Source organism: Giraffa tippelskirchi, chromosome 7 (assembly GCF_054371585.1).
Source record: "Giraffa tippelskirchi isolate mGirTip1 chromosome 7, T2T-mGirTip1v1.2.pri, whole genome shotgun sequence".
NCBI lineage: Eukaryota > Metazoa > Chordata > Mammalia > Artiodactyla > Giraffidae > Giraffa > Giraffa tippelskirchi.
The window spans coordinates 124,845,645-124,917,733 of NC_137281.1; the positions used below are offsets into that span (position 1 = coordinate 124,845,645).

The following is a 72,089-nucleotide window of genomic DNA, read 5'->3' on the forward strand; positions in this document are numbered from 1 at the left end:
AACTAGTGCCTAACTCTTCAAACTTCATCAGTGTAATAGGGATGATAATAAAATTACCTCATAGGATTATGGGAGGTTGAACTGATCTAATCACTTGTCATACAATACAGGACCTGCTTCTTGGTGAATACACTTAAATATCAGATACTGTTGTTACTGTTATTATGTTATCATTATTATTCTAGATCCATAATCCCTAATTTACATTTATGATACCTGAAATCTCTTAAAATCAAAATATTTTTCATAAAGTTGTTACAAATTCATTGATAGCAAAGCCTGATCTAAGATGGTATGAGTTTATTGGTAGATTTTTTAATTCCCTTTTGATGCGTATGTCCATTTGTTTAGCTGTAGAAATATTAAAGTTTTTGATTATGGGATGTTGACCAAGACCTCACTGGAAGTGTTCATTAACATGTATCATATCAAGAGTTTTCAGCAAGGAAAGATTGATCTGTGTCTTCGTTGTTATTATCATCACCGAAGGTCATAAAGTAATTATCTCTTCTCTGTACACAGCAGGGAAAAATTGGAGTGGACATAGTTCTATAGGAAAACGGTGCCACCTGTAAGTGAGAAGTGAACAGCCAACACTGCATTCAGTCACAGTCCTTGCCTAACATTGGTACATTCTGACTCAAATGTCTAGAAAGGGATAAAAAATGAAGCAGATTTAAAATATAAAAAGAGAACTTAAAATGGCTGCTCACTATGTATTGCATCCTTTGAAAAGTGGGTATTACTTGCAAATATCTAGTCAAATCAATATTTTTTTCCTATTCAGCTAATAATAAAACATATTGAGAAGCAGAGTTGAAAAGAAAGTCAATAGTGTGGGCTTGCAATACAAAAAGTAATCCAAAAAGTGTTCCTGACTGGGAATAACTGCCTATTTAAGTAAAATAATCCTGTCAAAAAAACTCAAAGGTATAAACACAGTGCTACACTGAAAGAAGACCCAGGGATCTCTTTTGCCTATTTTGAAATTTTAGATAAATTTTGAAAGTCTTGAACTTTATAGAAACAATTCTACATTCCCCTCAGGAGGCAGATGACAACATTAGAGGCATTTTTTATTGTAATAACTGGGAGGAGGTGAGCTACTGGCTAGGAATGCTCTACAATGTTCAGGGCAGCCCCCTACAACAATATGCCAATAGTGCCAGTCAATCAAAGAAACCCTTATCTAGGGGTAGAGGTTGATGTAAACATTTTCATCCAACAGAGGTGAAAATAATTTACCAGTGGAAAAACTATTACCAGTTTAACAATTTAGTGCCCTGTTGGACAGTAACTTTGTGTTCAACAGTGCAGTCTTATCTTTACAATTCTTACTTTGCCTTGAATGTATTTGGAACTAATCTCTTGCTACTTTTTCCCATTACTTAAAATCTTTGATATGTGTTCATTTTTTACTTATAATGCTTGTTATTTTTTAACCTTTTGAAAATTATATTTTAATAATTAATTGGGGTACTAGCTAGAAGTGTGGAAAACTTCATAAGTGAATTTAATACCTTGCTTGGCTTTCATCAGTTCAGTTCTGTTCAGTCGCTCATTCATGTCTGACTCTTTGCAACCCCATGGACTGCAGCACACCAGGCTTCCCTGTCCTTCACCAACTGCCAGAGCTTGCTTAAACTCATGTCCATCGAGTCAGTGATGCCATTCAACCATCTCATCCTCTGTTGTCCCCTTCTGCTCCTGCCTTCAATCTTTCCCAGCATCAGGGTCTTTTCCAATGAGTCACTTCTTTGCATCAGGTGGCCAAAGTATTGGAGTTTCAGCTTCAGCATCAGTCCTTCCAAAGAATATTCAGGACTGATTTCCTTTAGGATGGACTGGTTGGATCTCCTTGCTGTCCAAGGGACTCTCAAGAGTCTTCTCCAACACCACAGTTCAAAAACATCAATTCTTTGGCACTCAGCTTTCTTTGTGGTCCAGCTCTCACATCCATACATGACTACTGGAAAAACCATAGCTTTGACTAGTTGGGCCTTTGTGGAAAGGAATGTCTCTGCTTTGTAATATGCTGTTTACGTTTGTCATTGCTTTTCTTCCAAGGAGCAAGCATCTTTTAATTTTATGGCTGCAATCACCATCTGCAGTGATTTTGGAGCCCAAGAAAATAAAGTTTCTCACTGTTTTCATTATTTCCCCGTCTATTTGCAATGAAGTGATGGGACCAGATGCCATGATCTTAGTTTTCTGAATGTTGAGTTTTAAGCTAGCTTTTTCACTCTCCTCTTTCACTTTCACCAAGAAGCTCTTTAGTTCCTCTTCACTTTCTGCCTTAAGGGTGGTGTCATCTGCATATCTGAGGTTATTGATATTTCTCCCGGCAATCTTGATTCCACCTTGTGTTTCCTCCAGCCTGACATTTAGCATGATGTACTCTGTATATAAATTAAATAAGCAGGATGACAGTATACAGCCTTGACGTACTCCTTTGGCTTTCATGGAAATGGTGAAATGTCAGATGTTGCCATAGTTGGTGTTACTTAAAATAGGTTGATTTTCACCAGTCATTTCTGGTGTTGCAGATATCATTGCTAATTAGATTATGCAATTCTTTGACCCTGAACTTATCTTCCTACTCAGGTAACTGCCCTAAATTTTATGCTAAAAAGATACCTTCCCCCCCCAACAATGCTTTTATTCTTAACTGTAAACTGAAGTTCAAATAGCATTGGATCTATTTCCTATATCCCACTCTCCCTTCATCTTGATGTCCTGAGTAAAAGCCTTTTGGCAAAAATGTGAGATTTTTGTCCTGTAGAATAAGATAGACAAGGACCCTGTACTCAATGAGTTTATCTCCTAAACAAATTGTTTTAACATATCATAGTCATTTTATGTTAACTAGAGCTAACATAGTGATGTAGCTCAGTTATATTTCAATTTTAAAAATTGTATACCCTGGGTGGAAATACATCAGTGCTAATGATGGTTACCTTTGGGGGATGGGGATTATGAGTGATTGTTAATTTTTACTTTCTTCTTTTTTGTATTTCTAGTTGTCTGCCATGAACATATATTGTTTGTAAAATTAGAAAGAAAATAATAAATGTCATTAAAAAAAATAGGTTCCAGTTGTTCCGTGTACGTGCCTGATAAGTTACTTCAGTCGAGTCCAACTCTTTGTGACCCCATAGACTGTAGCCTGCCAGGCCAGGGGATCTTCCCAACTCAAGGATCAAACCCATGTCTCTTGTCTGTTATGTCTCCTGTATTGGCAGGTGGTAAAGGACCGGCTGCTAGTTCTTTACCACTAGCACCACTTGGGAAACCCTGTCCCATATGGGTAGGTTTTGCCTGAGACCTTTATCTGGGTCTCCAGAGGAAGACTGTTTAACATACAATAGGCTTTAATTAGGGCCTGATCTGCTGAGCTGAGCTTCCACCACCTGGAAACAGCTATTTTATATGACAAGTTAACAAAAGGAAACCACAAAAATACACTTGGAGATTTGAAGTCATGGAAATAACTTGACTGTTATACCAAAATGTTTCAAGTCCTGGATCCACCCTTTATTAGGTGTTTGACATTTGGTAAAGTACAGGTGGTCTCTGAATCTCTGTTTCTTGCCTGTAAAGCTTCTCCAGCAGAGTTGCTGTGATAATAAACGATAAGGTGAAATGTGAATTTTAACTCGTAAAACTTGGTATTTCTGGTACTTGTTAGACATCGATAATTATATTTTTGTTAACTACATCTTTGATATTCACAAATAATAATAGATTTTCTGGAATGCTGCAAGCATGGTTACATTACAGAATATAATTTTTGTCATGTAACATTACAATAACTGTTCCAGAGTCATATTAAATGTAAAATGTAAACATTGAATGTAGAGTAGACTAGTTCACCCTTTCATTAAGAATCTTATTTCTAAATCTTGTGACTAAAATTTGTGCCTCAGCAAAATTATTGTGCAAAATGTAATGGACTCTATAGATTTTTAGAAAATAGTTAAAAGTATTAAAGTCATATATGTGAATTACAAGTGAGTGATGCATAATCTCCTTTGTGGTGTAGTAACACTCTTGAGAAAATCTTATGAGATAGAAAGGGAAAAGGAGAAGAAGTAAGTCTTTGGAGTGTTCAGTCAGGTATGGATACTGTGGTAGATGGGGAGAAAGTGCAGGTGTGGTACACAGAACAAAGCCACTTCATCCCTCACCCCTTGAAACTAATGAATGTTACCTTACATGGAATGTAACTAAAGAAATAGAAGTCAGAATGAGGTGATGAGAAGGATTCAACCTGCTTTTGCTAGCTTTGAAGATAGAGGAAGAGGGCCTTGAACCCAGGAAACAGGCAGCTTCTGGAAATGAGGAAAGAGAAAGGAAACAATTCTTCCAGAGAGCTTCCAGAATGAAAGCACCTCTGCTGACATTTTGATTGTAGCCCATTGAGATCCATTTTGGATTTGCTGAGCACCAGAACTATACAATAATAAGTCTGTGTTAAGCCATCAAGTCTGTGTTAAGTTCAGCAAGTACTGGAAACTGAAACTCCAATACTTTGGCCACCTGATGTGAGGAACTGACTCATTTGAAAAGACCCTGATGCTGGAAAAGATTGAAGGAAGGAGGAGAAGGAGGCGATGGAGGATAAGATGGTTGGATGGCATCACCAACTCCACGGACATGAGTTTGACCAAGCTCTGGGAGTTGGTGACAGACAGGGATGCCTGGCGTGCTGCAGTCCATGGGGTCGCAAAGAGTTGGACATGACTGAGCAACTGAACTGAAGCCAGCAAGTTCATGATAACTTGTTACAGCAGCAATGAGAAGCTAATACAACGGGGAATCTTGTTTGTTCATGAAATACATAAGGAGAATATGGAAGAGGTGTATCTCCTTTTTTTTTTAATCCCAACTTGCTATGCATAAATTACAGGGAGGTCATCAAAGGAAGTGAGATCACAGACCATCCATATGAGCAGAGATAAAAGACACGTAGGTGCACATCTCATTCACTGATGGAAGGTGAGTGTATTTTGATGAAGATGTTGGAATGGAGAAAGGAATTGCAGTGATTCATTGACCTATTCATTCATTCACTTGACATTTATTTAAGATGACTTACTATGTTTCAAGTGCCAGTATTGAACATAGTGGATACTATCTCCTTCCTTCTGGAGCAGTCTTCTGAAGAAAAAGCCATTTAATAATTTCTGAGTGGCTCAGATGGTGAACAGTCTGCCTGAAATGCAGGAGACCTGGGTTTGATCCTTGGGTCAGGAAGATCCCCTGGAAAAGGGAATTGCTACCCACTCCAGTATTCTTGCCTGAAGAATTCCACGGACAGATGAGCCTGGTGGGCTACTGTCCGTGCGGTTGCAAAGAGTTGAACACCACTGAGCAGCTAACATTTTCACTTTCAGATATACATGACACACTTCAGTAATGGTATAAAGAAAAGGAATTGTTATAGAAAGTCATGCTCACTGAGAATCTAATTTAGGTTGGGAGAGTCAGGAAAAGCCTCCCTGAGAAAGTGACATTTTGCTAGACTATAGAGGACAGCCAAGCTAAGGACTCTGCAGGATCTTACAGAGAAGGAAATAGAATATGCAAAGACTTTATGCTGGGAAAATAATTGGGAGTATGGATAATATATTGAGCAAGAAGAGAATGTCTAGAAATGTGCTGACTAGGTAAGCAGAGACAAGATTTCACAGGAATTTGAGGCTTTTATTCTAACACTTATATATTGTGATTCTTGATTACTCTGATTTCCCACATTTAAACGTTAACTTTAAATGTCAGGATAATGGCATAGATGGAAAGCTTGAGCTCTCATCTAGCTTAATTGCTTTAATTTCAACTTGAAGAAAGTGAGGTGCAGGATGGTTACCTAGGGAGCTTAAAGTTGTACAAGGCAGCTCTGGGTCAAGAACCAAGTTCTCCAGACTCGAACACTGCCCTTCTTCACACATGGCACTGCCAGTCACTAAGACTCCAGTGGCTTCAGAAGGGACTGCTGCCTGAAGGGGTAGTCTAACAAAGGGCCCATGGGTTATTCTGTTAAACCTCTCCACCCCCCACCCCAGACCAGCCTTCTTGGGATGCCCAAATGACCAGTCCTCTGGGGACACAGAGGAATTCCAGTCTCTAGGAAAAAAGATCCCGTCTTACAGAGATAAACATCAGATTTATGTTTAAGGGAGCCCTCATAGCACATCTCACCACAAAGAAAAGATCTGAATTATAAAGTCTCACTTCTACTTTTTTCTCCATTCTAAACTTACCAACCTCCTCAAGGTCTTCTCAAAGTGGAAATTTTACTACCAAGAGAAATACTAAGAATGACCAAGAAGCTATTGAATTCTCTCTAGTTGATGAATAAAAATACTTTCATTTCAAAATAAGCTAATTTCTTATTTTTGTAGTAATGTATACTTTTTAAGAATTGGTAGTTCACTCATAATTTGTTGCCATTTTGTAAACTGAGAAGTTTTTCTGTGACTTGAGTGACTTCCCCCATCCCCCTCAGCTGAACATAGATATAAGTGATCCTACAAATACATGTTAAGGGAGTTGTTACTATGTCATTTAGTTGCATTATGTTGTTACCTTGTATTATAGAATTCTCTGATGTTATTTGTCTAAATGATAAAATGCAGGCTCTCAAAGCTGAAAGAGACTGAGGAGGAGAGAATATTTTTCTGCCAAATATCTGTTCTGAGTGGCATGATGTTTTGTTACCTCAAAAGTAGAGTCTAAGCTAACAAATACCAAAAAAAAAAAAAAAGATTCCAACTTTATCCCAACTCCCTTTCCCACATCACTATAATCTATGCCTGAATAGTCTTTACATAGATGCAGCAACCTAGTTTGCTACTGTCTTTTAGACAGCATTTTTTTTTAGTTAATTTATTTAATTGGCAGCTAATTACTTTACAATATTGTAGTGATTTTTGCCATACATTGACATGAATTAACCATGGGTATACATGTGTCCCCCATCCTGAACACCCCCCCACCTCCCTTCCCATCCTATCTCTCAGGGTTGTCCCAGTGCACCAGCTTTGAGTGCCATCCTTCATGCATTGAACTTGGACTGGTGATCTATTTCACATATGGTAATATACATGTTTCAATGCTATTCTCTCAAATCATCCCACCCTTGCCTTCTCCACAGAGTCCAAAAGTCTGCTCTTTATATCTGTGTCTCTTTTGCTATCTCAAATATATGATCATCATTACCATCTTTATAAATTCCATATATATGCATTAATATACTGTATTGGTGTTTTTCTTTCTGATTTACTTCACTCTGTATAATAGGCTCCAGTTTCATCCATCTCATTAGAACTGATTCAATGCATTCTTTTTAATAGGTGAGTAATACTCCATTGTGTATAAGTACCACCGCTTTCTTATCCATTCATCTGCCGATGATCATCTAGGTTGCTTCCATGTCCTGACTATTGTAAACAGTGCTGTGATTGGGGTACATGTGTTCAATTCTGGTTCCCTCAGTGTGTATGTCCAGCAGTGGGATTGCTGGGTCGTTTGGCAGTTCTATTTCTAGTTTTTTAAGGAATCTCCACACTCTTCTCCATAGTGGCTGTACTAGTTTTGCATTCCTACCAACAGTGTAAGAGGGTTCCCTTTTCTCTGCACCCTCTCCAGGATTTATTGTTTGTAGACTTTTTGATAGCAGCTATTCTGACTGGTGTGAGATGTTACCTCATTGTGGTTTTGATTTGCATTTCTCTGATAATGAGTAATGATGAGAATCTTTTCATGTGTTTGTTAGCCATCTTTATGTCTTCTTTGGAGAAATGTCTGTTTAGTTCTTTGGCCCATTTTTTGATTGGGTCATTTATTTTTCTAGTATTGAGCTGAATGAGCTGCTTGTATATTTTTGAGATTAATTCTTTGTCAGTTTCTTTGTTTGCTATTATTGTCTCCCATTCTGAAGGCTGTCTTTTCACCTTGCTAATAGTTTCCTTTGTTGTGCACTTTAAAATTTTAATTAGGTCCCATTTGTGTATTTTTGCTTTTGTTTCTATTACTCTGGAAGGTGAGTCATAGAGGATCCTGCTGTGATTTATGTCAGAGAGTGTTTTGCCTATGTTTTCCTCTAGGAGTTTTATAGCTTCTGGTCTTACATTTAGATCTTTAATCCATTTTGAGTTTATTTTTGTTTATGGTGTTAAGAAAGTGTTCTAGTTTCTTTTACAGGTGGTTGACCAGTTTACCAGCACCACTTGTTAAAGAGATTGTCTCTTCTCCATTATATATTCTTGCCTCCTTTGTCAAAGATAAGGTGTCCGTAGGTGTGTGAATTTATCTCTGGGCTTTCTATTTTGTTCCATTGATCTATATGTCTGTCTTTGTGCCAGTACCATACTGTCTTGATGACTGTAGCTTTGTGGTATAGCCTGAAGTCAGGCAGGTTGATTCCTCCAGTTCTATTCTTCTTTCTCAAGTTTGCTTTCGCTATTCGAGGTTTTTTGTATTTCCATACTAATTGTGAAATTATTTGTTCTAGTTCTCTGAAAAATGCTGTTGGTAGCTTAAATGGGATTGCACTGAATCTATAGATTGCTTTGGGCAGTATACTCATTTTCACTATGTTGATTCTTCTGATCCATGAACATGATATATTTCTCCCATCTATTTGTGTCATCTTTGATTTCTTTCATCAGTGTTTTATAATTTTATATATATATTTGTTTCTTTAGGTAGATTTATTCCTAAGTATTTTATTCTTTTCATTGCAGTGGTGAATGGAATTGTTTTTTTAATTTCTCTTTATGTTTTCTCATTGTTAGTGTATTGGAATGCAAGGGATTTCTGTGTGTTAATCTTATATCCTGCAACTTTACTATATTCATTGATAAGCTCTAGTAATTTTCTGGTGGAGTCTTTAGAGTTTTCTATGTAGAGGATCACGTCATCTGCAAACAGTGAGAGTTTACTTCTTCTTTTCCAATCTGGATTCCTTTTATTTATTTTTCTTCTCTGATTGCTGTGGCTAAAACTTCCAAAACTGTGTTGAATAGTAGTGGTGAGAGTGGGCACCCTTGTCTAGTTCCTGACTTTAGGGGAAATGCTTTCAATTCTTCGCCATTGAGGATAATGTTTTCTGTGGGTTTATTATATATGGCTTTTATTATGTTGAGGTATTTTCCTTCTATGCCTGCTTTCTGGAGGGTTTTGTGTTTTTTTTTTTTTTATCATAAATGGATGTTGAATTTTGTCAAAGGCTTTCTCTGCATCTATTGAGATAATTATATGGATTTTATCTTTCAATTTGTTAATGTGGTGTATCACATTGATTGATTTGTGAATATTGAAGAATCCTTGCATCCCTGGGATAAAGCCCACTTGGTCTTGATATATGATCTTTTTAGTATGTTGTTGGATTCTGTTTGCTAGAATTTTCTTTTTTAATTTTTAAGTGTTTTAATGAGAATTACATTGTACATTTAATGTAGTGTGATCATTATTATTCTTTCTGTAGTGATGCAAATTTTGGTTCTTCTTTCATCCTTTCAAGAAGGGAAAATGCATCTGTGGTCCCCCCTTTTAAGAGGGAGGGAAGTCAGTGTTGTCATTCCAACACACTTGTGGTGTCATTTAAAAGATTTGCTGCACAGAGCTTCTCTCTTCATTTCAAGATGCAATACTTGTTTCTCACGAGGTCCCAGTAGCTACATATACAGATCCCACTCACGTATCTGCAAAGACATTATGGAGTCTTGTTGGCACAAAATCAAATGCAGAAACCCTAGGGCCTATAATTTCATAAACCTTAAAGGAATCTATCAAGACCATAGGGGTAATTATCATTCAGGAAAGATTATTCTTTACCACATTCAATCCCTGGAAATCTTGCATCCCATCAGTGTGCTTCAGGACCACCACCCTTCAAGGCTTGCCAGACCCATGCCTGACCTTCAGGGATGTCTGAAATCCTGAACTCTCTCCTTCAGTCCCTCACCTGACCCCCAGGCTGGAGCACTCACTCCTATGGACAGCCATGACTCTTTGGACAGTCCATGAGTTTGACAGAAATCAAACAGCAATTTGAAGAAGAAAGCCCACCCTATTTGAAAAGGCAAGGGCAGTAGAGTGATGGGCAAGCAGCCTGGGAAGGAAGGTCTTCAGAAACATGGATGAGCTCTTCACATCATGCTAAAGAGACAAGTATAGTCACCAGGTGGTGAATTTGCCCACAGGGCCAATGCCTATATTTTGAGTGGGTTGGGTGGAACGGATGGATAGGGAAATACCTCTTACAGTCATATGAACCCATTCAATATGGCTGGTGGCATTAATGAAATATAAGAATATGGCATGTTTCCATTGCTAGAATTTTGTTGGGGATTTTTGTATCTACCTTCATCAGTGATATTGGCCTGTAGTTTTCTCTTTTTTTGTGGCATCTTTGTCTGCTTTTGGTATTAGGGTAATGGTGGCCTCATAGAATGAGTTTGGCAGTTAACAAACTCTACAATTTTCTGGAAGAGTTTGAGTAGGATAGGTGTTAGCTTTTCTCTAAATTTTTGGTAGAATTCACCTGGGAAGCCATCTGGCCCTGGGCTTTTGTTTGTTGGAAGATTTTTGATTACAGTTTAGATTTTCATGCTTGTGATGGGTCTCTTAAGATTTTCTATTTCTTCCTGGTTAAGTTTTGGAAGGTTATACTTTTCTAAGAATTCGTCCATTTCTTCCAAGTTGTCCATTTTATTGTCATATAGTTGCTGATAGTAGTCTCTTATGATCCTTTGTATTTCTGTGTTGTCTGTAGTGATTTTTCCATTTTCATTTCTAATTTTGTTGATTTGATTCTTCTCTCTTTTTTTCTTGATGAGTCTGGCTAATGGTTTGTCTATTTTATTCATCTTCTCAAAGAACCAGCTTTTAGTTTTGTTGATTTTTGCTATAGTCTCCTTTGTTTCTTTTTCATTTATTTCTGCCCTATTTTTTATGATTTCGTTCCTTCCACTAACCCTAGGGTTCTTCATTTCTCCCTTTTCTAGTTGCTTTAGGTGTAGGGTTAGGTTATTTATTTTATTTTTCTCTTGTTTCTGGAGGTAAGCTTCTATTGCTATGAGCCTTCCCCTTAGCACTGCTTTTACTAAATTCCATAGGTTTTGGGTTGTCGTGTTTTCATTTTAATTTGTTTCTATGCATATATTGATTCCTTTTTTGATTTCTTCTGTGATTTGTTGTTTATTCAGAGGCCAGTTGTTTAGCCTTCATATGTGTGTATTTTTAATAGTTTTTTCTTTCTGTAGTTGACGTCTAATCTTACTGCATTGTGATCAGAAAAGATGCTTGAAATGATTTCAGTTTTTTTGAATTTACCAAGGCTAGATTTATGGCCCAGGATGTTATCTATCCTGGAGAATGTTCCATGTGCACTTGAGAAAAAGGTGAAATTCATCGTTTTGGGGTGAAATGTCCTATAGATATCAATTAATTCTAACTGGTCCATTGTATCATTTAAAGTCTGTGTTTCCTTGCTAATTTTCTGTTTGGTTGATCTATCCATAGGTATGAGTGGGGTATTAAAGTCTCTCACTATTATTGTGTTACTGTAGGACAGCATTTCTTAAAGTATGGTTTCAAGACCACTTACCTTAAAGTCAGTCCAGCCTCACCCGAGTCTCTGTGTATTAGAACCTGCATACCACAGATTGAAGATCAATGCTCTAGAACTACTCACTTTCACATGTTATCAAAAGAGCTGCTACACTGCAGCTTCCTTGGGTTTCTCCATTAGAATACAGAGGGAATACAAATAGAATACAATATAATACAATAAAATACAAATAGCTAATTTTTCATTGACATTCCTATGTAGACCCGTTTGACTGAGCATTTTAATTTAGTCTCTCAAAAAAGAAAGATTTTAGATGTAGTGGGTACATAAGGATGCAGTGACATCAGTTGTAGGTCTTCCAAATATATAACTCATGTCCCCAAAACAGGGCAAGTTCACAGTCCAGGTTTCCTTCTTTGAAATCTTGTGGTTCTTGTTAGATGTGAAGATCGTGACTCCTTGAGGATGATATCAGAGTCATTTATTGGATGACACCAAGAACTGATCCAGGATGAAGTATGTCTTCAAAAGTAGCAAGATACCTACTTACATTACACTAGCTTATAACTGTAGTTTAGCCACTCTTATCCAAGGACATTAGAAAAAAGGGATATACTCCTTATTATCCCATCCATCCAAAGTTATGTGTAAAAAGAATAAGTTGTCTTTTATTGGCTTAGTTATTCTAAAGATCTGCTCATTATAGGCAGCAGTCTAAGTTTTATAGACTCAGTCACTTAATTTAACAAATATGCAGATGACACCAACCTTATGGCTGAAAGTGAAGAAGAACTAAAGAGCCTCTTGATGAAAGGGAAAGTGGAAAGTGAAAAAGTTGGCTTAAAGCTCAACATTCAGCAAACTAATATCATGGCATCTAGTCCCATCACTTCATGGCAGATAGATGGGGAAACAGTGGCTGACTTTATTTTTCTGGGCTCCAAAATCACTGCAGATGGTGACTGCAGCCATGAAATTAAAAAATGCTTACTCTTTGGAAGGAAAGCAATGACCAACTTAGACAGCATATTAAAAAGCAGAGACATTACTTTGCCAACAAAGGTCCGTCTAGTCAAGGCTATGGTTTTTCCAGTAGTCATGTATAGATGTGAGAGTTGGATGATGAAGAAAGCTGAGCACCAAAGAATTGATGCTTTTGAACTGTGGTGTTGGAGAAGACTCTTGAGAGTCCCTTGGACTGCAAGGAGATCCAACCAGTCCATCCTAAAGAGATCAGTCCTGGGTGTTCATTGGAAGGATTGATGTTGAAGCTGAAACTCCAATACTTTGGCCACTTGATGAGAAGAGCTGACTCATTGGAAAAGACCCTGATGCTGGGAAAGATTGAGGGCAGGAGGCAGAGGGGACGACAGAGGATGAGATGGCTGGATGGCATCATCGACTTGATGAACATGGATTTGGGTGGACTCAAGGAGTTGGTGATGGACAGGGAGGCCTGTCGTGCTGCGGTTCATGGGGTCACAAAGAGTTGGACATGACTGAGCAACTGAACTGAACTGAACTGTGTGCTATACACTGAAATATTTTGTGGTCTTTAGTGCAAAATACACAATAGCATTCATCTCACATGCTAGCAAAGTAATGCTCAAAATTCCCTAAGCCAGGCTATAGCCGTGAACTTCCAGATGTTCAAGCTAGATTTAGAAAAGCCAGAGGAACCACAGATCAAACTGCCAACATCCATTGGATTGTCAATAAAGCAAGAGATTCCAGAAAAAAATTTACTTCTGCTTTATTGACTATGCCAAAGCCTTTGACTGTGTGGATCACAAAAAAAACCTGGAAAATTCTTCAAGAGATGGAAATACCAGACCACCTGACCTGCCTCCTGAAAAATTTGTATGCAGGTCACAAAGCAACAGTTAGAACTGTACATGGAACAACAGACTGGTTCCAAGTAGGAAAAGGAGTACCTCAAGGCTGTTTACTGTCACCCTGCTTATTTAACTTATATGCAGAGTACATCATGAGAAATGCTAGACTGGATGAAGGACAAGCTGGAATCAAGATTGCCAGGAGAAATATCAATAACCTCAGAAATGCAGATGACACCACCCTTATGGCAGAAAGTGAAGAGGAACTAAAGAGCCTCTTGATGAAAGTGAAAGAGGAGAGGGAAAAAGTTGGCTTGAGACTCAACATTCTGAAAACTAAGATCATGGCATCTGGTCCTGCCACTTCATGGCAAATAGATGGGGAAACAATGGAAATAGTGTCAGACTTTATTTTTTGAGGCTCCAAAATCACTGCAGATGGTGATTGCAGCCATGAAATTAAAAGACACTTGCTCCTTGGAAGAAAACCTATTACAAAGCTAGACAGCATATTAAAAAGCAGCGACATTACTTTGCAACAAAGGTCTGTCTAGTAAAGGCTATGGTTTTTCCAGTAGTCATGTATGAATGTGAGAGTTGGACCACAAAGAAAACTGAGTGCCAAAGAATTGATGCTTTTGAACTGTGGTGTTGGAGAAGACTCTTGAGAGTCCCTTTGACAGCAAGGAGATCCAACCTGTCCATCTTAAAGGCAATCGGTCCTGAATATTGATTGGAAGGACTGATGCTGAAGCTGAAACTCCAATACTTTGGCCACCTGATGGGAAGAACTGACTCATTTGAAAAGACCCTGATGCTGGGAAAGATTGAAGGTAGGAGGAGAAGGGGACGACAGAGGATGAGATGGTTGGATGGCATCACCAACTCAGTGGACATGAGTTTGAGTAAACTCTGGGAGTTGGTGATGGACAGGGGGGCCTGGTGTGCTGCAGTCCATAAAATTGCAAAGAGTTGGACATGACTGAGTGCCTGAACTGAACTGATTGATCAACACTAAGCTTTGTGATCACAGGCCACATCTGTGTTGTTTTCCATTGAATCTCTAGCATACCGCAAACACTGTGTCTAAGTGGCATTATACAGAGAAAAAACATGTAGTGACTGAACTAGTATTTTTTTTCAAGCAATGGATATATTGAGCAGCTAAATCATGGTCATCTCATTTTTTTTTATGAGTCCCTCTGTCTTCACAGTGTAAGATAGAGCTGTTTCTACACTACTGCTTGTACAATGTTGCTGAAAGGCACAGGAATAGAAGCTGTCTGGGCAAAAGTAGATTAATTTATGTGCAATCTTGACTGGAGCTTCAAAACTAGCTGACTTAGCATTTGGGTTTTGTTTTCAGATATTTGTTTTCCTTTACCTCTTCTAAGCACAAATCAGATGAAATGAATGTGGTGCTCTGAAACTGTGAAAAATCAGAAAAAGTAAGCTAGCTGTTTTGCACTGAGCAGCACAGTTCTCATCATGTCTATGTCAGCAATCCAGGCCATACTGAGCCTCCTGGAAATCTCAGAGGTCAACAGAACACACTTCATATGGCAGGATTTACTTTTGATGCTCAGCCTTGGCTGGGGTTACAGTATCCTCCACAGTTTGCTACATAGTTAATGTACACAGTATTGCACCTCTACCCTCTCAGCCTGGTTCAATGTACAGTGTGCAACATACAGTTAATGTATAAATAGGAAAATATCACAATCGTACATTGATTGAACATAAAAGGGAACCAAAAATTCTGGGGCACTGACTATTTGCCAAATAGTGTGCTAGGTACTTCATAAACATTGCTTCCTGTGATGCTCTCATTAATCCCCTTGAAAAGGAATGTGTTACCCCCATCATACAGATATGCACGAGAGTCCTATATAGGACCAAACAACAAGCTCTACAAGCAGCAGGGATACGTCCTAGGATTGTTCAAATCCCAGGCCAATGCTTATTTCATGATTTCTAGTTTTTCAAAATACATCCAGGAGATAGTGTCTGTGTCTGAGTGTCTGGGTCTTGGTCAGACCCAGTGAAGTAGTTTATTTTCTGAAGTTCTCTGAACCCTTTCTAAGTGCTTGAGATCCACCAGATCCACCTTTCCCAAAGAAGTATTACTGCTTCTGAGTAATGAGAGATCAATATTTGCCTACCTAAAGTATACATATTCTTGAAGACTGAGCTTAAATGTCCCTTTTGTATAGGACATTTCCTTCCTTCTTGATGCTTCTAGAGAATATTAATTACATGACTTTTGTCATTTGTTTTTCTTTTTTTTTGGTTTACTGTTCTTCATTCAAATAGACCAATTATTTTATTGTATATTTTTCTAAACATGGAGAATATAGGGAAAAGTAGAAAAATCCCTCAATCTGTGGAACAGAAAGACATACCTAGAAATAATTGTTCATTATGCTAAAAGTGTTACATAGAAGCAGTTGTAGATTACACTGGAAAGAGTGTCATGCAGTTACTAATTGTCACTGAGGGTGAGATGAGGGATAGTGAGGATATTTTAAATGAGTTTTGGTGGTTAAATAGGCTCTTTACTAGGCTTATAAAGAGGTGGGAAAGCATCCTGGGAAGGCAGAGCATATGCAAATACTTAGAGATGTGTGAAAGAGTATGGTTTGGAGACTGCAAATAATACCACATAACTGGAGTACAATGCATGCCAAGACTTACAGGCAGAGTAAACATGAAAAAATATCCCAGAGACAGATCTTCAAGGCATCTGTAAACCAGTTGAAATTACTGGACATTTGCTTTTTCTGAAGATGAAACAAAGATCTGAGTTACCCTTAAATATGTTTGATGATGTTTATATTTTAGAAAGACTATGTTGCAAGCAGTAGGGAGAAAATTTTAAGTGAGAGGGTACATTAAGGGCCAGGAGACAGTTAGTTTGGATGTTTACTATTGATTTCCAAAAAGGTTTTTAATAACCTCAGTGCCAATAGTATCAAGAGTCAAGGAGAAATTTGAAAAATGTTTGGGTAACTGATACCAGAGATGATGCTTGATGAAATAAGGGAATAGGAAAGGGAGAAGAGGACTTTAAGCATTCTAATTTAGGAAGCTAAAATAGGAAACACTTAAAGAGAAGGGTATATTGTGGGGAAGATAATTTCATTTTTTAAAAAATATGTTAAAGTTCCATTTAAATAATGTACAAAAACAAGCACATATAATCTGTGGTCACAAAGGTCAGAATTTTATTAAACTTTGGTAAGAGCATGGTTAGTGACTTGGGCAGAGCACAGTGAAGGTCTCTGGGGTTCTAATGATATATTTCTTGATTTGGGTGGTGGTTACATAGCTTGGCTCACTCAATGAAAATTCATTGAGCTGTACACTTTCAATTTGTATACTTGTTCATATAATTTATTTACTTAAACATAATTTAAAAATAAACTCAATGAATAATTTTAAGAGCAGTGTTAATAAGGTTGAAAAGAGAATCAGTTAAGTGGAGGACATATTTGAAGAAATTATATTGAATGCAGGATATGTTTCCCCTTGCACTTCATAGTAATCTTTCTCAGTTCTTCTGCCTTCCCCCTTTCACTGGCTTCTTCTCATTTCCTTATTTTTGGTACTTTCTAGGATTCTATCTGTGGCTTTGTTCCTTTCTTAATTATATATATTCGTTAGTATCGACTCAAAAAAGCAACGTTTTTCAAAAAAGTACACTTATCTGGGGTGTACGAAGTTGGTAAAAGTACAAATTAAATGGTATCTGTTTAGTATCAGACATGTTTGAAATATTTAAAGAGCCTTTTAAGAACATTTCCTAAGTTTTTTGCTTTATGGTTTAAAGGACATGATTTATCCCAAATGAGTTGATTTTATGTAGAATTTCTGACAGGAAAGTAGAGTCATACAAATTTTGTCTTAACAAGGTAGAGAAAATTAAGTCTTTTAGAATATGATTCATGCAAAGTTTGATTAAAGATTTAGAAGGAAGGATGCTGTTACACTATGCAACTTAATTTTTAAGAGCAATTTTCTAATTCTAGGAACTAAAGTTTCTTTTTATTTTGCTCTTCTAATTTATTAAGTACTACCTGGAACAAATATGATTAAAATTTTCATTATATTTAAAATTTTGAAATTATTATAGATTCACACATAGTTATAAGAAATAATTCAGAGAGGTTCCACGCATCCTGTACATAGTTTGACCTAACAGTTACATCTTGTAAAACTGCAATATCACAACCATGATACTGATATTGATACAGTCAATGTTTCCAATCCCAAAAGATTCCTCATCTGGCCATTTTCTTAAGCCATACCCACCCACCTCTCCCCACCTCACCCAGCTGCCAACTTCTGGGAACCTCTAATATGTTCTCTCTTTCTAAAATTTTGTCATTTTAAGAATGTTATATAAGTGTAGTCATCCTTTTGGAACTGTCATTTTTCCACTCACTATAATTAACTTCCTAGAAATTTGCCCAAGATTTTGCATATGTCAATATTTCATACTTTTTTATTGCTAAGTATTATTCCTTGGTATGGATGTACCACAGTTTCTTTAACAGCTCACCTATTAAAGGTCATCTGAATCATTTTCAGTTTGTGGCTATTATGATTAAAGTTGCTATGAGCATTCATCTATAAATTTCTGTATGAATATAATTTTTCATTTTTCTGGGATAAATTCCCAAGAGGGCAATCCAGGTCATATTATATTTACAGGCTTTAAAAAAACTGTCAAACCATTTTCTAGAGTGGATATGCCATTTTACATTCCCACCTGCAATGTGCAAATGACCCAGTTTCTTCACATCCACACCAGCACTTATTTTTTCCTCAAGCAATTCTGATAGGTATATAGTGATAACTCATTGAGTTTTGATATGCACATGCCTAATTACTAATGATGTTAAACATATTTTTAATGTAGATTGCCATCAGTTACATTTTTAAACTTTGAAAACAACCTGCTGATGGATCTTTTGGTCTGGGATGTATACAAGGAAATTATAAATAGCATTCCTCATATAAGGAGAATAAAGTTGGCTGGAGATAGAAATTTGGATGCAGTGGACCAACAGGGAGTTTGTGGTTGGATAGGTCAAGATAATTTAAAGAGAAAATCAGAATATGTATAAAGTTTGGTAAGAAAAAGAGAGATCTCTGATAAAGCCAGTATTTAAGGGCATGGAGACTCATAAAACCCCAGAAATCATAGAAGAGTTGGGGTGAGCTGTCACGGAAACAGTAAAAAGGTTATGCTTTTTAAAGCTTCAAAATCCTAAAACTTCAAAATTTATGGAAATCTAGTTGGAATAGGAGTGGAAAGTAGTTTGTGAGTAAGAGTGTCTGATGCTGGTATCACAAACAAGTAAAACAAATTTCCAGTGAGACATACTTGAGAAATACAGAAATTACAACAGTCTAGATCCAAAGTTAACAAAAGGAATTGCTCAGATAAAGAGGAAGTGCTTTCCTCTTTAAATCAGGCTAGATACATTTCCTGAACAGATTTTTGTTTTTCATCTGAAGGTTCAGGTTTTCATACTTGGAAATGGTTCATTCATTTATAAGCATCTTACAAAACTGGTTTCTTGCATGGAGAGACTAAGGAAAGTCTAGAGGATGAGCCCATATACCTGCTATTCTTTACTCTGCTAAATAAGAGTGCCCAAAGGGATTCACTGGACTAGAATAATAATGGTCCATTTACTATTTATCTAAGAGGGTGCTGTAGACTCCATAAACCCATTCCCAACAATATACACTGACCAAGGAGCCCCAGCTGCAATGAGAAGCAGTCCATGTTCAGTCAGTTAATTATGATTCACCACTACTTCTCTTTCCTGTTTACTTTGTTCCTCCCTCATGGGGTCGGGGTGTAAATCTAGCATTATTGATTAGCTTCTTGCTGATACAGAAAAAGATAGACAAATATAAAAATGTAGGAAATGGTTAGGGCTAATATGTAAGCCTCCAGGATTGGTCTGTGATTAATAAAAAAAAAAAAGAGGTGATGTTAGAAAAAGAAAGATGACAATGAAAGATCTACCTATATATGGATTTGAACTGCTTAAATAATGCCTGAAACTGCCTCTGAACTCCTTGTTGTTAGAGAAACAAATCACTATTTGCTTAAAAACACTATTAGTCTGGCATTCTATTACTTGAAACTTTGAAAGGATTCCCATTTATTCTGACACTCTAGACCAATGACAGAGAGACTGCTAGCTTATTTTTCTCTATATACTACAATCCTGGTCTCCCAAATCTTGATTTAACTTTTAGACTACACCACAACAGAGAATCAATGCGGGTGTTACATCTGACCACATACATGGAGGAAACAAGAAAAATCCTCATGTATCCTAAGTGTGGAAGTCTGAGAAAGATCCTTTGCCTCCAAAATTCTCCCACACCCAGGTGCTACAAGTCTCAATTCATTTTTGTTTGTATTTTCTCCATTTGTTGCTTTTGAAAATTTCATTGATTCTCAGACAAAACATAGCAAATACATACACATGTGGATTATGGGATAAAATTTCCTTTTGGCATGAGAGAACTTCATAGTTTGAAAACTCTAGGAATTTGGGAATATTGGCAGACAGGGCAAAAAGAAAAAAATAGCCAGTAAGGCCAAGTGAGGATGTATACATTAAATTCACTTTGTTGTGCCCTTTCTTATGAGCAAATTCAGCCTTGGTTGGCTCTGTTTACTAGCCCTGACTGGATGGAACCTCTGAGCCTAAAAGTGGTGAAAGTGACCATCTGGTTAGGCTCTCATCATAAAGTGACAATTTAAAAAACACATTTCAATTACATTCTTTGTCCTCTTACCTACTAAGCAGTCCAGCTTTGCCTACCATGCTGCCAGAGCTTCTATGCATGAGCTACTGTCCACCCTACTCTTGACATAGGCTCTGATGTGCGTTTTAGCCTGTGCATCCCAGCAGGATGGGCCCAGGATTTAGGGAGTTAAAAATTGATAAATCAGCATACTTATCTCATTGGTACTCAGTTTGGGGCAGAACTCAAGATAATCATCGTAGCCCTCTTAATATCCCAACTAATATAATGGCTGTGAGCAACGCATGTAAGACCAAGACATACATAATGAGCTCTATACCCTGTATTTTGAAAGGAATTATACTTAGTTATGAAAGGTTCTTAAAGGTCAAAGATGAAAAGAATTTTTGATGTAGAGATTATTTCTTTGTCATAGTAGAACACTTGCCTCATGCAACTTCAGAGTTTATCCCAATATAGGAATGATTAAGATTACTATTAATCTGCTACTAACCTGTCTCAACATGAAATTCTTACTTTAACTAAAAATAAGGCTGTTTCTGCTCCTTATACTTCCAGTTGGATAATGAATATATTCCCTAGCAAATAACAAGCTTCTAAGAAATTACCCTAATCGACAAATACCTTTACTCCAAACTGCTCACAGCGAGTGGTAAAGTGAATCAAAATCAATTTCTCTGTCCTCAAGCCATAATAGAAGCAGAAAACAAACATGATGCACTGAGCTTTTCTGCAGTTAATTTGGAAGAAACTGTTATACCTGAAGAAAGCCTGATGGTGCTTAGTTGGTAGAAACAAACACATATGCTGTAAATGTGGGATATTTGAGGGAAGGATGTTTTGAATGTCTTTAAGTATTAATGCCTGGAGAATCCCATGGACCGAGGAGCCAGGCAGACTACAGTCCATGGGGTCACAAGAGTCAGGCTACTATCTAAACCACCACCACCATGAAACATCCTTTATCAGATCAGAGAAGTGAAAACCAGATTTGGGCAAAGCAAGGTTTCTTTAGCACCTTTTATTTCTCTATTTTATGTTTTACATTTATACACCTCAAGTTCTTAAAGAAAATGAAATTAGTTCACCAAAGGCTTAATTATATCCTCTTCAGTGGGCATCAATACTATTGGCAGCCCTCACAGGGATATTCTCTTGACAAATCAAGTTACTGTCTGAAGCATGAAGTGTTAGATTATGATCCAGCCAGCGTGACACTGTGATTCATGGCTACTCTATTACTGAAGGAAAGTGAGATTTCTATTTCATAATGACTTTGAATTTCTGGTGAGACAAGTGAATCCTTTTGTTCAACCTCAGTAGTTTAGCTTCGGTATCATAGAAAAAAATTGTTTTACAGACTCAAACATGTGAAGACAGAGGGGTATTAAATAATGATGCAGGGGCACTTGTTCTCCTGCGGCAATCCTTTGGAATTCTAAAAGGGACCTAAAGTGAACTGAGCAATCCAAATAACAAGCAATAAACGTTGAATCTATCCATTGTAGAATTTAATGTTTTAATGGATATGTTTTTAGCATTCTGTTTTTTATATCATTGTTACTAGCCCACAGTTGCTCAACTTTGCTGATATGAGTAGTTTTCATTTTTTAGAGAAAATTCTCAGCTTAGCAGGGTTTCATAGACTTCTGGTTACATAAATGCCTGTTTTTCCAGTATGATTTTTAAGGCTATTTAGTTACTTTACATAATGTAATTTTATAAAAGAAAATATTTGTTATAAAAATATGTTTAAATAACAGGAAAATACAAAGAACTAATTTTTGAAGATTACTTTCTTATGTCCAGGAGATATATTTTTATCATTTCTGTATATTTATTTTCAGTCCTTTAATATACACATAATTTAACAGAGCAGTCTTATAACTCTACATGTTGTTTTGCAAAACTAAATTTTTTATTTAATGATGTAATATGAACATTTTCCCATTAGCAGTCAATCTTGTTAATGAAAATGCTATTTTGGCTGAATGTTTATGCATGGAAACTGTAGCTGGATACCGGTGCAAAGTTAAATATTTTAAAATAAAGTCAGAAATAATTTATAGATTGCTAGGTTTATTTTCATAATTGTGGTAGGAAGTAGTTCATGCCCTCTCTTTGTTTCATATCACAGACACATATACTAATGCCCCTGGCCCTGATTACTGGCTTTTTTCCCCATGATTTTCTCATTGTGTAGGTTGGCAGGCTGAGAAGATAAAGGACAAGAGGTAAGAATGGGGAGCTGCTACACTTTCAGAAGTGTAGAAGTTAAAAAATGTATATTAATAATGAGTGCCAAGGAGCAATTCTATGCCCATTCTTTCCAATCCTGGTTCTCAGACTTCTCCAAATACTTCCACAGGGTCAGGGCAAGAGAATGTAGAAAATCTGTCTTTCAGTAAGAGTGTAAAAGAAGGAGAAAATATGACTTGAAAGAGTATACAGCTGTCAGCCTGTGTTCCTTTGTCCCCGCCTTCATAAGCTCCATTGTTGTGGTTTGGATTCAGCCTCTGTCACTACATATAGATTTTTGTTAATGTTCTTCATCATAACAATACTGCCGGTTCTAATTGGAAATGTGGACATTGAGACAGCACTCTGAAGAAGTCATCTCTTTTTTGGTTCATACCTCATATAGTATACCAAAACAAAACAAAAGAGACACTGTTAAAAATAATTATAGACAAAACCATAAAACTTCTAGAGGAAAACAAAGGAGGAAATATAGGTGACCTTTGGCAATGCAAGCAATTTCTTAGATTTGACACCAAAAGTATGGCCCCCAAAAGAAAATACTGATAAATAGAGTCATCAGCCCCGAAAAGAAAATATTGATAAATAGGGTGTCATCAAAACTAAAATTATTGCTTCCAAAAAATACTGTTAGGACAATGAAGAGACAGCTGCAGTATAGGACAAATGTTTTCAAGACACATATCTGATAAAGGATTTTATTCAAAATACTTAAATTCTCAAATCTTTATAGGAAAATGAGACACCCAGTAAATAAATAGAAAAAAGATTTGAACAAATACCTCACCAAATAAGATACATAATAAGAAATAAGCAAATGAAAAGATGCTCAATATCATTAATGAAGAAAATGAAAATGAAAATCATGATGTGATATTGCTATACAACTATTAAAATAACTAAAATTAGAAGATAGGATTGTTTTGAATGTTGGTGAGGATGTGGGAAAACTAAAACTCTCGTACAAAGCTTTCATAAAATCACTTTGAAGAAATAATTTGACAGCTTCTTATAACAGTAAATATACATCTACCATTTGATCCAGGCTAGGGATCCAGGCTAGGGCTTCCCAGGTGGCTCAGTGGGAGCAGCCATCCACCTGCTAAAGCAGATGTGGGTTTGATCCATGATCCAGGAAGATCTACTAGAGAAGGAAATGGCAGCCCACTCTAGTATTCTTGCTTGAGAAATCCCATGGACGGTGGACCCTGGCAGGCTACAGTCCATGGGGTTGCAAAAGAATTGGACATGACTTAGCAAGTAAAAACAACACGGGATTTACCCAAGAGAAAAGAAACAATATACTCACTTAAAGATGTACATTAATGTTCATAACAGCTTTATTTGTAATAGGCAAAAACTGAAAACCAAATTTATCAAGAGATGAATATTTAAACAAATGGTTGTATATTTATACCATGGGATACTACTCACTCATAAAAAGGAATAAGCCATTGATATACAGTAGATGAATATCAAAATAATTATGCTGAGTGAAAGAAGCCAGACAACAAAGAGAACATACTATATGATTTCATTTATGAAAAACTATAAATAAACTAATCCATAGTGACAGAAAGCTTATGAGTGAATGAAGTTATGGAAGTGGAGGTAGGCAGAATGAGTGAAGAGAATGGAAGAATTACAAAAATATACAAGAAAATTTCACATATTGATGGCTGTGTTCACTACCTTGATTGTGGTGATGGTTTCACGGGTGTATAGCAATGTAAAAATTTATCAAATTGTATACTTATAAATGTGCAGTTTATTGTGTCAGTTATACTCAATGAAACTTAAAATACCTTAGAAAAGTACATGTGACTAAATGAATAAACACAATAATTTTTTAAAATACTATATATTTTCAGACTTTGTACAGGATTAACTTTAGAGTGACTCATATTTTAACTTAATTACTCCTTTAACACAGACTATGAAATAAATTGAAATCTATAATACAAAGTCTACATGTGCAGATGACACCACCCTTATGGCAGAAAGTGGATAAGACTTAAAAAGCCTCTTGATGAAAGGGAAAGAGGAGAGTGAAAAAGTTGGCTTAAATCTCAACATTCAGAAAACTACGATCATGGCATCTGGTCCCATCACTTCATGGCAAATAGATGAGGAAACAGTGGAAACATTGGCAGACTTTATTTTGGGAGGCTCTAAAATCACTGCAGATGGTGACTGCAGCCATGAAATTAAAAGATACTCCCTGGAAGGAAAGTTATGACCAACCTAGACAGTGTATTAAAAAAGCAGAGACATTTCTTTGCCAACAAAGGTCCATTTAGTCAAGGCTATAGTTTTTCCAGTTGTCATGTATGGATGTGAGAGTTGGACTATAAAGAAAGCTGAGCACCAAAGAATTGATGCTTTTGAACTGTGGTTTTGGAGAAGACTCTTGAGCATCCCTTGGACTGCAAGGAGATCCAACCAGTTCATCCTAAAGGAAATCAGTCCTGAGTACTCATTGGAAGGACTGATGTTGAAGCTGAAACTCCAATACTTTGGCCACCTGATGCAAAGAGCTGACTCATTTGAAAAGACCCTGATGCTGGGAAAGATTGAAGGCTGGAGGAGAAGGGGACGACAAAGGATGAGATGGTTGGATGGCATCACCAACTCAATGGACATGAGCTTGAGTAAACTCGAGGAATTGGTGATGGACAGGGAGGCCTGGAGTGCTGCAGTCCATGGGGTTGCAAAGCGTTGGACACAACTGAGCGACTGAACTGAACTGAACTGAATACAAAGTCTAACTGCCAGTAAGAAATAAGTTGGTTGTTGTTGATTTGAAAAAAAAAAAAAAAAAAAGGAAAAATAGTTCCCTCTAAGGGATCTTTCTTTATTCATAATATCAGGAAAACCTCTTTGTTTGAAATAATAGGGAAGATAGCAACTCTTATGGATGAGGGTTACTGCTATGCCAAATTTCTATGGCTCACTAGAATATCAAGCCCAGACAGGGAGACAACCTGACAGCTCTTTTATCTGCTCCCGTTTGTTGTTGCTATTGTTCAGTTGCCAAGTTTTGTCCGACTCTTTCTGACTCCCATGGACATTCCTGATTCTAGCCAGTTGAGAGGTTGAGATTTCCCTGTCTACACAGGCACTCAGTACTACCATTTCCTGCCCATGTGTTGTTAATTGCTCAGTCATGTCTGATTCTTTGCAACCCCATTGACTGTAGCCCACCAGGTTCCTCTCTCCATGGAATTTTCCAGGCAAGAATACTGGAGTGAATAGCCATTCCCTTCTCCAGGGGATCTTCCGCATCCAGTTATCAAACCTGGGTCGCCTGCATTGCTGGTGGATTCTTTCATGTCTGAGCCATCAGGGAGTACCAAAAAATTTTGACCTACATCTAGTTATTTAGGTAAGATAAAAGAATCATCCAACTAGAAATTATTTGAAGATGCTTGCTGGAGCCTTAACAACAGCATTTTTTTTTTCAAACTTCAGGGTGAATATGAAGTAATATGAACCATCTATGAAATTGTATTAAACATTTAAGTTACTGAGACCTAATCCTAGATGTTCAACTTCAGTAAGGCTGAAATGGGGGCACTAAGGGAAATCTGATACAGATAATTCCCAAATTATACTTTGAGATATCTGAATTGAGTGGTTATTTTTCAATGCAATTTCTGTTTTAATAGGAATTTGATTTTAGGTCATGCCAAAAATTAAACTGATAATTCACTTTCATAATTATACCTTCATGATTTTTGTTACAGTTAAGAATTTTTCCTCTCTGGTTTCTTTCAGAAAGACTACTTTGGGCCAGACACTAGGCTTGGCATTGATAGAACAAAGATCCTTGGTCTTCAGAATAGTGGAGTTTGGGAGGTATGGTGGGGGTAGAGACCAAGCAGGAAATTCCAGGGTAGGGCCAGTTGTGTACTTCTCTAGGATTACAGCATCGGATTCCTCCATTGATGCGTTCTGTAAACTTTTAATGGATGGATTAGTTAGATCAACTCTCGAACTTCTAAAACTTACATTATTCTAGGTTAGATCTATTATAGATTAGTTCCATTGAGGAGCTGCAAATCAAAACTACAACGAGATGCCACTTCATAACAATTATGATGACCAAAATCAAAATGAGGTAGAAAATCAAAATTCAAGTTTTTGAATCAAAAATGATACATTTTATCAAGGATTTATGGAAAAATTTAAACTCTCATACAGGGTGGAATGAATATATAATGGAAAAGCCACTCTGGAATGAGGTCTAGGTTATCACCAAATAGTAAACCTAGAATTATCATATGACCCATCATTCCCACTCCTCAGTAAATGTCCAAGAAAATGAAAACACGTGTTTGACCAAAACTTATACATGAATTTTATAGTAATATGAATCATAGTAGCCAAAAAGCAGTAACATCTAAATGTATATTAACAGATGTGTGAGTAAACAATGATTTATCCAATCAGTGTTATTCTGATGTTAAACAAAGAAAATATTGCTTCACAGTTATCCTTTGAAAAAATTATGCTGAGCTTTTCAAAAAATCATATATTATCTAATTCTTTTCATATGAAAGAACAGGATAGGGAACTAGAAAGATCAGTGATTTTCCAAGGCAGGAGACTAGAGGAGGAGTATAGAAAGATTAGCAATGACATCTAAAGAGTAGAGGAGTTTTGTTTAGAAGTGACAACATCTTTTGACTGCAGTGATGAACATACGTATCTACAAATATTCTAAAGGTAGGAATACTTAATGGGTGCCTTTTACAGTATGTACATTTCAATAAAGTTGGTCAAATAAAAAATAAAAGTAAAATAGATTAGTTTCAGGCCTATTGTCCAAAAGAAATATCTAGCAAGTAAATGTATAAATAAATAAAAATAATAGAAAAATCATCTTATCTCCCTCAGTTTCCTGTCAATTGTGTATGCATTTTTTTTTTGTTCTGACCTATTCATAAATGATAGAACACCAAGATTCTCTGGTTCACTTCTCATTCACTACAATTTCTTTTCAATGATATAATGCTTCCACCTGGCTCTAAATTGTCTGAAACATATGGACACTTTGTATCACCAAAAAGCAGGTAAGTGAGGAATGCATTCAACAGACTGAAGTGACTTTATGTTATGGATTCTGTAGCCAGCACTGTGAAGAGACCCCGTATGAAACAGGTGAAGTGACTTCAGATGACAGATCAGTTTAGGGGAGCATCATGAAGAAGGAGTGCCCCTGCTTCCTTTGTACATTAGTCAGGAGACACCAGGCAGCCTTCTGAAAGCAGTCAGATTAGAGAATGTATGCATCTCTAATAGATTTTCCTTGGCTTAGAATGACAGCTGCCAACCCTCTTACCCACCTTTCTACTGCCCCCTACACTTAAAGGTTGGCCCGTGTTGTGTTGTGTGATTAGAGTTCAGTGACAGTTACCTTTTCTTCTGGAAATGGATAGTGATGAATCAATTATGTGACTTTCATGGTCATTATGGAAGATGCGCATATTTGCTCTCTCCACATTTCAAGGAGGCCAGTGGCAGATGCTAAGGCGAGTGCTCAGTCATGCAGTCATGTCCAACTCTTTGCCACCCCATGGACTGTAGCCCACCAGGCTTCTCTGTCCATGGAATTTTCCAGGCAACAGTCCTGGAGTGGGTTGCTGTTTCCTACTCCAGGGGATCTTCCTGACTCAGGGATCGAACCTGCGTCTCTTGCATTTCCAGCATTGGCAGGCAGATTCTTTACCACTGTGCCACCTAAATGCTAAGGTAGCGGTGTCCAAAAGATGCAGATTGCTCAGCTGGCAGATATACTTGAGGAATGACTTAGCCTGAAACAGGTTATCTTGAATGGAATACTAAAACACTTTAAACCACATGGAGCCCAGTGATTGAATTTCTTAACAGAGGTATGAATTGTATGATTTCAGCCCATAAACAAACAGAGTGATCAGAGACAAAGGGCATTCACATGACTGACAAATTACCTTCACTAACTATCCCGGTTTAATTGGGTGTACTATATTTTTTATGCCACAATTTAATTGTTTTTGGGCTTCTGGCTGGCAGCCTGTCCTTTAGAAGGCTCTGAGAGATTTTCTTGCTGATGGAAATGAGACTGAGTTTGGGCAAAGGAGATCACTACAGCATTTCCTGTTGCAGAATATAATCAACATGTCGTATGTAATTCCTGAAGCTGCATACACCAAAAGAGCCAGATATGAAAACTCATTGACACCAATAACCAAATGATCAGTTAAGTAGTCACTACAGGAGTCATGCTGGAAAATAATAGCTGACTTCATCAGTCTAGTGACAAGGCTTGCCAACATTTTTTTCCCTCAATTAACTTTTCTTCTTTCAAAACTCCAGTGAAGGATGATGATTTTGTGAAAAACCACAGGCTTTTAAATGCTTTTAAATACTTATCAATGTTGAAAAACAAATGAAAATATATGAAAATAAAAGCACATATCAAATTTTGTTTGCTTTGCTAAAGAAAGACTGTCTTCCATAATCAAAAGAACTGCAGTTGTTCCCAAATTAGTTGTAGCTCTTTATCCTCTCATGTTGGTCTGAACAGCTGGGATTAGCATTATGTTTCTCCATGTCACTATAGAACTTTGAGATACTTAATCCTTTCCGTGAACTGGATGGGGTTAGTCACAGGGCTCTATCTACACTTTGGGGCTGCATATACATATCTGATGCTAAACGGCTGAATGAAAGTGTTAGTCGCTAGTTGTGTCTGCCTCTTTTAGACCCCATGGACTGTAGCCCACCAGGCTCCTCTGAGCATGGGATTCTCCAAGCAAGAATACTGGAGTGGGTTGCCTTTCTCTTCTCCAGGGGGTCTTCCCAATCCAGTAATTGAACCCAGGTCTCCTAAAGTGCAAGCAGATTCTTTACCGTCTGAGCCAAATGGCGAGATGGACACTTTCAAGCATTTTCCTGACTTTCTAAAAGACATCAAACATCTGATAGATCTTCACAATCTTTTTAACTGTAGAAAGGTTGCAAAATGGTGGCCTATTGGTAGAAGCTGGCCTGAAGATAGATTCTGTTCAACTATGACATGGTTTAAAATGTTTTGATTTGGATATAAATGCTTTTAAATGGAGAAAGCTATCAAATCCTTGGTTCCTACAGTTCTTACCAACTTCTTGGTTCCACAGTCCTTGGGAACCTACGTCTTGACACATTGATGTTTTGGTCCTAGGCATTTTAGCTTGTGGTTTTGATTTAGATTTGTGATTCTTTTCTAAAGTGAAACTACCTAAAACACAGGTTTCTTGAGTTTTGAAAAAAAGCAGAAGCACCTGTTTCCAGGAAGTAAAAGGTTTTATATTCTATTTTTCTCATAAAATTTTATTTTAGCAGTTGTAATATAAGTGTTAAAACTTTGTGTGCTTTAAATTCTTCTCTATGAAGAGATGGAATCTCTTTATGAAAAAAGTTCAACATATCTTTATTATCCCAGGAAACTGTTGCCTTGGAAGATGAAAGCTACAAGTGATTTGCTGTTCTTCTAAGGAACTTTTTGAAAAAATCAATTATTTAATAGAAAGTTTTGAAAGACAGTTTATATCCTAACTCTTGAAACTCCTTGCTTCAAAACTATATTCTTTTCCTATCTATAAATCCTAAATTACTGTTTTATGGTTTCTACTCAATATAAACCAAGTGCCTGCATTAGAAGATACACCTTAAACCAGACTTCAAAAAGCCAAGCTTTTGCTCTTGACCTCTGGTACACTACTAAGACTGTCAAGGTCGTGCCTTCCCTGCATTGGTAAGCAATAAACCCAACTTTGTCTTATCAGTAGTTGTTTTGGTGATGTTGGTAGAAGCCATCATTTGACAATACCTCACAATACTGTCATCTTTCTTTTTTGTTTTCTGGTAGCTTAGGAAAATTAAGTAATACTAGAGAAAAATATAAATACAGCAAAAACATGAACCTAAGAAAGAAAAGTAGGTACCATGAGATGCCACAGTTGAAGTAATATCATCTTACAAAAGAGAAGTAATATCATCTCCCTTAATCAGCTCTTCTCTTGATAGTCTCATTTACTTTCATGTGTCTTCATTTTTGGACTTGTCACTCTTACATGCAAACAAATCAGAAAAAAAAATGTCATATGATGGCTCAGATGTGAATTGATAAAAATTAGAGATTTAGTCATAACTACAAAAACAGAAAAGTAATGGAGATAGCAATGATGCTCAAAATTTTTAAAAGTCAGTATACTTGTTAGTGAAGTATTTCATTCATAAAAGAAAGAAAACATTTAAAGATGACCAAGACTTTAGGTATTAAAAATCTGGATAATGGTGATGTCAAAATCAGAAGGGGGAAAGAGTGGAATGTTACAATTATTTTATGCACAGATTATAAACTTGCATTTGACTCATTTTAGACTTTGATTGGGGCTTCCCTGGTGGCTCAGTGGTAAAGTATCTGCTTGTAATACAGGAGACCCAGGTTCAATCCCTGAGTTGGGAAGATCCGCTGGAGAAGGGAATGGCAACCCACTCCAGTGTTCTTGCGTGGAGATTTCCATGGACAGAGGAGCCAGTGGGCTACAGGCCATGGGGTTGCAAAGAGTAGGACATGACTGAGTGACTAACAACTCACCTCACCAACTTTGATTGGATAAAAAAATGAAGATATCTTTTTAAAAATAAACTGAAGATGATAAGCCTAGAGACATGTGAGATGTGAAGTGTCAAAGTAGGAAATGAATATTTGGAAGTCCTGTGAATTAACTGAGCTCTTTATGGGTACAGAAAGGGAAGAATAGAAATTTCCCAGGGAACCTTAAAGAAAAAGGGAAAAGATAAGGAGAAAAATAGAAAAGGGAAGAAAAATAAGGTTGGACAAAAGGGGAAAGGAGGAAGGAAGAAAGAGAAGGAGAGGGAAGGATGGAGAGGGAAGCGAGATGGAAGGTAGGGGAAAAGAGAAGGAGGAAGAGAGGGAAAAAGGGAAGAGAGATAAGAAGAAAAAGGAAAGGGAAGAGCAAGGTATTCCAATGAAGAAAAGAAAGCTAAGTGAGTCAAAGATGAAAAAGACCATGGATTCATGTCAATGTATGGCAAAACAAATACAATATTGTAAAGTTAAAAAACAAAAAAAACCCCACTGTATTATAATGAACACTGATAAATAAACATTTTTTAAATCAGAAAAAAAAAAGAAACCTAGATTTAACATGTAAAAAAAAACAAATATTTACATTTATTAAAAAGATCTCTCTGAATAGTGGTGCTTTTTTTATATAACCAAGATCTTTTTGTATAAATTTGTAGGAAAATGTACTCTTTCCTTGCCCATCCACTTACTTTAAAAGCATAAATAAAGTAAAATGAAATAATCTAAAAAAAAAAAAGATGAAAAAGACCAAAATTAAAAATTAGTTTTTAGAAGGAATGAGGAAGTGAAATGTATGTTAAAAATGCATAAGGGTAGAACTTTACAAAAAAATCTAAATATTAATACTGTTTAGAAAAAGAATAGTAGAGAACATTAGGGGGATTTTAAAGACAGGTGAAAATAAAAGCCGGGTTGATAATTTAAGATTTTATATGGAAATATTGATAGTAAAGGAGTGGTATTTGAAAAGTCAACTTTCAGTGGTTCTGTTATATTTTATTTATTATTTTTAGTTTTATTGTTCTATAGTTGATTTACCATGTTGTGTTAGTTTTAGGTGTATAGCAAAGTGGATCAGTTATACATATACATATATCCACTCTTTTTCTTTAGATTTTTTCCCATATAGGTCATTACAGAGTATTGGGTAGAGTTCTCTGTGCTGTAGGGTAGGTTCATATTCATTATCTACCTCATATATAGTAATATGACATGTCAATCCCAGTCTCTCAATTTATCTCCCCCCCCACCTTATCCCCCAGTAACTGTAAGTTTGTTTTCTGCATCTGTAACTCTACTTATGTTTTGTAAATAAGTTCATTTGTACCCTTTTTTACATTCCACATATAAGCAATATCATATGATATTTGTCTTTCTGCGTCTGACTTACTTCACTCAGTATGACTATCTCTAGGTCCATTCTTGTGGCTGCAAGTGGTATTTTTTTTTTTTTTTTGGTTGAATAATATTCAATTACATATATGTACCACATCTTCTTTATCCATTCCTCTGTTGATGAACATTTGTATTGCTTCCATGTCCTGGCTATTGTAAGTAGTGCTGCAATGAACATTAGGGTGTATGTATCATTTTGAAGTATCGTTTTCTCTGGGTATGCTTAGGAGTGGAATTGCTGGGTCATATGGTAGTTCAGGGTTTCCCTGATAGCTCAGTTGTTAAAGTTACTGCAATGCAGGAGACCCCTGTTCGATTCCTGGGTTGGGAAGATCCCCTTGAAGAGGGCATGGCAACTCATTCCAATGTTCTTGCCTGGAGAATCCCCATGGACAGAGGAGTCTGGTGGGTTACAGTCTATGGGGTTGCAAAGAGTCAGACGTGACTGAGCGACTAAGCATAGTACAGCACAGCACAGCATGGTAGTTCAAGTTTTAGGTTTTTAAAGATTCTCCATACTGTTCTCCATAGTAGCTGTACCAATTTACATTTCCACCAACAGTGTAGGAGAGTTCCCTTTTCTCCATACCCTCTCCAGCATTTATTGTTTATAGATTTCTTGATGATGACCATTCTGATGGCCTGAGATGATACCTCATTGTAGTTTGGATTTGCATTTCTCTAATAATTAGTGATCTTGAGCATCTTTTCATGTACTTTTTAGCCATCTGTTTGTCTTCTTTGGATTTTAAAGCAAAAATAGAAAGAAATTAACTGATTTATTATGCACACACTGCTATATTTAAAATAAAATGCCTTATTCCATGAAAGAAAACACAAAATATAAAATGATACAATTAAAGAAGGATAGGAGTTTAAAGTCTCTAAAATTAGGTTGTACATCTGAATAATTAACTAATTATTTAAATGGAAACATGACCTGTTCTGGAGTATGTGGGCTGGCAGGGCAGGGGATAAAGAAGTTAAATAAAACTACCATTTAAATGTTTTGTCCTATCTTTTTCTCATTCTTCCTGATTATCTCATTCTCTCAATTTCAGGAGACATTACTGGTTGCTTGAGGTTGTCAACATAGTTTGCTTTTATTTTGTTTCTTCTTGACCATCAAGGATTCTTCAGCTCCTGCTTCTGTCCTTCCATGGGTCATATATCCCCATTTCATTACAGACAGAATCCTTTTTTAATGAACTTCCATAATATCAAAATCATTTTGCCACCTAGCTCTTTCTTCCTTGAAGCACCTACATGAAACACTATAATGAGGTTCTTCCTAGGGAAAACTTTCCCCATTTAGTTGACTTTGCCTATTGCCTGAAGTTTCAGAATGGTTAATGATATTTTCATCTGATGTCTTGAGAATCCATCTCTCAGAGTTTTCTCTGAAAATCTTGGCAAAAGCAAACCATTTCCTAAGGATAATAAGAGCAAAGCCACCAGTGGATTGTAATTCATTAAAAAAAAAAAGTATGCAACCCCAGATTTTATATCATTTCTCACAGAGAATTCACTTCTACTTGTAGCATTTCTTTAGTTAAGTAAAGCATTGCTTTATTTTACTTTATTTAAGTGAAATTTAAATGCTCAAGATACAGAGTGAAATTATTTAAGGTAGAGCAAAAGGTGTTTTATTTTTGCAAATGCATTAATTGGTTATATAGTATGTTCTGCTTATGGATTAGTGCATCTTCATGGGTTTTGTTTGCTTTCCTTAAGGTGTGACCTGCATCTCCATTTTGTAGGCAGCATTTCTCAAAGTATGGGACGTGAACTATCTCCATTAAATTCACTTGCGATTATGTTCAGACCAAATAACCTGGGAATCTGCCTTTTCAATACATAACTTCAGGAAGTGATTAAGCATTGAAGTTTAAGGAATTCCGTAGGAAAGCAATAGTACCTAAATAATACCGTATTTGACACAGAATCTACATTTTTGTGAATTTAAAATACTAATTTTGAGTTTGCAGATTCCTTTTATCAGACTTTGATAAAAAGCCAATTTCTGAGGAGTTGTGTTTGTGGCATGGATGATTGTGTGAGCAGGCAACAACTGACATCAGTGAGGAGGGTGAGGTCTTGACAGTTCTGATCTGAAGATACTCTCCTCAGCACTTCCTAGAGTCTCTTTGCTAGGCTTCTAGTTTCTCCTGTCCAAAAATGAAACACAAGTATTCCAAGGTACATGGCTGCGTTTTTTTTTTTTTCACTTTGAAAAGAATCTACTCCAATACTTGAGTCCTTCTTACATGTAAAGCCTGAAGATCAGACTTTGATGTAAGAGAAAGAAGAAGAACTAAAGAGCCTCTTGATGACAGTGAAAGAGGAGAGTGAAAAAGTTGGCTTAAAGCTCAACATTCAGAAAACTAAGATATGACATCTGGTCCCATCACTTCATGGCAAATAGATGGGGAAACAATGGAAACAGTGGCTGGCTTTATTTTCTTGGGCTCCGAAATCACTGCAGATGGAGACTGCAGCCATGAAATTGAAAGACACTTGCTCCTTGGAAGAAAAGCTATGACCAACCTAGACAGAATATTAAAAAGCAGAGACATTACTTTGCCAACAAATGTCCATCTAGTCAAAGCTATGGTTTTTCCAGTAACAATGTATGGATGTGAGAGTTGGACTATAAAGAAAGCTGAGCACCAAAGAATTGATGCTTTTGAACTGTGGTGTTGGAAAAGACTCTTGAGAGTCCCCTGGACTGCAAGGAGATCTAACCAGTTCATCCTAAAGGAAATCAGTCCTGAATATTCTTTGGAAGGACTGATGCTGAAGCTGAAACTCTAATACTTTGGCCACTTGATGTGAAAAACTGACTCATTGGAAAAGACCCTGTGCTGGGAAAGATTGAAAGCAGGAGGAGAAAGGGATGACAGAGGATGAGATGGTTGGATGGCATCACTGACCCGATGGACTTGAGTTTGGCTAAGCTCTGGGATTTGGTGATGGACAGGGAAGCCTGGCGTGCTGCAGTCCATGGGGTTGCAAAGAGTCGGACACGACTGAGCGACTGAACTGAATTGAACTGAATTAGAAGGAGAGAAGGAAATGAGATATCAGTACACATTCAAGGGCAGAGACTGAAGTTCAGAAGATGAGTGAAAGGAATTTGAGAGATTACAGCTGTTACTGGAAAAGAAAAAGACTTAAGTTGTTTATGAAACTTCATGGTGAGAACAACATAGAAAAGTTAGCTAGGTTTAATGCATAAGGAGAAAAGGAAATATGATTTTTGTTTATGAAACCTCAGAATTAAAGAAATACTAGCTATGTAATATCATTAATTGAGTGCTTACTCTTTCAGGTATTGTATGAAGGACTCCATTTGTTGTTGTTGTTCAGTCAGCAAGTCGTGTCTGATCTTGGCAACCCCATGAACTGCAGCGTGCCAGGCTTATCTGTCCTCCTCTATCTCCTGGAGTTTGCTGAAGTTCTTCTCCATTGAGTCGGTGATGCTATCTAACCATCTCATCCTCTGCTGCCCTTTTCTCCTTTTGGCTTCAATTTTTCCCAGCATCAGGGTCTTTTCCAGTGCATTGGCTCTTCACGTCAGGTGGCCAAGGTATTGGAGCCTCAGCTCCAGTATCAATCCTTCCAATGAATATTCAGGGTTGATTCACTTTTAGGATTGACTGGTTTGATCTCCTTGTAGTCCAAGGGACACTCAAGAATCTTCTTCAGCACCAAAATTAAAAAGCATCAGTTCTTCAGTGTTCAGTCTTTTTTATGGCTCAACTCTCACATACGTACACGACAGCTAGAAAAACCGTAGCTTTGACTATATGAACCTTTGTCAGCAAAGTGATGTCTTTGTTTTTTAATATTCTGTCTAGATACTATTTAATCTTTACAAGTCTTTGCTTTCAAAGCAAACATTATTGTTTACATTGTCTGTGTTAGTTGTGTCCAACTCTTTGCAACTCCATGGACTGTAGTTTGCCAGGATCCTCTGCCCGTGGAATTTTCCAGGCAAGAATAGTGGAGTGGGTTGCCATTTCCTTCTCCAGGTTTACATTTTACAAATGAGTAAATATGGCTTGGGAAGATAAATCACTTATCCCAAGTTCACACAGCTATTAGTGCTGAGTTTAAAAGACAAATCTAGGACAAACTCCTAAGCAGTGTGTCATGGAAAACTCAACTTTGAACTAAAGCTGAAAAGATATGCTCCTTTTGAAGACTAGAAAACAATGTAGTTGACATAAGGGTAAAGTAGTATATATTTAGAGAAAGAGTCAGACTGGGCTTCCCTGGTGGCTCAGATGGTAAAAAAGCTGCCTGCAATGAAGGAGACCCAGATTTGATCCCTGGGTTGGGAAGAGTCCCACGGTTAAAGGAATGGCTTCCCACTCCAATATTCTTGCCTGGAGAATTCCATGGACAGAGAAGCCTGGTGAGCTGCAGTCCATGAGGTCATAAAGAGTCGGACATGACTGAGCGACTTTCACTTCACTTCGTTTGATATTTTACTATTTGCAAAAGCCTAGTAACATTGTTCTATTTGTTTACTGTGTCACTGGAGTTTATTGCTGTTCTTTGCTAGCCTGTACAATGATATGCCACTGAAGGAGTCTCAGGAATAGCAAAATGACACTGGGTAAAACTGGAGGGTAGGGTGATGTTTTGTATAGCTCATTATAGAAGGGGCATTGATTCTCAAGTGTACAGAGAGAATTCTGCATCTTATCACACTGGGTCATATCCCTTACCATTAAAAGGTTCTTGTACTGTCCTGTATTTTCATTTTATGTCTCTTTAAACACCAATCTTTACCTCTTACCCTGAACTCTCATTCTGAATGACTTAGTTCATTACAAACAAATAAAAATAAAACAACCATTTCAAGTTGAAAGAATTCAACAGATCCTTTTCTTTTCCTGCTTCATTGTATTTTCCTAAAAGACATTATAAATTTTGTGCACATAGTTAATCACAATATATAAAATTAAAATAATAATCTATGACTTTTGCATAAATAAAAACTTATAAACATATCTATTCTACTATAGCTTTGTTTTTAAAAAGAATTAGAGACTTTGATTGGAGAAGGCAATGGCACCCCACTCAAGTACTCTTGCCTGGAAAATCCCATGAACGGAGGAGCCTGGTAGGCTACAGTCCATGGGGTCGCTAAGAGTCGGACATGACTGAGCGACTTCACTTTCACTTTTCCCTTTCATGCACTGGAGAAGGAAATGGCAACCCACTCCAGTATTCTTGCCTGGAGAATCCTTGGGACGGCGGAGCCTGGTGGGCTGACGTCTGTGGGGTTGCACAGAGTCAGACACGACTGAAGTGACTTAGCAGCAGCAGCAGCAGCAGCAGCAGCAGCAGCAGCAGAAACTTTGATCAACAGAGCAGTGTTATTATGGTCCATCTACAGTCTAGTTTTTGATCCATGGAAGTATCTTTAATTAAAAAATCAAAGAACTGAAATAATATTACATGAGTCCTTTTATAAAATCTCTCTCTGATCTGCTTTCTGTTTTATTAAGCAGATATATTTCTTATTCCCTGACCTTCTCTTGTCCCATTCTCCTTTTCCTACCTCATTCCATAATGTATTAGTCAGCTCAGGTCACTATAACAAAATTCCACGGACTGAGTGACTTAAACACAGACATTTATTTCTCACATTCTGGAGGCTGTTAAGTCCAAGATCAAGGTGTGGATGCATTAGTTCCTGGTAAGGAACTTGTTGGCTTTCAAACAACTGCCTTTTTACTGTGTAGTCACATGGTAGAGAGAGAGAGTTGTGATCTCCTTTTCTCTTCTTGTAGAATACTAATTCTATCATAGAGGCTCTACCCTCAAGACCATATCTAAGCCTGATTACTTCCAAAAGATTCCACTTCCAAATAATATCACATTGGGGATTAAGGTTTGAATATATGAATTTTGAGGAGTGATAAACATTCAGTCCATAACATATAACTACATTATTCTATATCAGCCATTCCATGCCCCTTCCCACTGTGTCACATGTTAACACTCAGTTTGGACACACAGACTTAATTTCAGAGACGTCAATTTCCTATCCTGTTAAATGAAAACACAAGATACCTTTACTTTCCTTTAGAACACACAATGGATTATTTCAACCTCTGAAAATTCAACATCTCTGATTTTTTCTCAAAGAGTCATGCAGAGTAAAACAAAAAAATTATTAACATTCGTCAAATTATGAGACTAGAGAGATTATTTGTTTCTTGTGTCAAGATAATCTCTAAACTCTGTCCTTCTATCTATAATGTATCTATAATGTACACTGCTTGTTTTGGGGTGTGTTTTTTTTTTTTTTTCTGTTGTTGTCCAGTTGCTAAGTCGTGTCTGACTCTTTGTGATTCCATAGACTGCAGCACTCCAGGCTCCTCTGTCCTCCACCATCTCCCAGAGTTTGCTCAAATTTCCGTTGAGTTGGTGATGCTGTCTAACCATCTCATCCTCTGCTGCACCCTTCCCCTTTTGCCGTCAATCTTTCCCAACATCATGGTCTTTTCTAATGAGTTGGGTCTTCACATCAGGTGGCCAAAATACTGGAGTTAGTTTCACCAGCAGTCCTTCCAATGAATATTCAGGGTTGATTTTTTAAGAATTCAGTAGTTTTTAGTATTTCACAGTGTTGCTCAACCATCACCATTATTTAATTCCAGAATATTTTCATCACCCTAAAAAGAAATTCCATACCCATTACCAGTCATTCCCCATCCTCCTTCTCCCCAGTTCCTAGCAACCACTCATTTATTTTCTTTCTCTGTGAATTTACCAGTTCTGGATATTTTATGTAGCATTTTGTTTTTGGCTTTCTTTACATGGCATAATGTTTTCAAGGTTCATCCATTCTGTAGCATGTGTTAGTACTTTATTCCTTTTATGGATGAATAACATCCCATTGCATGTGTATGCCATACTTTGTTTAGACATTCATCAGCTGATGGACATTTAGATTGTTTCCATATTTTGGCTCTTATGAATAATTCTGCTATAAATACTCTTTGAGCATATGTTTTTAGTTCTGTTGGGTATATAACTAGGAGTGGAATTGTTGGGTCATATGATAATTCTATGTTTAAATTTTTAAGAACTAACTTTTCCACAGCAGTTACAGCATTTTACACTCCCACCAGCAGTATATGAAGGTGCGAAATTCTCCACATTCTCAACAACACTTATTTTCCTTTTAAAATTTTTATTAAATCTACCCTAGTAGACATGAAGTGATGTCTGATTGTCATTTTGATTTGCATGCCCTTAATGATTAATGGTATTGGGTATGTTCTCATGTGCTTATTGGCTATTTATTCATTTTTTTAGGAGAAATGTCTCTTCAAATCCTTTACCTCTTTTTAACTTAGGCTATCTGTCTCTATATTTTTGAATTGTATGGTTACTTTATATATCCTGGATACCAGATTCTCATGATTTCAAATATTTTCTTCCCTTCAGTGACTCTTCACTTTTCTGATAGCATCCATTGATGCCCAAAACTTTTTAACTTTGATAAATCCAATTTATCAAATTTTTCTGTGGTTGCTTGTGCTTTTGGTGTCATATCTAAGAAAACGTTGCCCAGCCCAAATCACAAAAATTTGCACCTAACATTTTTATAGTTTTAGCTCTTGCATTTAGTTTTTTATCCATTTTGTGGTAATTTTTTAATATCACATGAAATAAAAGGTCCAATTTCATCCTTTTGCATGTGTGCATCCATATATTCCCATCCTTTTTTAATAAAAAGACTTCTTTTCCCAGTGAATAGTCATGGCCTCTTTGCTGAAATTCAGTTTCTGTTAATGTACATATTTATATTTGGAATCTTAATTTTATTCAATTGATCTATATGTCTATGACAGTACTACACCATCCTGAATATTGAAACTCTACTTCTGAAGTTAGGAGATATGCATCCTCCAAATTGGTTCTTTTTCAAGATTGTTTTGATTATCCTGGGTTCCTTGCATCTCCAAATAATTTCAGAATCAGCTTTTACATTTTGCAGGTGTGGCTCAGTTAAGGATTACAAGAGGTGAGCGCAACATAATCCTAAGTGTCCTTATAAGAGGGACCCGGGGGAGACTTGACCCTAGGAAGCAGAGATTGAGATAATGTGGCCACAAACTGAAGAATGCAGTCAGTCTTATGTGGCTCCAGAGACAAGGAAGGGATTCTCCACAGGAGCCTCCAGAGGAACCAGCTCTGCCAACATTCTGATTTTAGCCCATAAGACCAGTGTTCTTGGTGTTCTCTGGGGATTTATGACCTCCAGAACTATAGGAGAATATATTTGTGTTGTTCTAAACCACAGAAATGAAGTAAATTTTTATAGCAACAAAATGAAAACTAAAACAAGGAATATTGCCAAGATAACAATGTTGTGTTACAGGGCATGAATACAGAATGTTTTTGCATTTATTTACATTTTCTTTAATTTCTTTCAGGACTATTTTCAGTGTAAAAATATTACACTTCTTTGGTTAAATTTATTTCTAAGTATTTTGTTCTTTGTAATGCTATTTTAAATGGGATTTTTTTCCTTAATTTCATTTTCAAATTTTTCATTGCTAGTGTATAGAAATAAATTGATTTTTGTATATTGACCTTGTATCACCCAATAGAAATTTAATTTATTCTTTTGATTTGGAATTTAAAGTTTGCTCAAAAACTGGAATTTGTCTGTCCATGTCTCTAAGCTGTCTGTGTCCAGCATCTCCAGGGCTTCATTTTTCTCTTGAAAATAAATACCAGCCTTTGTTGGCCACATATTCATAATTTTCTTCCTACATGCAGAGAGCTGTAGACCTTACTTTGCTGTCTTGACTTCACCATAAAGTTGAAATCATATTTAATTTAAGATCTGAATTTTAGTGTATATAAAGTGTCAATAATCATAAATAGTAATATTTCCACATAAGTAAAGAAAATGTCCTTAGTTCTTTCCTGTTCTAGATTATACTAAATTTCCTCTCTTTATTCATAGAAATTCTGTAGTTTTGCTACTTCCTTCAAATGTGATTCCAAACGTTGTCAGCTGGTGAGCAAAGAGTAGCTCAGATAATCAACTAGGAGAGTTATTAACACTGTCAATTCTGTATAATCAGATATCTAAGTAATAAGAAGCCCTAAACGAACTGGCGTTTCCCCATATAGCTGGCATTTGGAAAATGTGGCATTATAGACAAGATAGCTGGTATACAATATTAGAAAGAAATTTTTTACTCCAGGATAGACAGCGTGAAGCGTTCAGACAAAAGACAGGAAAAAAAACTTGCATATGTTCATTACAGCCATATAAAGCTTAGCATTTCACACCTTGTCAGAGTTATCAGGTACAGAGCTGTCTTTGAATCTAATTTTCATTCCAACCAAAATGTGAGAAGTCAAATCACTGCATAGTGAAAAATGGAAAGCTTTCTTCACTGTGCAGTTTGCTGCAATCATGTCTAAGGGGAACTCAGAAAAAAATCATACATTAAAAAACATTAGGTTGTATTTGTTCAATGCAAACTGTTTCACTTGATAATGACAAATATGAGCTCTAAATTGCCCATGTTTAGAAAACTTACGTTAGTAAACATCTCATGCAACATAGTTCTAACTTGTTTACTGACACAGTCTAGTGTATTTGATGATTTAAAAATTTTTAACCTCTTAGGTTTTGAAAGTGTTAAGAAATTCTAATATATGTTAGAGAAAGTACTAGGAGAGTACTAGTACTTATGAAGAAGCTATATGCGCAAATTTGTTGTGTGAAATCCTATCTTTATTTTCAACCTATAGATAAACCTACCAAAAAAGAAGAGAACAAGGAAGGATGGTAAAGTGAGCTAATTTCTTTAAAATTCCACCTGGATTAAAAAAAAAAATCCTCCTTTTAGGATCATTTACTTTCCCAAGGACTGAAAACATAAAGGGTGGGGATTGTTGTTGGATAAATTTTGTTTCTTTTTTTGTTTTTATTTATTTATTTTTTGTTATTATAAATTTTGTTTCTTAACTTGAGTGCTGCTTTCACTGTGGTTTTACCTTGTGATAAATGCTTGAGTTGCTAAAAATAATAATCACATGATTAGGTGAATTGATGGTTGGATAAAGGGACAGATAGGTAGATAACTAAGTGATAAAACAAATTATATAGAATGTTAATGATAGAGTATAGAAGGTGGGTACATAAATGTTTAATATAAAATCCTTTCAATTTAGCTGTGTGTTTATATTTGCCCTATAAAATATTGAAAAAAGTAGTAAATAAATGCAAGTCATAATCTTAGATTAGGTGGTCATGGAGAAGAAAATTCTAACTCAATTTTCCACTATACTGTACAGTAAACTCTACATGGGACATGATGAGAAACATGAGGGAACTGTCAAAACAACACAGAATTACCCACATCAATTGTGAATTCTCTTATGTTTGCTTGGTGACTGGATTAAAACGTCACACAATTTGTTTTCCAAGATAGAAAATATAACTAAATATATGTGGTGAGTAGAATCCTATTGAGATCTACTGCTGCCCAAGTAATTTGAGCTCTTACAAATGTTTTAGTCATGCCAGGACTATGATAAAAGAGAATTGTAAGATTAAATCAGTATTCAAGAGAGAAAAGGCTATTTTGTTTATCTGGACTTTCTGGCAGGGTGATTTGTCTACATAACAACAGAAGGCACCTTGCATGTGTGGCTTCTATAAGGAGTATCTTAGAGTTAGTGATTGCACTGTATGTGACAACCCTATTTTCTGGTTAACATGTCTTTTCATGGGATTGTTTAAAATAGTGAAAAAAAAAATCTTAGTAGCAGCATAAACACTCAGTTCCATCTTCATGCCTCCCCTCAGTCACTAATTTCTGCCCCTGCCAAAGCTAAAAAACCTCTTGATATTTTTGGTTACAATTCACTTGAATTTCTATATAATTTTTTCAAATAAGTATGGATATTACACATTGCATTTATCTTGTATCCTATTATGTAAATGAAATTTCACCATTGGTATTCTTTTGTGGTGAAGCTCTTTTTATTAGCATTATGTTTGTGAGATTCACTCATGTTTCTGCATGTACCTGTTTTTCACTTATTTTCATTGCTGTATACTATTTCACTGTGTGATTCCACCTCATTTATTTGTCCTTTCTAATATTAGCAGAAATTGAGTTACTTTTATTTTGGAGTTAATAAGAATTTTATGATGAGGCACGTTCTGATCTATATACTTAATGTATTGATGAGGCTCCTATTCTTTTAGTATTAAGTAGTATAATTGGTGGTGGCTTCCCTGATGGCTCAGATGGTAAAGAATCTGCCTGTAATCCAGGAGACCTGGGTTCGATCTCTGGGTCAGGAAGATCCCCTGGAGAAAGGCATGGCAACCCACTCTAGTATTTTTGCCTGGAGAATCCCATGGACAGAAGAGCCTAGTGGGCCCCAATCCATGGGGTCACAAAGAGTCAGACATGACTGAGTAAGCACACACACAGTACAGTTGACTTCTAATCAATTAGTTTTGGTAAAACATGAAAAAGGATAATTAACCTGATATTAACACTATTAACAAATATAATTCTAACTATGTTACTTGTATTTATTGCCTTCTGACTCCCTCAACTAAATGTTTATTCAGGAAAAAACAAGCCTTTATGAGTGCAGATTTGACCCTATAGGATCGGCTCATCTTCCTTTCTCTATATAATAATTTTTAGTAGCCATTACATTTCTTCTTTTTGATTTAGAAATTGCACTCCTCTTACCACTCCCTTGATCATCACAAACAAATAATTTAAACACTAACTCATTATAGCCCTATTTCTAATTTTATTATTACAGTAAGCCTAGCCTATAAATGAACTCAAAAAAGACTAAAATGAGCCAAATATAGTATTTAGTTCAAAATAAATGATTTTGACTCATTAGATTATGATTAAATGCATAATTACCAAGTGGCTTCAGTATATATAAATATTATCATAGCATTTACATTTTCCCTTATAGGACTATTAGTATATTGATCTTATTTAATATCATCTTATGCTTAGAAGGCATGATATTATCACTATCCATTATAGCAACCATAATAATCTTAAATGTACACTTTAACTAGCATAAGGCCAATTGTATTATTAGTATTTGCAGCCTGCAAAGCAGCGCTTGGGTTGTCTCTACTAGTAATAATGTCAAATACATATGACACTGACTATAAATAAAACCTCAATTTACTCTAATGCTAAAAATTATTATTCCCACAGTTATACTAATAACCCTAACTTGATTCTCAAAAAATAGTATAATCTTATATCAATACTACAACTCACAGCTTACTAATTAGCCTTACAAACCTACTCCTCCTTAACCAATTCAACACTAATCATCTTAATATTTCATTACTTTTTTCTCTGACTTCTTATCATCACCACTACTAATTTTAACAACATGATTGTTACCTCTTATATTAATAGCTAGCCAATATCATGTATTAAAAGAATCATTAACCTGAAAAAATTATATATTACTATACTAATCATACTACAATTATTTCTAATCATAACATTTACTGCTATAGAATTAGTTCTCTTCTACATTTTATTTAAAGCAACAAGTCCAACACTTATATTGTTACCCAATGATGTAATCAAAGAGAATGCCTTAATGCATTGTTTCTTACTTTATACACTTGTATCCCTCCCCCTTTTAGTAAAACTAGTCTATATCCAGCATATCGCAGAATCACTAAATTTCCTGATACTTCAATACTGAACCCGAATAATATCCAAATCCTGACCCAATGTTTTTGTATGATTAGCATGCATAATAGTGTAAAATACTTTTATAGTAAAAATACCACTTTACAGTCTTCATCTTCGATTACCTAAAGCACTTGTAAGAAGCCCCTACTGCAGATTCCATAGTACTTCTAGCCGTTATTACTGAAACTTGGAGGCTACGGCATATTATGAATTACAATAATACTAAATCCATTAACAGACTTTATAGGATATCCTTTTATTATATTATCCTTATGAGGCATAATCATAACTAGTTCAAACAGACCTAAAATCACTCATCACATATTCTTCTATCAGCCATATAGCACTTGCTATTGTAGCTATCCTTTTCCAAACACCTTGAATCTGCATAGGGGCTAACTGCTCTAATAATTGCTCATGGCCTTACATCATCTATATTATTCTGTCTGGAAAATTCAAATTACAAATGAATTCATAGCTGAACAATAATTCTAGCCTGAGACCTACAAACATTTCTCCCATTAATAGCAACCTGACAATTACTAGCAAGCCTGACAAACTTAGCCCTGCCCCCAACTATTAATTTAATCAGAGGGTTGTTTGTAGTAATATCATCCTTCTCATAATCAAACTTCATAATTATTCTAATAGGAATTAATATAGTAATTGGTGCCTTATACTCCTTATACATACTAACTATAACTCAGAGGTAAATAAGACATACCATATCAATATTTCACCAGCCTTTAGACAAGAAAATGCCCTCATATCACTCCACATCTTATCCTTCCTACTCCTATCATTAAACCTCAAAATTATTTTAGGCCCTTTACACTGTAAATGTAGTTAAAAAAAAAAACAACACACTAGATTCTGAATCTAGTAACAGAAGATTATACCCTTCTTATTTACTGAAAAAGTATCAAGAACTGCTAATTAATGCTCCCACGTCTAATAACGTGGTTTTTTCAAACTTTTAAAGGATAATAGTTATCCATGGTTCTTAGGAACCAAAAAACAGGTGCAACTCCAAATAAAAGTAATAAACTCATTCTCCTCTTTCACACTGGCCATGCCACCTAGGAAGCCCCTATTTATATTAATTATACTAATTATAATAACAAACACCAATATCTATAAAACTAACATATATCCATCACATGTAAAAACTACTATTTCATAATGCCTTCATTAAGAGTCTGATTTCAATAATAATATTTATTCACGTGTTGTTTAGTTGCTAAGTCATGTTTGACTCTTTTGCCGCCCCATGGACTGTAGCCCACCAGGCTCTTCTTCTGTCCATGGAATTTCCCAGGCAAGAATACTGTAGTGAGCTTGTCATTTCCTTCTCCAGGGGTTTTTCTCGACCCAGGGATAGAACTCCGTCTCCTGTATTGGCAGGCAGATGCTTTACTGCTGAGCCACCAGGGAAGCCCAATATTGATTTTATACAGGCCACGAAATAATTATCTCAAACAGACACTGAATTACTATTCAAATTTGTAAATTATCATTCAGCTTCAAAATAGATTATTTCACAATAATATTTGTAACTATTTGTCACATGATCATAGAATTTTCAATATGATACATGCATTCAGACCCTAATATCAACCGATTTTTAAATATCTTTTCCTTTTCCTCATTGAAATATTAATTCTTGTTACTGCTAACAACCCCTTGCAACTCTTCATCAGAAGAGAAAGTGTTCATTGCTCAGTTGTGTCTGACTCTTTGTGACCCCCTGGACTATGTAGCCAACCAGGCCCCACTGTCCATGGGATTCTCTAGGCAAGAATGCTGGATTGGGTAGCCATTCCCTTCTCCAGGGGATCTTCCTGACCCAGGGATTAAGCCCAGGTCTCCCGCATCAGATGAGGAGTAGGAATTACATCTTTCCTACTTATCAGATGATTATATGGATGAGCTGCTGCCCTACAGGTAATCTTATATAACCATATGGGAGATATTGGATTTGTTACGGCAATAGCATGATTCCTATTCATCTTAAATGCATGGGGTTTACAACAAATTTTTATACTCAATTTAAATAATTCAAATTTACCTCTAATAGGATTCATGCTAGCCACAACTGAAAAATTTGCCCAATTTGGCCTTCACCCATGACTTTCTTCAGCAATAGAAGGCCCTATTTCTATCTCAGCCCTGCTCCACTCAAGCACAATAGTGGGAGCAGGTATCATTTTACTTGTTTGCTTTAATCCTTTGACAGAAAATAACCACCTTCTTCAAACAATTATGTTTAGGAGCCATTACCATACTGTTTATAACAATATATGCTCTTACCCAAAATGATTAAAAAAAAAAAAATCATTGCCTTTTCTACCTCTAGTCAACTAGGCCTCATGATAGTAACAATTGGCATTAACCAACCTTACTTAGCATTCCTTCTTATTTGTACATATGTCTTCTTTAAAGCTATCTTATTCGTATGCTCTGGATCTATTATTCACAGTCTGAATGATGAGCAAGACTTCTGAAAAATGGGTCTATGTAAACAATACCCTTTACCACAACAGCCCTCATCATTGGCAGTCTAGCACTTACAGGGGTACCTTTCCTCAGTGGATTTTATTTTAAAGACCTAATTACTGAAACTGCCAACATGTCTTATATCAATGCCTGAGCCCTTTTAATAATTCTAATTGCCACCTCCCTCACGACCCTCTACAGTACCTGCATTATCTTCTTTACGTTGCTAGGACAACCCCCATTCTCTGCCTTAGCTATAGTTAATGAAAATAATTCCTTTCTTATTAATTCTATTAAATGCCTGTTAAAATTTGAAGCATTTTCACTGGTTTTATTTCCAAGAATATTCCTTCAACAACAATTCCATAAATAACTACACCTTACTACCTAAAGTTAACTGTCCTTCTTGCAATCATTCTAGGCTTCACTCTAGACTTGAAATCAATAGCATTACATAAAACCTAAAATTCAGTTATCTATCAAGTATATTCAAATCCTCCAGTCTCTTAGGCTATTTTCCCATTATTATTCACTGTCTAGCACCTTACATAAATCAACAAGCCAAAAATCACCATCCTCCTTAATCTGATTAGAAAACATTTTACCAAAAACCGCTTTCCTTATTCAATTAAAAATCTCTGTTAGTATCAGATCAGAAAAGCTTAATTAAATTATATTTCCTTTAATTCTTCATCACCCTGCTCCTTAGCATGATTCTATTTCATTTTCATGAGTAATCTCCATAATAACCATAATACCAGTTAACAATGACCAGCCAGTGACAATCACAAATTAAGTACCATAATTATATAGTTCCACAGTTCCTTTAGCCTCTTCACTAAAAAATACAGAATCCCCCATATCCTAAATTACTCAATCCCCTAAACCATTAAATGTAACCACAATCTCCACCTTCTCATCCTTTAAAGCATTAAAAACTATCAAAAATTCCATAATTAAACCAGAAAGAAATGCCACCAGTACAGTCTTATTGGAGACCCAAACGTCAGGGTAATGCTCAGTAGCCATAGACATTGTATAATCAAACAGCACTAACATACCCCATAAATAAATTAAAAATACTATTAAACCTAAAAATGACCCACTGAAATTTAATACAATACCACAACCAACACCACCACTTACAGTTAACCCAAGCCCATCATAAATAGTTGAAGGTTTTGAAAAACTCCCACAAAACCAATCACAAAAATAATGCTTAAAATAAATATAATGTATTATCATTATTTTTACATGGACTCTAACCATGACTTACAACATGAAAAACCCTTGTTGTTATTCAACTACAACACTAATGACGAACATTCCGAAATCACACCCCTAATAAAAATTATTGACAACATATTTATTGATCTCCCAGCTCCATCAAACATCTCATCATGATGGAATTTTGGTTTTCTGCTAGGTATTTGTTTAATTCTACAAATCTTAACAGGCTTGTTCTTAGTGATACATTATACACCAGATATGATAACCACCTTATCAGTCATACACATCTTCTGAGACATAAATTATGGGTGAATTATCCAATACATAATGCAAATAAGGCTTCCATATTCTTTATCTGCCTATTCACCCATGTAGGATGTGGCCTATACTGTGGGTCATATGACTTATTAGAAACATGAAACATTGAAGTTATTCTATTATTTACAGTCATAGCCCCAGCACTTACAGGTTATGTACTGCCTTGAGGACAAATATTCTGAGGAGCAAGCAACAGTAATGACTTATCTCCTTTCAGCAATCCCATATGCTTGTACAGACCTTGCTGAGTGAACCTGAGGTGGATTTTCAGTAGATAAAGAAACTCTCACATGATACTTAGCCTTTCACTTTATCCTTCCATTTATTGTTGCAGCACTAGCTGTGGCTCCACCTATTGTTTTTCCGTGAAACAGGATCTAGTAATCCAAAAGGAATTTCATCTGACATAGAAAAGATCCCATTTTATCCATATTATACAATTAAAGGTATTTAGGTGCCTTATTACTAGTTTCAATACTAATAATATTTAGTCCTGATTTCACATGACTTGTTAGGAGACCCTGAAAAATCCCTTCAATACACCACTCCATATTACCCCAGAATGATATTTCCTATTTGCATATGCAATCCTCTGATCAATTCCTAGTAAACTAGGAGGGGCTTTATCCCTAATCTTTTCTATTCTGATCTTAGTACTAAATACCATTACTCCATAACACCTAAACAAGGAAGCATAATATCCTGACACCTTTGCCAGTGTCTAATTTAAGTTCTAGTAGCAGACCTATTAACACTAATATGAATCGGAGGGCAACCATTAGAACACCCCTTCATTATCATCAGACAATTAGCATCAACCCTATATTTTTTCCTAATTCTTTTACTAATACCAGTAACTAGTATCATCAGAAATAGTATCTTAAAATGAAGAGTCTTTGTGGCATATTTATTACCCTGGTCTTGTAAATCAGAAAAGGAGAATAATAAATCTCCCTAAGACCCAAGGAAGAAGCTATAGCTCCACCATCAGCACTCAAAACTTAAATCCTACTTAAACTATTCCCTGGAATTTTGTTATAGTACATTTACAAGATTTTTAAGTACTGTATCAGTTATTAAGGTAGCCCAATTTCACCAACCCCCTATGTACTTGCAAACCTGTATCTCCACATTACAACCACATATATATTATACCATGCATAACACATCACATGCATAATTGTACATTAAATTATTTACCCCATGCATGTAAGTGTGTACATAATATTATTAATATTACATAGTACATATAATTATTAACTGTACATAGTACATTTTATTAAATAAGTCCTTGTCAACATGCATATCATATCCAATAGATCACAAGGTTAATCACCAGACCATGTGAAACCATCAACCCACTTGGCTGGTGCACCTCTTCTTGCTCTGGGCCCATGATCTATGGGGGTTTCTATTAGTGAAACTTTATTAAACATCTGATTCTTACTTCTGGGCCATCTCACCTAAAACTGCCCATTCCTTCCTCTTAAATAAAGACATCTCAGTGGACTAATGACTAATCAGCCCATACTCACAAGTAACTGTGGTGTCATGCATTTGGTATTTTTTAATTGTGGGTGATGTTTGGGCTCAGCTATGGGCGTCTAAGGCCCTTACACAGTCAAATAAATTGTAGCTGGACTTCAGCGAAGATTAATTACCAGGGTAATGAGAAGCAGGGTGATTTTCAGTCAATGGTAACAGGACATAGAGAATTATATATGTATGTATACACTAAATATACTTCACCTATCCTTCCCTCCTAAAATTCACAGTATACTTAAATATATTGATCTGTATATGTCACACATGGAAATACATTTCTTTAGGATGTACCAAAGAGTTGAATTGCTAGGAAAATCTTCAGATTTAATTTATAATACTTAATAGTTTATCAAAAGCATATATTTATGCTCCTATAAACTGTCTGAAAGTTCCCAGTTGTCTATATTCTTGCTAACATATGATCTTTTTTTATTTTAGCCATTTTCTTGTGTATTAAATGATATCCTACAGTCTCCATTTTTATTTGATTAATCAGATATAAGCAAACTCTGGCCACTTTTGTGAAATGAATATTCAGATGTTTTGCCCATTTTTCTATTGAGTTGTGTGTAGTTTTGTTTTTTTATTTTTAGGATTTCTTTATATATTTTTGATAGAATTCCTTTGTTACTAAGTAATGTGTGTCCTCTTATCTGATTCTATGTATTTCCTATGAGCTATTTTATTGATGGAAATTTTTCATTTCTACTTCTAGTTTTATTATTTTGAATTTTAGTATAGTCCAATATTTAAATTTTTCTCAATAATTAGTTTTTATATCAACATTTTAAAAGTGATTCTATATCATAAGATTATGTAGCTATTGTTCTGTTTTATCTTCTGTAAATATTATTGGTTTTATTTCATCTTTCTTTTTAAAATTGATCTAGAATGGATTTTTATTTTATTTTTTCTCAAGTGAACATTTTATTTTCTAGCAATATTTTTCATAAGACATCATTTTTCCGTAATTCTACAGTGTCATAGAATGGTGATGTTTCTGTGCTCTCTGTTATAGTCTATTCATTTATTTGAACATTCAAAAATAAATAGCTTACATATTTAATTACTATAGTTTTGTAAATCTTGACATCCAGTAGCAAAAGTTCTTATACCATGTTTTCTTATTCAACATTGTCCTTATTATTCTTGACCCCTTGCACTTCCTCATAAATTTTAGAGACACTGTCCATTTCCACAAAATTGAGATTATATTTAATCTGTATATTAGTTGTAGAGAATGGCATCTTTATAACATCTTTATAATTTGATCTTTTTAAATCCATGTTTTATATAGTTTTCTTAAAGAAATTTTGCCCATCTACTATTATAGCTTATATATGAATATAGTATCAAAAAAAGCACATAAATTATTAGTGAACAGTTCAATACATTCTCACAAAATATTCTTGTAACCAGCACCAGGTCAAGAAATAGAATATTATTAACATCCCAGAAGCTGCTCTACTCTCCTCTTCCAATCTACTTTTGAACTTTAAATAATGTGAATCATTCAGCAAGTATTCTTTTATAGCTAATTTATTTTGATCAACATTGTATTTTTGAAATTTGTAAAAATTTCACAGTGAATATTTTATTCACTCTTTCTTATCACTGTATACATTGCATTTTCTGAACACATGAATTATTTTATTCATCCTACTATTGATGGATAAAATAATTTTATATATTGGCTTTCCCCCATTGCTACTTTGGAGCAGTCTCTCAGAACTATCAGAGAAGGCAATGGCACCCGACTCCAGTACTCTTGCCTGGAAAATCCCATGGACGGAGGAGCCTGGTAGGCTACAGTCCATGGGGTTGCTAAGAGTTGGAGACGACTGAGCGACTTCACTTTCACTTTTCCCTTTCATGCACTGGAGAAGGAAATGGCAACCCACTCCAGTATTCTTACCTGGAGAATCCCAGGGACGGCGGAGCCTGGTGGGCTGCTGTCTATGGGGTCGCACAGAGTCGGACACGACTGAAGTGACTTAGCAGCTCAGAACTATCTGAGATGCTGCCTCCCTGGCTGCAGTCCTCATTTTGCACCAAATAAAACTTAACTCACAACTCTCAACTTGTACATCATTTTTTAGTCAACAGTTATGGCGACCGATTAAATGACCCAGAGTGGACTTCCTTCCTTTGACTGGACTCCATGAGGAACCAGGGCTTTGGTACCAGCAGTGACCACTTGTGCCCATCCGCCTCCCTGGGGGGTGCAGACGAATTTGGGTTTAATATAAGTTAAATATTATATGGTGGAGGAAAATTTGCAGTAGAAGGACGTGTACTCATCTTCTCCTGTGAGAACTCCAAAATTACAACTCGCTGCTGAATAACCGTTGACAGGAAAATGTTGGATCCCACCACAAAAAGACACCACAACCACACATTCAAGGGCAAAGGAGAAGCCCCAGCAAGATGGTAGGTGGGGCTTAATCACATTTAGAATCAAACCCCATACCCACCAGAGACACTCGGAGGGCTCAAATAAATCTTGTGTGCTCCAGTACCCAGAGACCCCACATAGACTGAGCCAGAACTGTGTTTGAGTGTCTCCTGTGGAGGTATGGTTCAGCAGTGGCCTGCCACAGGGGCAGGGGCTCTGGGTGCAGCAGACCTGGGTAAGGCATAAGCCATCTTGGAGGAGGTCACCGTTAACCCCACCATAGAGTCACCAGAACTTACACAGGACTGGGGAAACAGAATCTTGGAGGGCACAAACAAAACCTCGTACATACTAGGACCCAGAAGAAAGGAGGAGTGATGACAAAAGAGACTGACCCAGACTGGCCCATGAGTATTGAGGAGTCTCCAGCAGAGTCGATGGTCGGTGGTGGCCTGCTACAGGGTCAGGGGCACTCGGTGCAGCAGTGCACGCATGAGACCTTTTGAAGGAGGTCCCATTATCTTCATTACATCCACCATAGTCTAGCCTCATGTCAAAAAACAGGGAGGGAACACAGCCCTGCCCATCAACAGAAAATTGGATTAAATATTTACTGAGCATGGCCCCACTCATCAGAACAACACCCAGTTTCCCCCTCAGTCAGTCTCTCCCATCAGGAAGCTTCCATAAGCTTCTTATCCTTATCCATCAGAGGGCCAGCAGAATGAAAGCCACGATCACAGGAAACTAATCAAACTGATCACATGGACCACAGTCTTGTCTAACTCAATGAAATTAATGAGCCATGCCATGTAGGGCCCTTCAAGACAGATGGGTCATGGTGGAGAGTTCTGACAAAATATGGTCCACTGGAAAAGAGAATGGCAAACCACTTCAGTATTCTTGGCTTGAGAACCCCATGAACAGTATGAAAAGGCAAAAAGATAGGACACTAAAAGATGAACTCCGCAGGTCGGTAGGTGCCCAATATGCTACTGGAGATCAGAGGACAAATAACTCCAGAAAGAATGAAGAAATGGAGCCGAAGCAAAAACAACACCCAGTTGTGTATGTGACTGGTGATGGAAGTAAAGTCTGATGCTGGAAGAATAATACTGCATAGGAACCTGGAATGTTAGGTCCATGAATCAAGGCAAATTGGAAGTGGTCAAACAGGAGATGACAAGAGTGAACATCGACATTCTAGGAATCAATGAACTAAGATGGACTGGAATGGGTTAATTTAACTCAGATGACCATTGTATATTCTACTGTGGGCAAGAATCCCTTTGAAGAAATGGAGTAGCCATCATAGTCAACAAAAGAGTCCGAAATGCAGTACTTGGAAGCAATCTCAAAAACAACAGAATGATCTCTGTTCGTTTCCAAGGAAAACCATTCAATATCACAATAATCCAAGTCTATGCCCCGAATAGTAATGCTGAAGCAGCTGAAGTTGAACAGTTCTATGAACACCTAAAAGATCTTCTAGAACAAACACCCCCAAAAGATAACCTTTTCATTATAGGAGACTGGAATGCAACAGTAGGAAGTTAAGAGATACCTGGAGTAACAGGCAAATTTGGCCTTGGAGTACAAAACAAAGCAGGTCAAAGGCTAACAGAGTTTTGCCAAGAGAACACACTGGTCATAGCTAACACCCTCTTCCAACAACACAAGAGAAGACTCTACACATGGACATCACCAGATGGTCAATACCCAAATCAATTGATTATATTCTTTGCAGCCAAAGATGGAGAAACTCTATACCATCAGCAAAAACCAGACCAGGAGCTGACTGTGGCTCAGAACATGAACTCCTTATTGCTAAATTCAGACTTAAATTGAAGAAAGCAGGGAAACCCACTAGACCATTCAGGTATGACCTAAATCGAATCCCTTACGATTATACAGGGGGAGTGACAAATAGATTCAAGGGATTAGATCTGATAGACAGAGTGCCTGATGAACTATGGACGGAGGTTCGTGACATTGTACAGGAGGCAGTGATCAAGACCATCCTCAGGAAAAAGAAATGTAGAACGGCAAAATGGTTGTCTGAGGAGGCCTTACAAATAACTGAGAAAAGAGAAGCTGAACGTAAAGGAGGAAAGAAAAGATATACCCATTTGAATGTAGAGTTCCAAAGAATAGCAAAGAGAGAGCAGAAAGCTTTCCTCCGTGATTAATACAAAGAAATAGAGGAAAACAATAGAATAGGAAAGACTAGAGATCTCTTCAAGAAAATTAAATATACCAAGGGAACATTTCATGCAAAGATGGGCACAATTAAGGACAGGAATGGTATGTACCTAACAGAGGCAGAAGATATTAAGAAGAGGTGGTAAGAATACACAGAAGAACTATGCAAAAAAGATCTTCACGGCCCAGATAACCACAGGGTGTGTTCACTCACCTGGAGCCAGACATCCTGGATTGCAAAGTCAAGTGGGCCTTAGGAGGCATCACTACGAACAAAGCTAGTGGAGGTGATGGAATTCCAGATGAGCTATTTCAAATCCTAAAATATAATGCTGTGAAAGTGTTGCACTCAATATGCCAGCAATTTGGAAGACTCAGCAGTGGCCACAGGACTGGAAAAGGTCAGTTTTCATTCCAATCCCAAAGATAGGCAATGCCAAAGAGTATTTAAACTACCGCACAATTGCACTCATCTCACATGCTAGTAAAGTAATTCTCAAAATTCCCCAAGCCAGACTTAACAATATGTGAACTGTGAACTTCCGGATGTTCAAGCTGGATATAGAAAAGGCAGAGGAACCACAGATCAAATTGCCAACATCCGCTGGATCATCAAAAAAGCACAAGATTTCCAGAAAAGCCTCTACTTCTGCTTTATTGACTATGCCAAAGCCTTTGACTGTGTGGGTCACAACAGACTGTGGAAAATTCTTAAAGACATGGGAATACCAGACCACCTGACCTGCCTCCTGAGAAATCTGTGTGCAGGTCAAGAAACAACAGTTAGAACTGGACATGGAACAACAGACTGGTTCCAAATCGGGAAAGGAGTCTGTCAAGGCTGTATATTGTCACCCTGCTTATTTAACTTATATTCAGAGTACATCATGTGAAATGCCACCCTGGATGAAGCACAAGCTGGAATCAAGATTCCCAGGAGAAATATCAATAATCTCAGATATGCAGATGATACCATCCATACGGCAGAAAGTGAAGAAGAACTAAAGAGCCTCTTGATGAATTTGAAAGAGGAGAGTGAAGAAGTTGCTTTAAACTCAACATTCAGAAAACTAAGATCATGGCATCTGGTCCCATCACCTCATGGCAGATAGATGGGGAAACAATGGCAACACTGAGAGACTATTTTTTGGGGTCTCCAAAATCACTGCAGATGGTGACTACAGCCATGAAATTAAAAGATGCTTGCTCCTTGGAAGAAAAGCTATGACCAACCTAGACAGCATATTAAAAAGCAGAGTCATTACCTTGCCAAGAAAAGTCCGTCTAGTCAAAGCTATGGTTTTTCCAGTAGTCATGTATGGATGTGAGAGTCGGACTATAAAGAAAGCTGAGCGCCGAAGAATTGATGCTTTTGAACTGAGGTGTTGGAGAAGACTCTTGAGAGTCCCTTGGACAGCAAGGAGATCCAAACAGTCCATCTTAAAGGAGATCAGTCCTGATTATTCAATGGATGGACTGATGCTGAAGCTGAAACTCCAATAGTTTGGCCACCTGAAGCAAAGAATGACTAACTGGAAAAGACCCTGATGCTGGGAAAGATTGAAAGCAGGAGGAGAAGAGGATGACAGAGAATGAGATGGTTGGATGGCATCACCAACTCGATGGACATGAGTTTAAGTAAGCTCCAGGAGTTCGTGATGGACAGAGAAGCCCAGCGTGCTGCATTCCATAGGATCACAAAGTGTCGAACAGGACTGAGTGACTGAACTGAATGAAGTACTGATGAACATTTGTGAGATTTCCAGTTTGGGGCTATTATGAATAGTACTGTTATGAACATGTGGATGAGTTTTTGTTGGTATGTATCTGGAAGCAGGACTGCTGAGTCTTAGGAGATGTACTTAATTCTTTTGGTAGATTTTGCCAAGCAGTTTTCCAAAATGGTTGTGTAATGTTGATATTTTTCTGCTACTTTTAGGTAATCTACTAAAAATGCTTAATTTCCATTGCTTCTGGTAAAGAGAAATGTAATTTATTTCTATTTTATAATTGCCTCATACCCATCCATCTTATTAAGATTATTTATCAATTTTAATAATTTTATTTTACTTTCTTTTGAATTTTCTGCATATATAATTATGCTGTTTGAAAAGAATAACAGTTTTTTTGTTCTGATAACTTGACTTTAATCTATTGCACAGTGTGTAATAAAAATAGTATTAATGACATCGTGTCTCCTTCCTGATCCCAGGAGAAAAGTTGATAATAATATACCAATAAAATTGGTATTTTCCATGAGTTTTGCTACATTTTTTTTGCTCCTAATTTTCAAGTGTCTTCATTGTGATTAGATGTTGCATTTTATCATGTATATTTGTTTCTACTGCCATTAAGTTGGCCATATGATATATTTTCTTTTTTCTGTTAATGTGGATTAATTAATTGGCACATATATTAATCTAATCTTTCATTTCTGTAGTAAATGTAACTTGATTACTATGAATTAATCTTTGAAAATTTCTGGATTCAGTTCATATTATTTTCTTTTTTATATGTTTTATAATTTTAGCTTTCATCAACTTTTCTTGCTTCATACCATTTCAGGAGGTCCTTGGAAATAGATTTAAGAAAGAAAATTCATTTTAGTAAACTGTCAAAGGCCTTTCTGTCTGTATAAACTAGTGCAGTCTGAAACACCAAAATCTCAGAAGTAAAACTCAATAATATGCACATGCTTTCTAATCCAAATAAGTGTTCTAACTTCAAAGCCTCCACAAATTATGAAAACTCAGTTTTCTTTCAGACCCTTGTTGAACAGGATGAGAGTGTGTCATTACAGGTTAGGTGGTTTAGGAAGCAGACTCTGACCCAGATTGGCATCCTGGAGATTTATTGGACAGTGAATGGGCTTGTGACCAACCCCTTGTTTAAAGGAAGGGAAGAAAAGGGTAGGGAAGGGAAGAGGAGAGGGAAGGAGGCAGATTTGCGCAGATGGATAAGGTTTGTTGTGATATAGTTTAGTAGGTGTCTCACTAATCCCGAGTAGAGTTCTCAATCTGGAACTACCTTTATATTTGTTCTAAGATATGGTGGGATGACTGGGCCTACCTATCACCATAATTTTCAGTCAAGGCTGCTTCCAGTGTATATATGGTCCTTGACAAACATTTTTGGTGAGACCTTGCCCTCTATAAGCAATTTGACTTCAAAAATGGATTACAGATTTCACAGGTCCATGATCATCTGATTATTGTCCAATTAATTGGTAAGAATCTACAAAGTGTTCAGGCTTCAAATCTTAAGTTCCGGAAATCATAATCTGACATTCCTGGCTGATTTCTTTTCTTTTCATTAAAATTTTTATTTTATATTGGAGTTTAGTTGATTTACAATATTGTATTAATTTCAGGTATACAGCAAAGTGATTTAGTTATGCATATTCATATATCTGGGCTTCCCACATGTCTCAGTGGTAAAAAATTCACCTGTCAAACAGAAGGAGCGATTTTGACCCCTGGGTTGGGAAAATCCCCTGGAGGCGGGAAATGGCAACCCACTCCAGTATTCCTGCCTGGGAAATCCCATGGACAGAGGAGGCTGCTGGGCTGCAGTCCATAGGGTCTCAAAGAGTCCAACACGACTTAGCAACTAAACAACAACATGTGTGCGTGAAGTCTTCACTTGAGTCATGTCCGACTTTTCCATCCTGTGAACTGTAGCCCACCAGGCTCCTCTGTCCATGGGATTTTTCAGACAAGAATACTGGAGTAGGTTGCCATGCCCTCATCCAGGGGATCTTTCCAACCCAGGGATCGAACCCACATCTCTTGTCGCCTGCATTTGCAGGCAGGTTCTTTGCCACTAGTGCCACCTCAAGCCCAAACAACAACACGATTCATAGATCTATTCATTTTCATATTCTTTTCCCAGATAGGTTATTTACAGAGTATTGGGTATAGTTCCCTGTACTATATAGTAAGTCCTTGTTGACTATCTATTTTATATATCATTTCTGGCTACTTTCTCATAACCCACCCCAATCATCTGTGAGAAAAAGGAAACAACACTGTTATTCAATGCCATGACTTTCTGAAATCAGTATTGAAACAATATAAATCTTTTCCTGCAATTCCCTACATAATATTTTGCTAATATATTTCTACAAAAATATTTAATTGATGATACATATTCTCTAAAATAAAAATCAAAATATAATAACCATATGAATATATAGAGAGAAAGAAAAATTTATTTTTATTTTAAATCATCATAATCATGAGATTTTAAGCTTTGGAAAGTGTCCTCTGAATTGATTATTGTTGTGTTCATTAATGGCATAGACTTGATAAAAATAAGTATATTAAATTTTATTAATTAATTTTTAACATAAATTTGTTGGAAGTCAACCTGTTACTGATATGGTTGGAGCTTTTACTTTTCAAGTTATCATTTGTTAATAGAAAAATACTAGTTTCCATATCAGTTCTATTTTTGTGTCTGGTTGTTGTCAATATAAATACTAAGAAAACTCTTTTGTTTAAATAATTAGGTAGAAATTGAAGTCTTAGTGCAGTGATGTCATTTTATTTCAACTTCTGAGTTTTATGTCTTCCACCTAAACAATCACAAATTATCTAGCATCATAAATTATTTTATGAAATACAATTAGTTCCTTCTTCAATGTGTTGAAAGTAAAAAAAAGCCACTGGAGTTTTATAAGAATGTGTTATTTTAGCATTCTGTTTTTCAGCATCTATAGTATTATTTATACTACCCTATGAGTGAGTGAGAGTGTGTATATATGTGTGTGTGTATGCTAGAGGTTATGCTTTTAATCTGCAATGGGAAGAAAGATGATTGATTTAAAATGTGGCAGTGGGAAAAATGGAACCAAAGGAGCAGTCTTCTTCTTAGGTGGATCAATGCCAGTAATGAGTACAAATAGAAGTTGAACATCTGTAAAGTAATATACTTAAAATTATTTATATCTATATCCTCCTTGTAAAGTCTTCTTATTTTTCAAGGATACTAGTACCTCAGAATGAAAACTACTAATGTAGTATAAATTAAGTGCTTGTTTTGAAATGAATGAACAAGTGAATTGAATGAAAACTAGTATGTTTAAACTTATTTAGTTAAGAGTAAGTTATTCAATTTATAGTTTATGATTTATTACAATAAGTGTGTAATTTTTAGCAATCATTATATAAAAAATATAAGCTACAAAGTATTTTCAATGATATTATTTGTGAAGATTGAAATTAATAATATGAAGTTGTAATGATGTTACAATTGGCAGACATAGAACTAAAAATTAATTTTAATTTTGGAGTTTCTTTCTTCTTTTGTACTAAATGAACATTTTTCTAGAAACTCAAAACATTTTCATAGGCCTTTGAAAATCTTATACTCCCTAAGCACTCTGTTTTTTGTGACTAACCAATAAAGTAGCCCTAATCCAGCCTTGCATCCACTGAGAAAGAAAGAGGAGACATTACATTATATTACATTACAATAAGCAAGGGCTTCAACTTTAGAACTTTTTTTGAACTGATCTTGATCATGGCTAGTTAATAATAGGAGTTGTCTCTTCTGCCTCAAACAGGCTTGCCTAAGACTGAAGTCCTACCATAGAGATCAGTACACCTAAGACAGGCCTTTTTGGAAAATTCATATAATAAACTTCATATTTGTAGGTATATGTGATACACACCAGTCAGTCAGTCAGTTCAATTGCTCAGTCGTCTCTGGCTCTTTGCGACCCATGAACCGTACCACACCAGGCTTCCCTGTCCATCACCAACTCCCGGAGTCCACCCAAACCCATGGCCATTGAGTCGATGATGCCATCCAGCCATCTCATCCTCTGTTGTCCCCTTCTCCTCCGGCCCTCAATCCTTCCCAGCATCAGGGTCTTTTCCAATGAGTCAGCTCTTCGCATGAGGTGGCCAAAGTATTGGAATTTCAGCTTCAACATCAGTCCTTCCAATGAACACGCAGGACTGATCTCCTTTAGGATGGACTGGTTGGATCTCCTTGCTGTCCAAGGGACTCTCAAGAGTCTTCTCCAACACCACAGTTCAAAAGCATCAAATCTTCGGCACTCAACTTTCTTTATAGTCCAACTCTCACATCCATACATGACCACTGGAAGAACAATAGCCTTGACGAGACAGACCTTTGTTGGCAAAGTAATGTCTCTGCTTTTTAATATGCTGTCTAGGTTGGTCATAACATTCCTTCCAAGGAGTAAGCGTCTTTTAATTTCATGGTTGCAGTCACCATCTGCAGTGATTTTGGAGCTGCAAAAAATAAAGTCAGCCACTGTTTCCACTGTTTGTCCATCTATCTGCCATGAAGTGATGGGACCGGATGCCATGATCTTAGTTTTCTGAATGTTGAGCTTTAAGCCAACTTTTTCACTCTCCTCTTTCACTTTCATCAAGAGGCTCTTTAGTTCTTCTTCGCTAGTTCTTCTTCGCTTTCTGCCATAAGGGTGGTGTCATCTGCATATCTGAGGTTATTGATATTTCTCCTGGCAATCTTGATTCCAGCTTGTGCTTCCTCCAGCCCAGTGTTTCTCTTGATGTACTCTGCATATAAGTTAAATAAGCGGGGTAACAATATACAGCCTTGATATACTCCTTTTCCTATTTGGAACCAGTCTGTTGTTCCATGTCCAGTTCTAACTGTTGCTTCCTGACCTGCATACAGGTTTTTCAAGAGGCAGGTCAGGTGGTCTGACATGCCCATCTCTTTCAGAATTTTCCACAGAAAATTCTGTGGCTGGTCTAGCTTTCCTCACATATCTGGAGCCTCACACTCTTCCCACAACCCTCACTAGTGATCCTCTCTTTCTCTCTCTGAGATCCCATTGCTTTTGGCATATACAATGGTCATAGCACTTAATCATTTTGCATCCCATCCATCTTATAATTGAGATAATTAAACATAAAAATGTCACGTGAGTAGTCTAAGGTCACACAGCTGGTAAGAGGCAGAGACAGATTTAGAAGTCAGATTTTCTAAATCCAAATTTGCTGCTTTTTCTGTTTCGTCAAATAGCTCTCTTAGAAGGAAAATCAATTTTCCATAATAAAAAGCTCCAGAATCTCAAGGTGAATGGAGAATCTTCAGAAGAACATAAACTAATTATCTAACAGTTTAGAATTATGACCACCTTTCTCTTTCCACGTTGCTTCATTAAATCAAAATAATCTGGCATCATATCAGTTCACAAAGAGGAACTACATTCCTTCAGTGGCTAAAAATGCCTTCTCTTGGTTTAAATGAAATAACTGGTCAGAATGGAAATTTCCCAGAGACTTCATGAGCAATAGTGTTGTGTTTGTTTACTTTTATGCTTATTGCATTATCTGCATTCACCTTCAGTTTATTTTCCCTTGGTATTTAGGGAAGTCTGACATAGTTAACACTCTCACTTGCAAGAGCTGGTAAAATATATAGGCCTATGGGGGTCACTGCAGATGGTGACTGCAGCCAAGAAATTAAAAGATGCCTACTCCTTGGAAGTAAAGTTATGACCAACCTAGACAGCATATTAAAAAGCAGAGACATTACTTTGCCAACAAAGGTCCATCTAGTCAAGGCTATGGTTTGTCCAGAAGTCATGTATGGATGTGAGAGTCAGACTATAAAGAAAGCTGAGCACCAAAGAATTGATGCTTTTGAACTGTGGTGTTGGAGAAGACTCTTGAGAGTCCCTTGGACTGCAAGGAGATCCAACCAGTCCATCCTAAAGGAGATCAGTCCTGAGTGTTCGTTGGAAGAACTGATGTTGAAGCTGAAACTCCAATACTTTGGCCACCTGATGTGAAGAGCTGACTCATTTGAAAAGACCCTGATGCTGGGAAGGATTGAGGGCAGGAGGAGAAGGGGATGACAGAGGATGAGATGGTTGGATGGCATCACTGACTCAATGGACGTGGGTTTGGGTGGACTCCAGGAGTTGGTGATGGACAGGGAGGCCTGGTGTGCCGTGGTTCATGGGTCGCAAAGAGTCAGACACGACTGAGCGACTGAACTGAACTGAAGGGGGTAACCTCTAAGATGACTTCCAACAATCCTTATCACTGGGTATTCACAGTTTTGTGTAATCCTCTCTTCATTAGTATGGGCTGGACTGACTCACTTCTCACAAATAGGATACTCTAGTACTTACAGGATGTTGCTTTCAGTATTAGGTTATAAAAGGACTGTGACGTCCATCTGGGATCCCTCTCTCCTCTCTCCTCACTCTCTGTCTCTTTTTCTTGCTGTTTTCCTCTGAAGGTTGCCAATAACTAAGTGAGTAAGCTTGGAAGCTGATCTGTCACCTTGAGATTTGCCTCTACTTTTCATAATCTTTCTCCTCAAAAAAGTAGTAGATTTCTTAAGGGCATAAATCGAGTCGTATTTACCTGTCTATCTCTCACACTGTCTAATGTTTTATCTAGCACACATTATATATACATATCACATCATGATGTTTTGAGTCAGTGATTCATTGTATATGCTTCAATCAAGATACCTTTATTGAATAAAATATTATTTGAGATTGTTTCTCTTATAAATTTCAATCAATGCATTTATAAGCCATCATTCACAAATCAAAATCTTTCAGGAACAAAATGAATGAAATGATACACAGATATAGAGGCTACTTTTTTATTTCAAACAATGTATTTGTGGAATTTTCATAAGTCAAATAAATAAAAACACCCCAAACCTTCACTTTAAACTATCATTAAGCCTGCATAGAAGTGTATTTCTTGCACTAATATTATTAATAAGAAAGATCAAATGGTTTATAAATCCCCAGGTAGCAGGATTAAAAGTATGATGCAACGGTTATCATAAAAGACTTTTGTTTATTTAATTTAACAAAAAAGATCTCTGACTCAATATCTTTTGTGCTCTATATTTTCAGTTTTAACAATTAATGTTGCACAGGGAATTCTTTATGCTAATGTTATAGCTCCTTGGTTGAGCCCTAACACCATTATCTGCTGTAATGAATAATTCATTCCCTGTTGAAAACTTAACTATATCATTTTTACAGGATATGAATGAAACTTTGAAGTGCAATTTAGTTAAAAGAATTGAAGATTGTAGAGAATTCCCATAAACCATCAAAAAGTGCTGTGCTGGCAATATTACCTAGCACTCAAGTGTAATCGCTTTACAGAAATCTCATGTGAGATTCTAAATTTTGTTTCTTTTGTAAAAAATATTGATGGAGTTCATTTCTTACCGAACTTTTACACTGTGTAGTGACTATTTCTGCCTCTAAATATCTAAAACAATATGCTTTTTTTATTTCCAGTTGTAGCTCGAGGACCTAGAAAGTCACTGTAATAAAAAGCTGACATTTGCTCTTCCAGTGTTATGTTTGCCATGGAGAGAAGTATTTTCTAGTAAAAAACCCCAACATGGGAAATGACTTAAAAATATCAACAAGATTTACCAGAGGAATTAATGGACTTTCAGTTTATTGCATTCCCAAAACTCAGTAGATGAAATTGTGGTAACCCACTCTAGGAAACAAGCTAAACAGTGTAATTGTCTCAAAGTCTTAAAGTTTGCCAACAATGAGAGCATCTGCCCTTCCTGACCCTGGAATCAGGGATGGGCTAGGATATATATGAGGATGAAGATTTTCCTCAAAATTGGAAGAGGCTAGTCACCTTGGCCCAGAGAAGGCAATGGCATCCCACTCCAGTACTCTTGCCTGGAGAATCCCATGGATGGAGGAGCCTGGTGGACTGCAGTCCATGGGGTCGCTAGGAGTCGGAGACGACTGAGCGACTTCACTTTCACTTTTGACTTTCACGCATTGGAGAAGGAAATGGCAACCCACTCTAGTGTTCTTGCCTGGAGAATCCCAGGGACGGCAGAGCCTGGTGGGCTGCTGTCTACGGGGTCGCACAGAGTCGGACACGACTGAAGCGACTAAGCAGCAGCAGCAGCAGTCACCTTGGCCAACATGGCAAAACATCTTAAAAGTGGAAAAGCATTAGGTTTACACCATGCCACATAAACAAACAGGAAAACTTTGTAACACTTCATAAGCAAACAAGCTATTGGGGAAATAACAACAACAAAAAATATTCCAATAAGTAAATTTGCTTATGTTCAATATACATCTTATAAGCACTTATTTCTCTTCATTGTTTTATCCAAGAGGAAGCTCACGTTAAAATTTATAGCCAACTTGAGCATAACTATCTAAAAATATTTTCTATAATCTACATAGCTGTGGATCCTATTAACCTTTGTCTAGTTTTCTGGTTAACTGGTATTTTTTCAACTTTGCTTTTAATGTCTATTTGCTGTTTTAGTTACATTTTATGTATTTATGGAAGCAATTGAAAGGGTTCATTAAACTAGATAGAGAAGGAATAGAGAGAAAAAGGGGGAGGGAGGAAGAAGAAGGGAGAGATGAAGAAAAGGAGGAGGAAGGAGGAAAGATGAGGAAGGATGGAGGGAGAAAGAGGGAAGAAGAAAGAATATAAGGAAAAGTGGGAGTAAAAGGGAGGAGAAAGAGAAAAAACGCAGGCAGAAAGGAATGGAGGAAGTGAGGAAATAAGATGTTAAGATATTATTCTGGGGTGAGAAATCCTTGAAGATTTATTTAAACTTGGCCCAAACCCTACTCTGTTGATGTTTGAAAAGCAAAAGCCCTCTGCAGACTTGAAAGACTTACTGTCTCGTGCTTTTCTCTGGCTTTTCGCTCCGGGTCCTGTTGTTGATGACTTGTACAACAGAACCATTGATAGGTAGTCAGCTACTTCATCAATTTACACTAGAATCTGCTTGCTTTGAGATTTTTTTTAAACTTTATTGAACATTTTGGAGGGGATCTGTTGTGATATTCACATTGTGTAACTTGGGTAGTCCACAATCTCACTTTTTCACATCCTCCAACTCCCTCTTCTTCTGCCATCTCTTCTTTCTTGATGTCAAAATAATTCAGAACAATTAATGACTCCTTTACTTCTTATGAGAAACAATTATTCTCATTTGCAGACATTGCACAGGCCTACAAGATGACTCTATATACACGTAAAGAATTTTTCTCTTCCTAAGGAAATTATTTGCCGATTGTTAATATATTAACACATACATAGCTATATGCATACACACATGTAAATATGTACATATTTCTGGAAGGAAGGAAAAGGGAAACAGTTCTAGTCAGAGAACAACACTTAAGATATAGATATAAAATACTAAAGGAATCAAAAGGCAAAATGTTTCAGCAGTTAAAACTTTCTGGGATTCCCTGGTCACTCAGATGGTAAAGAATCTGTCTGCAACTGGGGAGACCTGGGTTGGGAAGATCCCTAGAGAAGTAAATGGCAATCCACTCCAGTATTCTTGCCTGGAAAATCCCATGGACAGAGCAGCCTGAAGGACCATAGTCTATGGGGTTGTAAAGAGTCGGACACGACTGTTCACATACACATGTGAAACTGGCTGGATTGAAATAATGGCTTCACCTACTGACTGGCTTTGAAACCTCGAGCAAGCTATTGAACTCAGTTTCTTCATTTATGAAATTGGTATATCAGCATTAGTATATAGCTTATGGACTATTATGGGCCTTAAGTGAGATAATGTATACTGTACTGAAAACACTACTCAGAAAGTTATAGATAAGTCGTTGGCTATCATTATCACAAGTGTGATAATAATAGAAATAAAGACAAGATAATAAGATGACAAAAAATGTATAAAGTCAGATGGGGGCAAATGTTGTCCTGAAACAATGATTCAGTAAACATAGTAAATATTAGATTTATTAGATAATTGTGCTAAAAAGAGTTTCTCCACTCTGGATAAAAGCATTTTTCATATCAGAATTGTGATCAGAAATGAAAGAAAGGAAATGGTAGAAGAGTCCTCTCTTCTTTCAAAGCTTTAAACACTCTGATTTATAAATCAGTGTCCAGGTATAGAGAAAACACACTTGAAAGCAAATTGACCCCTTCAAGACTGAATTTTTTAAAGACCTCAGATATGAACGAAAGGCTGAGACACTGCAGATCACTGGTGGGATCTCACTATCTTTGAGGGAGATTATATATCCTGTGTTAGTGAGCTGCTTACTTTCTAGTCAAATGATCTCATAGTAAATTTCTTAGAGTGCAATGGAAAGAAAAAATGATATTCAGTGTGATCCTATTCTCTGGAAATCGTGATAAGGATGCGACAGTAGCTGATTTGGGGCTACCTCCTTTCCTAGCACTGAGCATTATGGGTTTTTTGTGTATTAGCCCCCTTCTCCAGATTTTAATTTTTAGCAGTTTATGAATAAGAGTAAGAGGAACTTTAAAACCACCACCTGTGGACTTTCAGATTCTCATTCTCTTAAGTCACAAATTTAAAGGGTGAGTTTTTTGAGGGAAATTAAAGCCTATGGTAGTATCACCAAGAAGATAAAAAGTAATAATCTTTTGAATTTGCTTTTGTGAAGATAAAAAATGCAGTCTTTCCATTTCTCTTAGATATTATTTTCAAGATAAAAGCACTGAATTTCCAAACACTTCTATTGTCAGCTTTCTGGCATGTAACCCTTTCTCTTGAAAAATAAAAAAAGGCAGAAATGGGCATAGATGCTTCTTAACTTGAATCTGAGGACATGGCACTGCACTTTCTCTCTTAAATAACATTTTATAAAACCAGGATTTGCTTCGTTTATATTCCCTACACATCTCTCCCTTTTTGTCTGCCTTAGGTCTTTTAAATTTAGCTTCAAGAAAAGTGCTGTATTATGGAATCAAGTCCCCTTATCTTTCTTCCGGAAAGCATTTTGTGCAATATTTATTTCCCTTATGTTGCAATTTAAAGCACATAGGAAACTGTGTTGAATACCATCACTCCAACTCTCATCTCTCTGTCAAGATATACACATTTTTATACACATTTTTACATAGTGTATAATGAAGTGAAGCTATACATTTCTTCATTTTCTGCATAGCCTACCAGAATTTAGACTTCTAAACCCAAGGAAGTATTTACTTGTAATACTCTATGGAGTAAATATTTTTCATGTTTCACAGGGTGAATAATAAACAGAGTTCTATATTTTTAAAAACATACAGTTCCTACCTAACTTACTCCTGTGAATTGTTATTCCAGGGGTTAAAGAACGTGTGCATACTTATGATGGTTTGCTCACAGTTGGCATTCAGTAAGCATTTAAAATTTGAGGGTTGAGTGGATGAAGATCTCTCAGTTCTAAAGGATCCCCATGTAGTCAAAATAGTACATCAGTTAAACTGCTTAAAGTAAAGGTGTAATTAAATTTTTTTCATGTTTTTTTCTCTAAAAATGAAAATTGAGACTGCACTTCTAGAGTCTGTTTCTCAGGAAAACTCGGTATTTTTGATAAGTTTATAATGACCTGTCATTAAATTTCATGAGCCATTTTTTCCCACAAAGGATTGCTGGTTCTCTGAATGAAAAAAATACAGTCAGGCACATGATTTTTAAAGGAAATTTTTAGGCAAAATAGCTTACACTATATACAGATTCATTGATCTAGTTTGTTTGTTGAATTTATATCTTGAATTGGTTAATTTTCAAAAACCCACTCAGGAATTAAGTGTTTCTTTTAAATCATCCAAGGAGTTTAAAGTATGAAAAATATTCCTTAGTATTTCTCTTGAAATTTTGCTTGATAATTGATAAGACAAAAAAGAGAATAGAGAAAGACATAAAAATTAAAGTCATTGATTTGAAAAGCACATAAATTAGAATCACAAAGTAAAAACAAATCTTCTACTGTCACTACAGTCACCTTTAGGAATGTTTTCAGCATTCAGAAATATCAATGACTATATGAACCACATAAATCCTTTAGGAATTAAGAATTGGAATGAAAATGTTATAAAAAATGCACTTTGGAGTTAGTGCTTTTGTCATCAATTACAAAAGTATAAAAATTTCTAAGAAGAGTAATAACATTTGAGCTCTAGAGGTTTCACCCAAGACAGTTAAAAAAAAAAAAAAGTGAAAAATAGTTTTCTGTATATTTTTTAGAAAATTAATTTAGATAAATGTGGCATACCTATAATTAGCATGCCTTGTTTAGGTGTAATTCTCTGAAAGTTGTGTTTTTTACCTTTCTGTCCATTATTAGTCCTGAAATACTTTTAGGGATTGTTGTTCAGTTGTTAAGTCATGTCCAACTCTTTGTGACCCCATGGACTGCAGCACACCATCTCCTGGAGTTTACTCAAGCTCATGTCCATATTCATGTTCAGTTTCAAGTACTTCTCTTTAATTGTAGTTAACAAGAAAGTTTTAAAGACCCGTTTAAGAAAGAAATCCATGCACTTATGATCAACTGATCTCTGACTAAGATGCCAGGAACACAAAATGGGGAAATAATAATAGCCTCAATAAATTGTGTAAGAAAAATTGGATAGCCACATGCAAAAAAATGAAATTGAACACATCTCATATATTTAAAAATTGACTCAAAATGGATTAAATTTTGGGCAAGGGACCTAAACACATATTTTTCCAAAGAAGTCATGTAAATTACTAACAAGTACATGAAAAGGTGCTCAATATCATCAATCAGTGAAAGGCAAACCAAAACTGCAATAAAATATCACCTCACATCTTATCATCAAGCTATAACAAGTGTTTTTGCACTTTTGCTTTTGCATGCAAACATTAAGTCAAAGTGGTATTGCCCTTGAACAATGAGTATAATTTCAACTGTTTTGATTCTCAGTAGTGATAGGATAAATAAAGAAATTCTAAGAGAGACAAGGCTTAATTAAGTGAATTTAGGAGTAAATAAATTCAATTTATTTAAATAAAAGTAATGTTCCCAATGAGAGAAAGAAGCTAAGTATGACTTAGAAGAAATTTAATTAACAAAGTAGAATATATATTATCCATGAAGTAATTTTTGTAAACTTTTTTGAATCCTAGAGAAACTTGTGCTAACAATTGAATCAGCTATAAAAGTTTTTCTGTAATATGTAAATTTAAGCTAGTTTTCCCCAGACAGAGTATGAATCCTTCCTAATAATTGCTGAGTCTAGGTCTACTGACCAAGATTGTACAGATCTAGAAAATATTGCAGAAAATACCATATGGGATAGCAAAGAAAATAGACTTGTGAGTTTGTATTTCTCTGAGGGACTCAATATCCTTCATCTAGCAAATAAGTAATCCCTCAGTCTGAAGAAGACTTTTTAATGTTTTTAAATTTAGTATCATCTAAAATAAATATATGCATGGGTAGTAATGTAAAAGCAGCTCAATTCAACAAACATCACTGAACTCTGTGTACAAAATATATTTTATTTGGAAAGATAGTATAGCCACATACAAATATATGTCATTTTAAGGCTATATATTTTTTACTTTTGTCATGGACCCAAAGCAACAAAATGTTAGTTGCTAGGTTGTGTCTAACTTTTTGTGACCCCATGGACTATAGCCTGCCAGGCTCCTCTGTCCATACAATTTTCCAGGCAAGAATACTGGAGAGGGTTGCCATTTCCTTTTCCAGGGGATCTTCCTGATCCAGGGATCGAACCCAGGTCTCCTGCATTGCAGGCAGACTCTTTACTGTCTGAGTCACCAGGGAAGGAACAAAACATGTGTGCATATGCTCACTCTTTAATTTGTTTAATTGTGTGCCTGGTTATGGGTATGAACTGGACCTCAAGAAAATGAGTGTTTGTTTCTTTAATAGTTCATTAGCAAATTGAGGATCATAGATCTTTCTAAATTTATTTGAAAGTTAAAAACTAAATATATGACTCCAGAAGATATTAAATGTTATAAAAAATGAAATGAAATAGAAAAAAAATGAGTTAAAGTTGAAAAAAATCAGCATTTATTTGGAATTTTTTATTTTGAAAGGTACTGTTTTTACAATTAGTGGTGAGATAAATAAGGTGGCATGTCATCCTTAGTTTTGGACAAAATAAGTGAGGTAATGTTCTAGGTATTGATAAGGTTAAGAAAATGTGATGTTTAAGGCACTTAGTTTATTAAAAGTCACTTACACGGAGAGTTTGATGAAATGCAGTGTATGATGATAAACTATCTGAAAGTTACTTATAATTTGAAGCTTGACAAATGAGTTTAACTTGACCTACTTTATATAATTAAATTTTGTACTTCAGATCTAATTAGTGTGAGCTTACAGATATACTTTCAATAAATAAAAATTGATTGAATTTAAAATTTTATGAGGGAAAATTGAATGTAAATAAGACTGAAAAAAGTCTAATTGGAAATATCCATTGTTCTTGGATTCATTTGTTTGATGATATCAATTATAAGAACAGAAATTATCAAGAATTGGACTATTATTATTTGATCTTACTTCATTCTAATTAATGAGAAATAGCTACACACTTTTGCAGAAGTAATGAACCTGTTATAATGCACTCCTCTCTTATAGTATCAAATGTAGTCATTGTGGATTATAAATTTGGAAAAGAAATACATAAAACATCAGCCCATATGAGAAGGTCAAGGATAGTTGTATCTGGGAAACAGTTAGAGGAAAGTATTTAGATTTGGACAATATATGTGTTTGGTTACTTTGTTTAGACCCCTAAATAAATGAAGCTTTTTAATGCTGCCCTAAAAGTAATTTTAACAAGAGTGAAAATGTCTGAGAATAAATCTAACA

General features: G+C 36.3%; 2 pseudogenes; both read left to right on the plus strand.

The window, feature by feature from the left end:
• Window positions 1-28,629: 28,629 nt before the first annotated feature.
• On the plus strand, window positions 28,630-48,132 carry LOC145513848 (NADH-ubiquinone oxidoreductase chain 5-like; annotated as a pseudogene).
• Window positions 48,133-49,078: 946 nt separating this feature from the next.
• On the plus strand, window positions 49,079-50,200 carry LOC145515865 (cytochrome b pseudogene; annotated as a pseudogene).
• The last annotated feature ends 21,889 nt before the right edge of the window (window positions 50,201-72,089 follow it).